This window comes from Bos mutus, chromosome 5 (assembly GCF_027580195.1).
Source record: "Bos mutus isolate GX-2022 chromosome 5, NWIPB_WYAK_1.1, whole genome shotgun sequence".
NCBI classification, from domain to species: domain Eukaryota; kingdom Metazoa; phylum Chordata; class Mammalia; order Artiodactyla; family Bovidae; genus Bos; species Bos mutus.
Genome location: NC_091621.1, coordinates 70,631,238 through 70,703,326, shown reverse-complemented (window position 1 = coordinate 70,703,326; position 72,089 = coordinate 70,631,238).

Below are 72,089 nucleotides of genomic sequence, written 5' to 3'. Positions count from 1 at the left end.
CAACCTTCAAAGCTACTGAGGTTCTTGAGTATCTGACTGAACTGTCGGATACCACAGAGAGACTGCAAGACTGAAAAGTAGCAATGGCTTTGATCATTTGCTGAGAATTTTAAATGAACTTGTTATCATGCTCATTTAGACGCTTTGGAAAACGTCTTATCGTTTAACCAGTTGATTTAGGTAAGCTTACTGAAGAGTGCTTCACTTTGCACTTGTTGAACTTAAGGATTGTTTATACTTGCTTCCTTGGAACAAATACGTTCATAGTCCAAATTATAATGTGATCTTTACTCTTCCTCCCCCTCCCGCCCCACTCTGGTGGTTTCCTACAGTTCAAATATGAAGACTTTCTCATACTTTAGATTACAAAATTATTTGTTTACTGGTAAAAAATGCCAAGGACCATCCATTGATGGCATCCCATTGATATTCAACCAAATGAACTCTGGGAGTAGTCTAGCGGAATCCCAGTAAGTGAGAAAACAAACATGACTTATTCAGGAAAACAACAGTCATTAACAGTGGAACTGATGATTACAGGGTGGTAAAACTGCTTTTTTTTTTTTTTTTCAGAACAGATAGGTTAGTTAGAACAAAGTTAGTTAAAGGCTGACAGGCTGAATTTTCTTGTGGTAAATGCAGAAATGGTTGGACAGCATCACTGATTCAGTGGACATGAGTTTGAACAAACTCCAGAAGGTATTAAAGGACAGGGAAGCCTGGCGTGTTGTAGTCCATGGGGTCGCGGAGTCCGGCACAACTGAGCGACTGAACAATAGCTGAGCAAATGCTGAAACAATCAGAAGAGCAGCTCTCACCCTTCAATCCAGAATAGAAGAGAGGAAGGAAGATACGGATGGTTTTCAGTTTTGGCAAATAAAATAGAATAAAATATGATGGTTCTAATGAACTCAGAGCATCCAGATATGTATATATATATTATTCAGGCTAACATCATCCTATTTGCAAAATGGACAGACACTAGTTTGTTTTTGCAACTAGTCAACTGAGCTAATGTGAGAGCCAGTTTCTTTGATGTTTTAGCTTTAAGAAAGTTGCATTAATGGAGAGCAATTATGGTAATTTGAATTAGGACTGGATTATGGTAATTGAAAACTTCTGTGGTGACAGGTATTTGTGAGACCCCTGTGTTCTGCTGCAGTTCAGAACTGCTATTAAGCCCATGGTAATTAGCATTTTCCCCCCTGAAATGGTTGAAAGACTAAGGGAACATAAAACAAAATTTGACAGTATGAGGCAGGAACTGGCAGCAACATCAGAACCTACAGTCAACACAAAGAAACACAAACACACGGATGGTTTTGGGCTTTTTAAAAATAGAGAATCAGAGGAAAATCACAGGTTTGTCTGGGGCCCTGGGGAGGCTGAGCCATTTATGGAGTGGGTCTGCAGTATAGAGCAGACTTCGTAACAGAAAGATGGAGCAAAGAAAGCCATTCTTGTTTTCTGTCTTTGTTTCTGAATCAACCGTTGTAGGGAGCACTGGTGGCCCCGCTGTGCAGAGCAGTAGAAAGCGATGACAGAGATGGATCATGTTCATGCAGCCTTTCAACCAGTGTTTATCAATCGCCTACTATGTGCCAGGCAATGTACCAGGAGCTAAAGATGTAAATAAGACAAAGTCCCCGCCCTCACAGAGATTTCCAAGTCGTTTGTAAAGCCGAGGTCTGTTTGCTTCCACCTAAATGCAGGGAAGCATTCTGTTAGAGCCTGAGCTGTGTTATATGCCTGGCTTCCTGCATCTTGGGAGGGTTAAAAATTCTATTTTAGCTCTTACTCCCTTAGACTTTGTTCTTATCTTCATGATTTCTCTTGTGATCTCTCAGGCCAGCAAAATAATAGAGTGTCTTTAAATTAGGATATGCTTGGCTGCAAAGAGCAGAATACCTAACTGAAAGTATATATGTGTGACTTACTAATGTCACACTTACTAATTCCAGAGTTAGTGTAGTAGGTCAGCGGTATCTCGGGCAATCCAGGCTCCTACCCTTCCTGACCCACCATTGTGTCTATGTTGGCAATGTCTCCATCATGGTAACAAAGTGGCTACAAGAGCTATAAGCTGATGTCTTTATATAGAAATGTTCTGAGTGAGGAACAGCTCTGCAGGCCCGGTGGCTGAGACCTTACTTCCAAAGAGAGGGTTTGGGTTTGAGCCTTGGTTGGGAGCTAAGACCCCACATGACTTGCCACCGAAATAGCAAAACATGAAACAGAAGCAACACTGTAACCAAATCAGTAAAGACTTAAAGAAATAACAAGAGGACAGGGGACAAGAACAAAACTGCTTTTCCCTTTACGCTGCTGCTGCTAAGTCGCTTCAGTCGTGTCCGACTCTGTGAGACCCAATAGACGGCAGCCCACCAGGCTCCCCCGTCCCTGGGATTCTCCAGGTAAGAACACTGGAGTGGGTTGCCATTTCCTTCTCCAATGCATGAAAGTGAAAAGTGAAAGGGAAGTTGCTCAGTCGTGTCTGACTCTTAGTGACCCCATGGACTGCAGCCTACCAGGCTCCTCCGCCCATGGGATTTTCCAGGCAAGAGTACTGGAGTGGGGTGCCATGGGAAATCATTCGTAGGGGAAAGCTTTTTTTGCCTCCTGAAACCACTAGGAGCCTATGGGGCTACAGTCCATAAGGTTGCAAAGAGTCGGACATGACTGAAGTAACTTAGCAGGCACGTATGTATACATATGTATTATCTGGAGAGCACTTCAGTAAGTCCCTGACATATAAGGCTTCAAGTTTTCAAAGTTGCAAATGTGCATTTGCATGTCCAGTCTCGCACGTCGGTTCCCGCGTCTGGCATGCATTGGTACATGCGTGCATCCTGTACACATGGTTGTGCTTTTGTGTACTTTCCTGTGGCTGTACAACGTGAGGAGCTCACTAATGAAGGGGTTGCAGGCCTGATGGAGCTGGAGGCCCAGAGGAAGGACAGGGAGAGACAAGAGGAAGAACAAATAACTGGAGAACTGAAGAGATTCACAATACGGAAAATAGAAAGGGGGTTTTCTTTATGAGGAGGCACCGTTGGTTTTTGAGTCACAGGACCCAAACATAGAACAGGACAGGAAGGTCGCGGCAGCTGTTCAGAATGCCGTCCAGTGCTGCCATGTCATCCACGAGGAGAGAAAAAGAGCTGCTACCCAGACATCACTGAGTCCTTTTCTCCAGAGGGTAGATAGAATCGAATCCAGCAAGGACCAGAACCCGTGCCATCAGCGTCAGGCATGAGGGATGTTGCAGCTTGCCCTCTGCCTCCTGCTGCTGATGGTCCTTCAGCTCTGCCATCTCCTGCCTCCTCTCCCTCCTCCAGTCAGTAACGCTTCTTGCCCGTTCACTCAGTGCCAGCCCCTGCATGCCGGCTGTTGTACATTCTGAAGGTACTGTACTGGCTTTTCAACGTACTGCACTGTAAGATTAAAACTGTTTTCTTTATTTTTTGTGTCTGTTTTTTATGTATTGTGTGAAAAGTATTATACACCTATTACAGTACAGAGCTATATAGCCGATTGTGTTATTTGGGTACCTTGGCTAACTTTGTTGGACTTAACGAACAAACTGGATTCATGAACATGCTCCTAGAATGGAACTTGCTCATATTCAGGGGAACGAATGAATTCTGCACTCTCTACATATTGGCATTTAGTCCCTATAACTATTGGATGAGGTAAGACTGTCTTTATAAGTGAGGGAGATAAGGTACAGAGAGATGAAAAACACGCAGAGATTTAAACGCACCCAGGCTTGAGCCAAAGTCTACTTTTTTTCCATTGTACTACATTTCTTCCCAAAGCCCAGCATAGAAGTAAAGTCATTTGAGTCTCAGGAGATGATTCACTAGGGTTTTCTGTCTGTTGTGAATTTCCTTGTTCAATGCTAATTTCTGTACCGCACACCTCTCTGGATCCACATGGTTATTGAGACATGGGGAGAAAAATTGGAAACTTCGCCTATCAGCTATCTGAGGTTAAATAACACTAGATTCCTTTGGTAAGATACAAGCAATTAATATTCTGCTTGCCATCATTGCTATCCTTCAATGATTTATCTCCTGTGAACCATGGTAGGAGATTTTTACACTGAGCAGAGCTGTTTCAATATAGAAAAAGGAAAGACATAACAATGTATATAGCTCTAGTAGAAGCAATTATTTTGTAAACACATCTCAATGGCTACTGTTACTCTTTTAATTGGAGAAAACGGATTCATGTCAATGTATGGCAAAAACCACTACAATATGGTAAAGTAATTCTCCTCCAATTAAAATAAATTAATTAATTAAAGAAATAAGGTGAAATCCCAACTTTACTCAAATGAGAACTATGTCCTATTGAATTGGCAAGTGCAAGTGTGTCTTTTTTCCTGTTACTGCCAAGAGATCTCAGTTTGTGAGACGCTTCATACAGACCTGAGTTCCGCAGCTGGTAATTGACCAAGTCAGCTTCACCATGGTAGATGCTTGTCAGTAGCAGCAATCCCATTTTTTCTGTCAGGAATCTGAGGTACAACTCAGTCATTGGAGTCCCTCTTTCAGAGGACACGTGTTTTCTTGCTGCTGAACAAGTAACTCATGTTGCAGATGTGATTGAAAAAGTGAAGCAGTCCATCCCAGAGAGGAGGGAGGCTCGTTCTTGGATGACCTGATTTTTGCATCCTGATGACTTTTACCGGATATATGTGTTCACAAGTGTTTGACAGCCCCTGGCCAAAAAAAAAAAAAAAAAAAAAAAGACTGTACATAGAAGAAGAATCTGTGTATTAACTGTTTCTGGTCATACTATTTAAAGAACAAACATACAAAACATATAAACCTTCCCTTAATAACACAGGAAGACCACTTATTAATATTTCTCCTGAGTCCTTTTAAGTAGAAAGCAGGATGAAACAGTTCATTGTACTGGGAAGAAAAGGCTTGTCTGGGAGTGTGAGAGAACAATTTGACAATTATCTCCATAGTTCTAAGGTCTCAGGAAGAGAAATGACAACCTTTTATTATAAAGCACTTTTAATTGAAGTAATTAGGAGCAAGAACACTAGTATATGCTAAAAGAGAGTCAGGAGGGAAATGGATTTCTGGTCAAGTTTGCTGAGCTTGGAGGCTGCTGATGAACTTTTGTAATAATGATTTACACAATACATCTGAGGCATTTTTAGCCTTATCAAAATTATTTTTCTCTGCCTTCTTCTTCTTTCAGATGAAATAATAATGTTTAGACTTAGCTGGCATCTTTCATTCCAATGGGTCCCCTGGTTCTTAAACAATTTTTCTATCTCTACATGTGTGAATATGTGTCTACGCAGAGTCATTTCAGTGATTGCCAAAAATTTCAGCAATCCCACTGGGTAGCACGTTGCAGCTGTTCAGTATTATCTAGCAAAGCTACATAGTGTTTGAGGGGAAGTAAAAAAAAAAAAAAATCCCAAAGTTAAAGTCCAATGTTAATATTCTAGGAAGAATCTGGAAGGCAGAAATGTATATATACACAAAAGAATTTGCTCAGACTCTCTCTATTCTTGTTGCTAATATGTGAACCATGGAATATCTGGGCACCAGGAGGGGATTGTGAAGTTGGTTTTAAAGTTCCTTTGAAATATGATGCTGTCAGCAGGAGGGTTTCCCAGTTCTGTACTGGGACATTTATTCAGCACTGACAGAAAGCAATGCATGCCACTTCATTGAATTAGCAATATGCTTCCTGTTTTTCTTGGAGGTCTCACTCAAGGACTGGCCATTTCTGCTATTTAGGTTTTAGGAACTGATAAGTAACTGTGATTAGCCATTCAGATTTCATCTGAAAAGAAATAAATTCATTTAATTGCTTTAAAAAGACATGTACATTCACAGCATTCGGGTACTTGGAATTTGAAATATGATGAATTCTTTTCCCCAGTAAATAGAGGAGTGCCTGGCACATAGTAGGCACCATCTATTAAAGGAGTGAATAAAAGCTTTGAATTCCTGATGATAACAACCCTCACATTATGTGGTGTTGAATACTTGTCAACGTGCTTTCAGAGATACCAACATTTTTTTGATATCAATGATATTCTACTGGACTTAATTTGATATTGTAAATGTCAGAAAAATTTAATATCAGAAATTCATCATACTGAGATCACTTCCATTTCTCTTTGGCAAGCCATTACTAACAGTCCTAGATAGATTAAACTTCTAAGACCTGCCCTGCTCACACCTCATTCTATGTAAAACTGCCTGATTCCGAGACTCTTGCCTGTCAAGCCACATTTTAAATGATTTGATCCTTTTCCATTTTGTTGCCTCTTGAGTCAGCCTCCTCGGCTTCTGTGGACCAGAGCAGGTATATCACCCAAGGGAAGCCATGGCACAGGCTGGCCATTCATGTTTGCCTTGTGTCTCTGTTTCCAAGGAGGAATTGAATTAGGTCATTTTTCTCTAAAGAATTTGAAATCAGAAATACGGGAAAATTTTTCCAGCTACCAGAGAAGCTCAAAATGGAATGAAGACCTGAGATAAGAGGTGGCTGGAGCAAGCCAGAGCCATGGGATGATTTTGATAGAGTCACCTGAGAGACTGTTCGGTGGGAATGAGAAGGGAACGAATGTACAGAGAATCTGCGACATCGTATATTGCTGAAGGTCCCTGAGAAAGAGAAGGAGATTCACGGTGACAACTCTTCCTTCCACCTGTGTGCGTTTTTGTAATGCATCCTTTATTTCACGTGAATGAGTGAAAGTTGCTCTGTTGTGTCTGACTCTTTGCAACCCTATGGACATCCATGGGATTCTCCTATGCCAGAATAATGCAGTGGGTAGCCTTTCCCTTCTCCAGGATCTTCCCAACCCAGGGATCGAACACAGGTCTCCCACATTGCAGGCAGATTCTTTACCAGCTGAGCCACAAGGGAAGCCCAAGAATACTGGAGTGGGTAGCCTATCCCTTCTCCAGTGGATCTTCCCGACCCAGGAATTGAACTGGGGTCTCCTGCATTGCAGGCAGATTCTTTACCAGCTGAGCCACGATGTGACTTAATTAGGTTCTTGGTCTTTACAATCAGAAGAGTCAAAAGAGATGTTGGCATGATACAAATTTGCTTATGAAGACAGAGTGACCCACAGGAAAGATGATGATGGGAGTGAACTTCTCTTCCTGGTTGGGATGTTACAGTAATTGATGTCATGGCTTTGGGAGGAATAAATGAGCAATTGCCTTGTAAGATAGCATTGACTTTCTACAGGGTGTGGGTCTCCTTTTTTATTCATCAGCGCACTTACGTGCTGCTCAGCATATGGTTTAGAGCAGCTTCCTTTCCCTCTGGGAGCTTATATTCTAAGTCAGATAGTTTGTTAAGATCTTACCTTAGAATTCTTTGACCAGGATCTTCATTGGCTCTTCCAGTCTCTGTATGGTAGATTTTTCCAGATCAAATGTGACTGCAGGCCTTGTAAATTTAGGGAACTTAGGGGCCAAAAGGGGATATCTTTCTACTTCTGAGAAGCTTAGTTTTATGCCAGAGGCTCCTGAAATGATCATTTTATAGCAACATGGATGGACCAGGAGAGGATCATATAATACCAAGTGACGTAAGTCAGACAGATGCCATATGGTATCACTTGTATGTGAAATCTAAAATAAGACGCAAAATGAACTTACTAACAAAACAGAAACTGACTCACAGATACATGGTTACCAAAGGGGCAAGGGGAGGTGGGGATAAATTAGGAGTTTGGGATTAACAGATACTCACTACTTTATATAAAAGATAAACAACAAGGTCCTCCTGTGTAGCCCAGGGAACTGTATTCAATATCTTGTAATAACCTATGATGGAAAAGAATCTGAAAAAGACTCTTTGTGACCCCATGGACTATACAATCCTTGGAATTCTCCAGGCCAGAATACTGGAGTGGGTAGCCTTTCCCTTCTCCAGAGCATCTTCCCGACCCAGGAATTGAACTGGGGTCTCCTGCATTGCAGGCAGATTCTTTCCCAATTGAGTTATCAGGGAAGACTTGAAAAAGAATAGATACATGTATATGCATGTTGTTGTTCAGTCACTCAGTCATGTCTGACTCTTCATGACACCATGGACTCCCGCATGTCAGGCTTCCCTGTCCACTATCTCCCGGAGCTTGCTCAAGCTCATGTCCATTGAGTTGGTGATGCCATCCAACCATCTCATCCTCTGTCTCCCCTGTCTCCTCTTGCCGTCAATCTTTCCCAGCATCAGGGTCTTTTCTGATGAGTCAGCTCTTCGCATCAGGTGGCCAAAGTATTGGAGCTTCACCTTTAGCATCAGTCCTTCCAATGAATATTCAGGATTGACTGATTTGTATATGTATAACTGAAGCATTTTGCTTCAGCAATGTAATACAGCAAGGTAAATCTACTATACTTTAATTCAACAAATTGAAAAACGAAGGACTATAAGGCACAAAGTCGGGGGAGAAAACAGACTCAGGAGTTTGTTTCTGCGGCAGCTTGTTCCCTGTCAACCTTTCTAACCCAGAGCTGTGTTCTCAGAATTCTTCTCCTGGTGTGGTTGGGCAGGGTGAGGGTTAACCGCGAGAGAAACCTGACGGAGATTTGGAAGGGGGAAGTGCAGCAGGAGCCAGGCGTGCGTGCAGGGCCAGGTGCTGCTGCTGCTCTGCTTGCCTGGTTGGCTGCCTGGTTGGTGTGGGGCAGCAGCCAGGATAGTTTCAGGCTTTCTCTCTCCTTTCCCTTCCCCTCCGCTCCTTCAGATTCTCTGAATCCTGTCGTGGGCTCTGTGGCGACGGATGCCTGTTCTCCTGCATGTCACACACAGCGTCCAGGAAGTAGGTGACGAGAGAAACGAGGGTTCCCGTTGGTTCTCCTAAATTCCATTTTGTCCTCACAGCTTCCAGCTTGTTTTTGCTCTCCCCCACTTTATACTCATATTTCCTTCTTATTACCTGCCCTTCCTTCTGCCTTCAGGCCCAACACTAGAGGCAGAAGCAGCAGCTCACACAATCATCTAGGTTTGATCTCTACAATCAGTTCCTTATTTTGTACCATTCATTGTGGTTCTGCTTCTCTGATTGAACCCTAATGGAATCCGCTTCTTATTAAATCAGCGCTCATCCATTGGCTTAATTTTTTTTTTTTTTTTTTATTCTTCCAATTTTATTTTATTTTTAAACTTTACATAATTGTATTAGTTTTGCCAAATATCAAAATGAATCCGCCACAGGTATACATGTGTTCCCCATCCCGAACCCTCCTCCCTCCTCTCCTCCCCATACCATCCCTCTGGGCCGTCCCAGTGCACCAGCCCCAAGCATCCAGCATCATGCATCGAACCTGGACTGGCAACTCGTTTCCTACATGATATTTTACATGTTTCATTGCCATTCTCTCAAATCTTCCCACCCTCTCCCTCTCCCACAGAGTCCATAAGACTGTTCCATACATCAGTGTCTCTTTTGCTGTCTCGCATAATCGGGTAATTGTTACCATCTTTCTAAATTCCATATATGTGCGTTAGTATACTGTATTTATGTTTTTCCTTCTGGCTTACTTCACTCTGTATAATAGGCTCCAGTTTCATCCACCTCATTAGAACTGATTCAAATGTATTCTTTTTAATGGCTGAGTAATACTCCATTGTGTATATGTACCACAGCTTTCTTATCCATTCATCTGCTGATGGACATCTAGGTTGCTTCCATGTCTTGGCTATTATAAACAGTGCTGCGATGAACATTGGGGTACACGTGTCTCTTTCCCTTCTGGTTTCCTCAGTATGTATGCCCAGCAGTGGGGTTGCTGGATCATAAGGCAGTTCTATTTCCAGTTTTTAAGGAATCTCCACACTGTTCTCCATAGTGGCTGTACTAGTTTGCATTCCCACCAACAGTGTAAGAGGGTTCCCTTTTCTCCAGACCCTCTCCAGCATTTATTATTTGTAGACTTTTGGATCGCAGCCATTCTGACTGGTGTGAAATGGTACCTCATAGTGGTTTTGATTTGCATTTCTCTGATAATGAGTGATGTTGAGCATCTTTTCATGTGTTTGTTAGCCATCTGTATGTCTTTTTGGAGAAATGTCTATTTAGTTCTTTGGCCCATTTTTTGATTGGGTCGTTTATTTTTCTGGAGTTGAGCTGTAGGAGTTGCTTGTATATTTTTGAGATTAGTTGTTTGTCGGTTGCTTCATTTGCTATTATTTTCTCCCATTCTGAAGGCTGTCTTTTCACCTTGCTAATAGTTTCCTTTGATGTGCAGAAGCTTTTAAGGTTAATTAGGTCCCATTTGTTTATTTTTGCTTTTATTTCCAATATTCTGGGAGGTGGGTCATAGAGGATCCTGCTGTGATGTATGTCAGAGAGTGTTTTGCCTATGTTCTCCTCTAGGAGTTTTATAGTTTCTGGTCTTACGTTTAGATCTTTAATCCATTTTGAGTTTATTTTTGTGTATGGTGTTAGAAAGTGGTCCAGTTTCATTCTTTTACAAGTGGTTGACCAGATTTCCCAGCACCACTTGTTAAAGAGATTGTCTTTAATCCATTGTATATTCTTGCCTCCTTTGTCGAAGATAAGGTGTCCATATGTGCGTGGATTTATCTCTGGGCTTTCTATTTTATTCCATTGATCAATATTTCTGTCTTTGTGCCAGTACCATACTGTCTTGATAACTGTGGCTTTGTAGTAGAGCCTGAAGTCAGGTAGGTTGATTCCTCCAGTTCCATTCTTCTTTCTCAAGATCGCTTTGGCTATTCGAGGTTTTTTGTATTTCCATACAAATTGTGAAATTATTTGTTCTAGCTCTGTGAAGAATACTGTTGGTAGCTTGATAGGGATTGCATTGAATCTATAAATTGCTTTGGGTAGTATACTCATTTTCACTATATTGATTCTTCCAATCCATGAACATGGTATATTTCTCCATCTATTAGCCATTGGCTTAATTTATTCATTGATTAGGTATGACATTACAATTTTGCACCACAGAGGAATTTTAGACAGGGATAAACAGATTGGCTACTTTTAGCAAATCTGTAGCACCAATTTCTTTGCTGAAAAAAATCTCCATATTTTAAGAAATGTTTTCCTGTAGTAGAACATCATGACCGAGAAAGTGACTTTGTAAACATATTTTCCAGGGAGTCCTTTTTCTAGAACGGTAGTGTTTATATTTTAATTGCTTTATTTACTTAAGGTGATTTTTCACGGTTTAAAACTCAAAACATGTAGCTGGAGCATCCTATGGTGGACATTTGAAGGGAAGTAAGTTCTTTGGATATTTGAGACCTCTATGTATATTATGTACACATGGCTGTAAAAGTTATGATCATATCAGATCAGATCAGATTAGTCGCTCAGTTGTGTCCGACTCTTTGCGACCCCATGAATCTCAGCATGCCAGGCCTTCCAGTCCATCACCAACTCCCGAAGTTCATCGAGACTCATGTCCATCGAGTCAGTGATGCCATCCAGCCATCTCATCCTCTGTCGTCCCCTTCTCCTCCTGCCCCCAATCCCTCCCAGCATCAGAGTCTTTTCCAATGAGTCAACTCTTCCCATGAGGTGGCCAAAGTACTGGAGTTTCAGCTTTAGCATCATTCCTTCCAAAGAAATCCCAGGGCTGATCTCCTTCAGAATGGACTGGTTGGATCTCCTTGCAGTCCAAGGGACTCTCAAGAGTCTTCTCCAACACCACAGTTCAAAAGCATCAATTCTTCGGTGCTCAGCCTTCTTCACAGTCCAACTCTCACATCCATACATGACCACTGGAAAAACCATAGCCTTGACTAGACGAACCTTTGTTGGCAAAGTAATGTCTCTGCTTTTGAATATGCTATCTAGGTTGGTCATAACTTTCCTTCCAAGGAGTAAGTGTCTTTTAATTTCAAGGCTGCAGTCACCATCTGTAGTGATTTTGGAGCCCAGAAAAAGAAAGTCTGACACTGTTTCCACTGTTTCCCCATCGATTTCCTATGAAGTGATGGGACCGGATGCCATGATCTTCGTTTTCTGAATGTTGAGCTTTAAGCCAACTTTTTCACTCTCTACTTTCACTTTCATCAAGAGGCTTTTTAGTTCCTCTTCACTTTCTGCCACAAGGGTGGTGTCATCTGCATATCTGAGGTTATTGATATTTCTCCCGGCAATCTTGATTCCAGCTTGTGTTTCTTCCAGTCCAGCGTTTCTCATGTGAGTCTTTTACATGAAGGTGAAAATTCTGATGCTCAATATATCTTTATCCTTTTGTTCACAAGGAATTTCAAACCTAAATATTGTTTAGAAAAATATTTAAATAACGAACAGCCTTTTAAAATATGTGTGTCAGTAGCTAAGTCATATCCAGTTCTATGTGATCCCATGGTCTGTAGCCCACCAAGCTTCTCTGTCCATGGAATTTTTGAGGCAAGAATACTGGAGTGGGTTGCGATGCCCTTCTCCAGAAGATCTTCCCAACCCGGGGATGGAACCAGGGTCTCCTGCATTGCAGGCAGATTCTTTACCCTCTGAGCCACCAGGGAAGCCTATATTTTAAAACATAGCTGCCCATTATTTCTTACCTTAAAGGATACTGTTGAGGGGAAATAAGAGAAAGCCAGCAAAAAGCCAATACTGCCCTGGATTAAACTTCTAAAAGAGGAAAATATTCAATTCTAATGCCTGTCTGTCCCTGTTATGCTGGTAGACAATCCAACATCTATGTATCTCAGATTTAAAAAAATTTTAAATTAAGTTTAATGTATGCAGTATGGTTCTGTTTACTTCAAACTTAATGCAAATAAGTTACAGAAGGGCTGTAGACACCGGCATGAACCAGATTGGCTATGTTGGGCAAGGGGAAGCCACTGTATATTCTTCCTCCTATCCCTAGCTTTATTGAGATATAATTGACATATAACTGTGTAAGTTTATGGTGTACAATGTATTGGTTTACACTGCACACTTTATACATGTGTATGTTGCAAAGTGATGACCACAGTAAGATTATTTAATACATCCATCTCTCCACATAATTGCTTTTTAAAATTTGTGGTGAGAACATTTTAAGGTACTTATCAACACTGTAGCTTATGGAACAGAAACATTTTAGGATGATTAATCGGGAGTTGGTGATGGACAGGGAAGCCTGGTGTGCTGCAGTCCATGAGGTTGCAAAGAGTCGGACACGACTGAGCGACTGAACTGAATCCTGTGGAGACATGGAAGATGGGTTAGAAATGATGCTCAAGTACAAGAGTAATTAAGTAGATTTTAATATATTTTTTCTATTGCAAAAAATATTCTTATTAAAGGAAATTTAAAAACTCATATAAGTAAGAATAAGGAAATAAGTCACCGTAAATCATCACTGTTGACTCCCAATGTCAGTATTTTGCATATTTTCTTGTATTTTTTTCCTGTTTATGCTTACATAGTTATAATCATGATGTGTATGTGATTTTTTATTTTGTTTGTTTTTTTTTTTCTTTTCTATTGACATTGTTGAATATCCTTGAAATTTATCAGAGATTCACACTGGAAGTTTTGATAATATTTACATTCAGAAATACTATTCAAGTATATATATATTTTACCTTTCTTTTTTACAAGTTTATTAAGGTAGAATTTTGTACAACAAATTTCTCAAACACAAAGTGGGCAGTTTGATGAACTATGACAGATACACACACACATGAAACTCATACCATCATAATCAAGTTATGGAGCATTTCCATTACCCCAAAAGGTTTTGTCACACCCCATTACAATTATCCCTCCTCATGTAAGCACTGACCTATTTTCTACCAGTGTGCACTTTCTAGAATTTTATATGAAAGGAATCCTATAAGATATACTGCTTGTCTGGCTTCTGTCATTCAGTCCAATGCATTTGAGACTCATCCACGTTGTTACATGTATCAGTAGTTTTTTCCTTTTTATCATTGAGTGGTATGCTGTGGTACAGCATGCAATTTTCTTCATAAAATGCAGAGAAGAACAAAACCACACTGGGATTCAGATGCCAGGCACCTCCCATATACATTTGATTCACAGTGCCTGTGATTTAAATTCACCTCTCAACATACTTAAATATTTTCATAAGTCATAGAATTTGAGGCCACTTACAAATAACAAAAATCCCTAATGTTAAATTCATCCACTCATATGCTTATTCATTCAAGATATGTAAAATTTCTAGGTACTTCTGGTTTGCTGAGCTACATCAGCAAACCAAAGAACTTCTCCTTGTTGGGATCATATTACAGTAGGAAAAGATAGAAGATTGTATTTCTAATAAGTAGTAAGTATAAACATGTAACCTCTGGAGAAGGAAATGGCACTCCACTCCAGTACTCTTGCCTGGAAATCCCATGGACAGAGGGCTACAGTCCACGGGGTCACAGAGTCAGACACGACTGAGCGTCTGAGCGCAGGGCACATAAACATGTAAGTCAGCCAGTTTTCTAGACATTGGTAGGTTTTACATAAAAGGGAAAAATAGAGCTGGGTAAGGCAGACTGGGAGTACCAGGAGTGTGTTTGGGGGACAGGAGTTGATTGTAAGATTAGAGTGATCAGAATAAACTTTAGTGAGGTCTGAGTTTTAAAATCTGACAAAGTCAGGGATCTATTTTTCATAGCATTTTCTATGCAATTCTTTGTAAACATTATGTTGCTGTGTAATATCCAGTTGATTGATTATATCATAACTCACTTAATTAGAGCTATATAGTTGAATATTTTCACTGCTATCTATAATGTCTCTATGAAGACTGTTGTGAATAAAATTTTTGAATTGTCTATTGTTTACTTAGGATAGATTTTGAGGTATAATTATTATAAAAAAGGATGTAAGGTTTTTTCTGTTACTTTTTAAAAATCTTTAAAATGTTGAATCATTATTCCTGAGATTAAATTCTCCTTCAGTTCAGTTCAGTTCAGTCACTTCGTCGTGTCCGACTGTTTGTGACCCCATGAATCACAGCACGCCAGGCCTCCCTGTCATCACCAACTCCTGGAGTTCACCCAAACTCATGTGCACTGAGTCGGTGATCTCATCCTTTGTCGTCCCCTTCTCCTCCCATCCCCAATCCCTCCCAGCATCAGGGTCTTTTCCAGTGAGTCAACTCTTTTCATGAGGTGGCCAAAGTATTGGAGTTTCAGCTTCAGCATCAGTCCTTCCAATGAACACCCAGGACTGGTCTCCCTTAGATTCTATATATTATGATTTTCTAAACACATTATTAGATTAACTTTACTAAATTTAAAATAAGATTTTATATCTATTTAAGAAACAAAATTGCCCTGTAATTTAGCTTCTAATGCATTTTTTTCCCCAGCATTGTATTAAAGTTACTCTGTCATGACACAAATGGGTAGCTTCTCCTCTGTGTTCCTATTCCTAGGAATAGTTTTGTGTAGAGAGTTTTTTCCCTCTGAAAATATGATAGAACTTACCTTTAGATTTTCTGTTCTGGATTCTATGGGAGCGATAACTTTTAGATTATTTATATCTATTTCAAATGTTTTCTTTCACATATTTTCTTATAGGCATTTGATTTACTTTTGTAGTTACTTGTGCTGAATGCTTAGCTCATTTAAAAAAAATCAGACCTCAGTGTCTCATAAAGGTTGATCACATTCCTGGGATCAGGATAAGTGATCGTCCCCCGGATCAGCATCGTTTTATTGTCCCCTTCACCTACCCTCCCCCTGTCCCTCCAACATCTACTCCTGTGTATTTAATATATGCCTTTCCATTGGCACCCCACTCCAGTACTCTTGCCTGGAAAATCCCATAGACGGAGGAGCCTGGTAGGCTGCAGTCCATGGGGTCGCTAAGAGTCGTGCACGACTGAGCGACTTCACTTTCACTTTTCACTTTCATGCATTGGAGAAGGAAATGGCAACCCACTCCAGTGTTCTTGCCTGGAGAATCCCAGGGACGGGGGAGCCTGGTGGGCTGCCATCTATGGGGTCACAGAGTTGGACACGACTAAAGTGACTCAGCATAGCATAGCATTTCCATTAATTCTTTATACATTTATGTATCTTTATTCTTGGAAAATTTACAGTATTTTTTATGCTTTAGAATTTTACGTAAATAATTTCTGTTCAAGATGAAGTAACACCCTTAAACAAACAAAACAAAAAACTAAGACAAACTATTTTAGCCAAAGGTTTATGTGGCACTGGACAAGACAACAAAAAAGAGTGACCCCTGAGAGACCAGAAACAAGCAACCTGACCCCTCTGACTCATTTGGAGAGAGTTTCCAGACTTTGATGCAGGGCTGGGGGCATGCCCGTTGTTCCTGGAAGATCCCTTGAGTTGAACAGATGACACTGAGAGTCTGGGAAGACCAAAGTGGCTTGAGTTTTCAGGACAGAGTCCTAGAGAGGAGCGAACTGCACAGAAACAGAAGCCTAGGTGTCTGCAGAGGGCGCCCCTTTCGTATTCAGCAGAAAAGTCCTGATCTGTACATGTGTGTGAGGCCAGAGCAAGAGTCATCAGAAAGAGTTAGATGCACACACACAGGGGTAGGAACAGTGTCAGTTCCCACCATCTAGTGGGAGAAATCTCTTAATTCACGGGACGCTGAGTATTCAGGAGGGTCTTGTCTCAGGTGACTTACTCAGGTTAGTTACTGGGGGTAATTAGCTCTAGAATCATTGCTGCCCCAGGTCTGCCTGTTGTGTGCTGTGCTCGTGCTTAGTTGTTGCGACTTCGTGGACTCTAGCCCGTCAGGTTCCTCTGTCCATGAAATTCTCCAGACCAGAATACTGGAGTGAGTTGTCATTTCCTACTCCAGGCGATCTTTCTGACCCAGGGATCAAACCCATCCCTCCTGAGTCTCCTGTATTGGCAGGCAGACTCTTTACTACTGTGCCACCTGGGAAGGCCACTGAGAATTCAGAAGGGTCTTGTCTCAGTTCAGTTCAGTTCAGTCAGTCGCTCAGTCGTGTCCGACTCTTTGTGACCCCATGGACTGCAGCATGCCAGGCCTCCCTGTCCATCGACAACTCCTGGAGTTTACTCAAACTCATGTCCATCGAGTCGGTGATGCCATCCAACCATCTCATCCTCTGTCATCCCCTTCTCCTCCTGCCTTCAATCTTTCCCAGCATCAGGGTCTTCTCCAATGAGTTGGCTCTTCACATCAGGTGGCCAAAGTATTGAAACTTCAGCTTCAGCATCAGTTCCTCCAGTGAATATTCAGGATTGATTTCCTTTAGGATTGACTGATTTGGTCTCCTTGCAGTCCAAGGGACTCTCAAGAGTCTTCTCCAATACCACAGTTCAAAAGAATCAGTTCTTCAGGGCTCAGCTTTCTTTATAGTCCAACTGTCACATCCATACATGACTACTGGAAAAACCATAGTTACCAAGAAAACTTGGTAAATTAGAAATAGAAGGAAACTTCTAGAGGATAAAAGCTTTTTGAGAAGAACTTACATATTTAACAGAGAACTTTATATGCATTTCCCTTAATGTTGGGAAAAAGATGAAGATGACCACTTCAATTGCTACTGTCTACAGATCCTGGATACTGTATTAAGTAAAGAAAAAGTAAGACTTTTAATTGAATAAACAAATAAAATAATTACTTCATAGACAACCCAACAGAGGTTAGTAAGATTGCTGGATGCAAAATTCATTGATATTTCCTGTATCAGTAAAGATATATTAAAAATGTAATATTAGTAGATGCCATTTTCAATAGAATAAAAACTATGAGATACTTAGCAAATCACCTAATAAAGTGTGCACAGGATACTAGTAGAAAAATATTAAGATTTCCTATTAAGGGACATAAAATAATGATAAATGAAAAGGTATATTATGCTCATAGTTGGAACAAGTCCATGTTAGAGATTTAAGTTTTACTTCAAATTATAAATTCAATGCTAAGATAATGGAAAAGAGAAGCAAATATGCAGGTTTGCCTTACTAGATATTAAGACATAATACAAAGCAATAGTAAAACGGCAGTATGGGCCTGGCAATGAACCCCACAAATAGACGAATAGCAACTTGGTATATGTTACAATATAAGAAGGGAAAGGGTAAATTATTTAAAATCTTCAAACAGATGAAAAACCAAGGTGAAGCAAATGCTGAAGTGTATCTTCATGGCCTTGGGATATGGAGGGATTTGCTATTTGAGACAAAAAAAAAAAAAAAAGGCAAAAATACTAGGGGTAGTATTAATGGATTTGCCTACATGAAAACAAAAGATTTTTGTCCATCAAAGAATTCTACAAGGGTAACAACTGGGTGATAAGAAAACGTTTTTAGGGTAGCAAGAGAAGCTGAAAAAATGCAGTAGAAAACTGGACAAAGGAAATGGCCATGAAGTATATGAAAGATTCTCAACTTCACTATTAATCAGAACAATGCAAATCAATATGTGACTTATCACTGAGCAAAAGTGAAAAAGCTAGATAATATCAATTGCTGGTGAAGAAAAAGTAAAACTAGAACCTTTATGTACTCTGGTGGGCTTATAAACTGGAGATGACATTTTGGAAAGCATTGTGGCAAGAATAAGAATTTAGGGCTTTTTCAACGTATTGCCAATTATTTTCCCAAAATGCAGTGCCTTATGATGTGTTAATATATCCCTGTACTGTTCTTATATATACACTGTTACATATATACACTATTATTATACATACATGTGTACTTATATATACATATATACTTATATTTAAGTATATACTTACATATTCTACTTATTTGCATATATACTTATACATATATACTTATATATACATAGGTACTTATATATATATGTACTTATATATATTCTTATATATAGACAATTTTATGAAAAATCATATTAGTCCTTTCATTTAATTTTTTAAATTAATAGTAAATCTGAATATTTTACAATCTGTTAATTAATAGAGTTTCTCATTTCAAAATGTTCTATTTCCTTTACCCATTTATCCTTTGGGATTTTGTATTTTCTTCTTACTGATTTATGTGAGCTTTATATAAAAAGCATTTTTATTTTGATGTATAAAATACATCATACAATAAAAATGCATTGTGCATAAAAATGTTTTGATCTGTTGTATCTATCAATTGTGCTACAGTTATAAATAACCCTGAAATGTCAGTTATACATTGCCTGCTGGTAGCTGACAGCTCTTCTGGGACATGCCAGACTGTTCTACATGCAGTTATCACTTGGGATCCCAGCTCAGGAGGCAGCCGCACTGGGGGACGTGCCTTTTTTTTGGTGCAGTAGAGAGTAACAGTCAGCTGGTGGAAGTATATGCTGACTCTTGATGCTTTGGCTCTGCACTGGGGCCTGGCTCATGTACCATTAACAGAAACAAGGCAGGGAACTGTGCTTCACTTTAGGGATGTGCAGGAAGTCACGCAGAAGTGGACAGACATGCGTAATCCTCTCACTGAGATGGGGTGATGAGTGGTAGGGAACAGGAGCATACCTACTGTAGAGCTTATCTACAGACGATTAATTAAAAAATTCAAATCTGTTTATTCATTCTTTGCATAGCTGGTTTCAGAAAAGGCAGAGGAACCAGAGATCAAATTGCCCACATCCGCTGGTTCATCGAAAAAGCAACAAAGTTCCAGAAAAACATCTATTTCTGCTTTATTGACTATGCCAAAGCCTTTGACTATGTGGATCACAACGAAGTGTGGAAAATTCTTCAACAGATGGGAATACCAGATCACCCGACCTGCCTCTTGAGAAACCTATAAGCAGGTCAGGAAGCAACAGTTAGAACTGGACATGGAACAACAGACTGGTTCCAAATAGGAAAGGGGTACAGCAAGGCTGTATATTGTCACCCTGCTTATTTAACTTCTATGCAGAGTACATCATGAGAAACGCTGGGCTGGAAGAAGCACAAGCTGGAATCAAGATTGCCGGGAAAAATATCAATAATCTCAAATATGGAGATAAAATCACACTTATGGCAAAAAGTGAAGAGGAACTAAAAAGCCTCTTGATGAAAGTGAAAGAGGAGAGTGAAAAAGTTGGCTTAAAGCTCAACATTCAGAAAACGAAGATCATGGCATGGGAAATAGATGGGGAAACAGAGGAAACAGTGTCAGACTTTATTTTTTTTGGGCTCCAAAATCACTGCAGATGGTGACTGCAGCCATGAAATTAAAAGATGCTTACTCCTTGGAAGGAAAGTTATGACCAACCTAGATAGCATATTCAAAAGCAGAGACATTACTTTGTCAACAAAGGTCCATCTAGTCAAGGCTATGGTTTTTCCAGTGGTCATGTATGGATGTGAGAGTTGGACTGTGAAGAAGGCTGAGCACAGAAGAATTGATGCTTTTGAACTGTGGTGTTGGAGAAGACTCTTGAGAGTCCCTTGGACTGCAAGGAGATCCAACCAGTCCATTCTGAAGGAGATCAGTCCTGGGATTTCTTTGGAAGGAATGATGCTAAAGCTGAAACTCCAGTACTTTGGCCACCTCATGCAAAGAGTTGACTCATTGGAAAAGACTCTGATGCTGGGAGGGATTGGGGGCAGGAGGAGAAGGGGACGACGGAGGATGAGATGGCTGGATGGCATCACTGACTTGATGGACCTGAATCTGAGTGAACTCTGGGAGTTGGTGATGGACAGGGAGGCCTGGCGTGCTGCGATTCATGGGGTCGCAAAGAGTCGGACACGACTGAGTGACTGAACTGAATTGAACATAGAATTGGAGTGTCTTAGAGAAGGATATTTTAACAATAAGGACTATGTGTGGGAGAGTATCCTGTTGTTCAGAGGCGGCAGCCTTCAGTAACTTGGGTTGTTTAATTGAAGGAGGAGACATGGTAAGCTTGTTGGTTTGCCTGCTGGAGACTGGTGAGGCTACCTGACTGACTGTAGTAGGCTGGCAATTAATAGCAAATGAAGAAAGGAGTTGGGGTTTCATATACAAGAAGAGCTTTGAGAGCTTAAAGGATATAAATCAATTTTGAGGGACACTGGCCTTCTTAGTCTTTCAGAGGGCATTGCTTTGGGAGAACTTTAGTACCCACTAGGAGCCAAACTAGAAAGTCAAGTCAGACGCACTTGGGCAAGGGACTGAAAAAAGAAAAGCATAGCCTGAAGATACAAGCAGTTCCTGCTTCAGTCCCCAGATCTCTTCTGATTAATAAAGTGCTTTTGATGTGAGTGGCTCTGACCTCCTCCCACCACCCTTGTGCTCAGACTCCAACACTACAAAAGCAGTGTCACAAAAAATTAGCACAATCCTCCTCTAAATTTGCACATCAATCCTGGGTGTTTGGGGAGATTATTTATTTCAGCAAGTATTTATGGAGTGCTTTCACATGCCAGCTCTGCACGGCATGCTGGGGACACAGAGATGAATAGAATCTGTTGGCCATGGACGTGAACACAGATAATTATCTTTCAAGGCAGACTGATAGATATTACAAAGAGGCCGGAGGAGAGACGTGTTGTCGCAACTAGGAAGAGGGTGGGTCAGAGGCAGACTTAGAAAAAAACTGTATCTAAGCTGGATTTTGAGGCAGAGAAGTCTTCCACACAGAAAGACAACAAAGACAGAGAGATGAGAAGAACAAAGAAAGAGCTCATGTGGCCAAAGCAGGGAGGGCGAAGGAGAGAGTGGTGTGAGATGAGTCTGTGGAGACAGATTGCAGAGGCAGATAACAGTGGACTTTTATTTGTAGGCAATGGAGAATCACTGAAAGCTTTTGTAAATATACATACAGAACAGAGCACATAGATCTGTGCTTCAGAAAATAGCTATTGACAATTTGAGGACAAATTAAATAAGAATTTGAAAATTGGGAAACCAGTAGGAGGCTAAAGCCACAATCCAGAAAAAAATCAAGACAAGTCCTATTGAAAGCAGATGTGATGAAAATAGAAGGGAAGGAGAAAGATTTAAGGGAATCCACGGGGTCTGCCAACTAGGACGTGGGGAGTAGTCAGGGGAGGAAGGGAGTGACTGAGCTTGCTGCCTTGGGGAGGACTGTGAGGGGGGCTTGGAGGAGAGGGCAGGGAGCTGGGGAAGAGGACCTCAGAGTCCTGGATGTCTCAGCACAGGGTGCCTGGGCTACAGCATACTGCCATCCAGCAGGTTTCCAGCATCTCAGTGTTTCCCGTCTGTTGGTTGAATACAAGGGTGGGCTAAAACCATCGGCTCTACAGCGTTGATGTGGAGCATGTGGTGGAGGTGCCGATTCCGAGGTCTGCGGCTGGGCCCCTCAGTGTCCCTGATTACATCCAATCTGGACCTGGGCTATATTGAGCGAGGGGTTCTCCAAGGAGCGTGTGAGTGACCCCTGTCCTGGTTGATCCTGGGCTAGGTACACTGCTGGGACTGCAGAAGCTGCGGTCTCCCTGTTCTGACAACAGCTGCCTCTCCTTGCGCCTCCTCCTCAGCTTTTCCCTGGGTGGCTGTTCTATATGTAGAGATAGCAGGCGCTGGAGACAGGTGATGTTGCTGACTGTGGGGGAGCAGACTGGCTTCTCCAGCTTTTTGTCTGTGCTGGCAGCTAAAGTTGTTAATTCATTTCTTTCTCTAATTAAAATCAGAAAGTGCCAGGTCCTTGGTCAAATTTTTCTTAGGAATCAATGTGAATAGCTTGTGATGGGTTTCTTTTATTTTTTTATTACCATTAAAAAACAAAAAAACAACAACCCTGAAGTGTAGTTAATTTACAACGTTGTGTTAGTTTCAGGTGAAAAGCATAGTGATCCAGTTACACATCTATTCTTTTTCACATTCTTTTCAATTAGAGGTAACTGTAAGATAGTGAGTATAGTTCCCTGTGTTACTACAATAGGTCCTTGTTTATTTTTATATATAGTACTGCATGCATGCGTGCTCAGTCGTGTCCGACTCTTTGCGACCCCATGGATTGTAGCCCGCCAGGCTCCTCTGTCCATGGGATTTTTCAGGCAAGAATACTGAAGTGGGGTGCCATTTCCCCCTCCAGGAATCTTCCTGGATCTTCCTGACCCAGGGATTGAACCTGTGTCTCCTGCATTGGCAGGCGGATTCTTTACCATTGTTGTAGCGTATATATGTTAATCCCCAACTCCTAATTTATCTCCTTCCTGGCCTCTCATCCCCTTTGGTAACCATATGTTTGTTTTCTGTGTCTATGAGTCTATTTCTGTTTTGTAAATAAATCAATTTATGTTTTATTTAGATTCCACGTATAAGTGATATCCTATGATATTTGTCTTGCTCTGATTTACTTCACTTATATGATAATCTCTAGGTGATGAGTTTCCTTAATCGTCACAGGTACGGGCTGAGCTCTAGTTTTCTCCCCTCTAGGATTTGGGTGAGAAAGTGAACATAATTCAAAATTCAAAAAAAAATAATAATAATTTCATTATCCTTGGTCTTTTTTTCCCTTCAGATCATTTCTTGGAATTTTCTGGGAAGAGGGCTGGTCCTCACTATGTTTCATCCTACAAATAGGGTGTGTTCTCACCTACCTGCAGAATCCATCTATTTCCCAGGTTCCAGAAAAACTGTAGAAGGAAAAGGATCATGGGGAAAAAGTGGTAGAGGATCATGATAAGTAGGCTCCAGGGCTGTGTGAGGGAAAATGAGAGACGGGAATATCCTACCAGCCCTGTTACATAGGGCTGGAGGCAGATTTATTTTCAGCTTGAGACCCTTTCATGTAAAAGGGGCCCTAGCCATGTGTTGACATGGATATATATTTCTGAAAAACTCTGTGTTCTCAGTCTCAAAGAGGGCTCCCAAACTGTACAGTCTGTAGGCTCCATAAAAATCTGGATCTACTTCATTTATGGCCTGAGAAAAAGAGAAAGAAAAAACCCTAGTGGGTAGGTGTTCTTTGTGTTCCTCCTCTGCTGCATGATGCCTTTGTCTGGCTCACCATCATCCTACAGCTCTAAATGCAGCTACTCTGAAAGCCAGAAAGTTTGGGAGTTGGATGTGGAGGAGGGAGAGGGAGACAGATTTCAGCTGGCTGGTTTGGTTCTGTCGTTTGCATAATTCCAGATAAACAAATGATGAAAGCAATGACTAATGGTTATTGTGATACTTCTTTAATTATTTCCAGCCAGCAAAATGATCACATGTCATTTGATCCTAGACCCTTTTTTTATGCTTACTGTATTATATATGTGAGTTTTAAGATGAATCACCACAGCATGTAAAACATTGTTAAAAAAAAAGAGGAAAAGAAAGACAAGGATGTGAACATGAATGCAAAAATGCATTAAACTCCAACATAAAAACATGAAAACTGGCAATAAGACTAGTCCCCACAGGGTTTTGGACTCTAGCTCAGCCACTCAAAACGGGCACTGAAGTGTCATTTTCCTGAGGCATAATCAGACTGACTAAGTCTCCATAGCCTCTTCAGTGTTGTCAGTTCTCTTCTGTTTATTGTTAATTCATCTTGTTTCCAAGCATTTCAGCACAATCTTCTCATTGGAAGCATATTTGCGCTCATTACAGAGATATGCAGGACCCCTGTGAGGGACCCCGGCAGCTTTATCAGCCTCGTTTTCTCACTGGTGACAGGGAGATAGGGCGAGATGAAGACGCTTGCTTTAGGTGTCACACTCAATCAATACCTGGAACAAAGCTCCGTTGTAGGCGGACTTGCTAACCCTGTGCCTGACTACTGGGACATCCTGCTTTCAGGGTTTTTCTGTAGAGAGAGTGTGTGTGTGTGTCTATGTTTTAACTTACAAGTTACTTTTAAATAAAAGGACCAGAGGAAAATGCATTCTTATCTTCACTGCCTCGAGTCCCTGAAAAGCCTCACAAGGGCTATTTACTGGAGATAAAATACAAGTGTCTTGTTGCGGGGTGAGATCAATATGTAGTGTTCTCTAGACTTCCTGCTGAACTCCAGGGAGATGAAGTGCGTCCCGCCTTCACTGAGGACTCTTCTCCCTTTAAAGCACGCTGCCGTGCTCTCAGCTGGCTCTCGGGCTGTTATGCTGCTGAGACAGATGTGCTGCCCCTGTGGCCTTGACTCTTTACAGCTCCTTTCTGGGATCCATCCTGGCATCATGGCACTGGACGGCTCGGTAATGGCAGTCTTGGGGCTCGTTCTTCCTAGAGACATCTGCTCTTCTGGTTTTGCTGCTTGGTTGGATGTTGCTGTAAGCACGCCGTGCATTTGCATCAACAGGGCCATACCGATGCCTGTCCTTCATCTGGACAAGCGATACGTGATGAAAGGTTCAGGACTCAAATAATTTAGATGAAATTCCTGAAATTTCTGAACTGCAGCTTGCTGAGGAGGAGGGTGGGGGTCTACGCTTATTGTCATTGTGGAATGTAAGCAGATCTGTGCTGTGAGGCTGTATGAACATCTGCAAAATGGGCTCTTCATGTTTTTTAAAAAACAAGCACTGTAGTGGAACAGAAGCATAATATAACCCGTTAGCTTCAGTGTCAGGTTAACAGCCTCTGAATTGCATATTGGTGGGAAGATATTGATAGCAAAGTGTAAACAACCGCAAATGGGAAAGGCAATAAAACTCTCTTCATAGGATCCGTAATTTAGAATTAAATAGGCTATATTGAGATTATATGAAGTAGAGACATGTTTGTCCAAAGTAACAGGGAATTTAAATTAAGGCTTGTACTTCCTCATTGACCTAGAGGAGGGTGAAAGAAGAAAGCAAAGGAACTTAGTGGTTTGTCTGGCGAGTATATGGTTGATAATGGTTCAAGTAATACATGTTAATCATGCTTTGGGTTTGTGTGAAGTCTTCAGCAGTGGATTTTCTACATGCCCCACTGTAATTCGGTTATACCAATAAGGCTTTCTGTAGGCACAAAAGTATTCCATAACCAGGGAGTATGCCATTGAAGAGCAGTTTCCTCATAGACTGCAGCTAAATGTCTGCATGAATGACTGGTTTAATCCCGTGAATTTATGCTCACTTACAGGATTCATCTCTACCTCAGTGTAATTGACCAAATGAATATTTTCTCCTACTTTTTGTTCTGTCACCCTTGTGTTATGTAATAAGCTAGCACTTGTTATGTCATCAGTAGCACTTGCTAGTCTGAGTCTTGGGAAAATAGTCAACTTCATACCGTCTCGTGACTGTTGAGTGCTAGGAAAAAGCAGCAGCATCGCACCTTTGATCATTCTGAGGTGAGGGTGACGCTGGGAGGAGAGAAAGGGGAGGCCCCTTTTGGGTCTGATGACTGGGGCTGGAGCTGTGGACCAGGCAGAGATCTGAGGTGGGTCCTGGGGGAAGCAGAGTCTCTGAAGGCTGATTTGAAGAGAAGGCTCTCACTGACTCTCCAGGGTTCTTCCTCTTTCTTCCTTTGGATGCCAGTCATGGAAGGAGCAACTTCTCTGATTGGGCCTCAGTATTAAAGGAACATGACTTGGATCCAGCCCTGTGGGGACACTTCAGAGAGGAGCCGTGATTGGTCCTGTGTCCCCAAGGGCAGCAGGGTCTCTCTGTGTGATGTGAAGGACATAGTCCGGTCTGGACATGGATGTGACTGAAGCGTAAAAGTCCGTTCCACCTGGTTTCTTGCTCTGTGGTGTGCCTCAGTGGAGAGCTCTGTGTCACTAGCTCTTTGTCATACTGACAAGCCCCTCCTGGCTGCATGACAGCGAGAGGGACAGTCCAGTAAGTTCCCTACATAGGAGCAAATTCTCTTCTGAAAGCATGTTTGTATAAGTCCAATTTGTTCATAAGTCCAATAAAGTTAGCCTAGGTACCCCACTAAAACAACTGGCTATATAGCACTGTAGTGTAATAGATTTATAATACTTTTCACAATAATATATAAAAAATAGACAAACAGAAAAAAGTAAAGAGAACATTTTTAATCTTACAGTAGTACCTTGAAACTACAGTAGCTGGCATACAGGGGCTGGCACTGAGTGAGCCGGCAAGAAGCCTTACAGACTGGAGGCAGGAGAGGGGGTGAGAGATGGCAGAGCCAAAGGACCATCGGCAGCAGGAGATGGGGTACAAGCTGAATTTTCACTTACATGCTCACATCTTTGAGAGCTTGCAACATGAAGGTTTGAATGTAGGGAAGTTACTGCAGTTGCGTGGAGAACGCTCTTGGCATTTGCTTTCATGGCATATGATGGTGCCAAGCCCATACCTGCTGCAGGGCTCTCAGGCCTGGTTACTAGCTGACTGCAGCGTCTGTGGGGAAAAGCTCCGTGCTTCTGCAGCCTGAGCCAACACTGCCACGCCTGTGAGAGCAGCGTGCTACCTCGGTCCCTCCAACAGGTTTCTGGACCACCTGTTGTCCAGACGACACAGGGCAACAGCAACAGTAAGTGAAACAGGGAACACGTTTTCCATTTCCTCTCTTGGGGCCATACCCTTTGGGAAGGCTAAGTCCACAGGGTTTTGGGCTCATCACAAGAAGACGTTCTCATGGTAGTAAATGGAGGGTACAGTCATTCAGGTTGCATATTCTGGGGGAAGTGGCTTGATTTAAACCCTAAGCTTGCGAGGCAGGACACTTTGGATTGATCCATGTGTGGGCAGGCTCCCAGGAGTAACTGTGCTCACCTTGGGTCACTGCATAGATAAATAAGATAGATTACGGGTGAGGCCCAATTCCTTAGATGCTAGTAAAAATGTCTCTATTTTCTTTTCAGGGATCCTTGTAGTAGCAGTCTGAGGCTGAGAACCTCGAGGGTCCTAAATAATCCCCATGACTCTGGTCATTTCTTTTGTACTTTGGAGAGAACCACTGATGCCTTCCTAAGCTCATAAATATTATTGGGAGGAATATCAGTAAAGGAGTCTTCTCTCAACAGAAGGGGCTTAAGAAAAAGGGAAATTAAATAAGGGAGTGAACATGCTGTGATGGTAGCTGGAAATGTCGATCTCTGTGTTCTTCTTTTCTTCTCTTTATAGTGTGCGACCATTTCCTGATGAGTGTCAGAGCTGTCCCTTCAGGAGGATTAGAATTGTGATAATAGGAAGGCAGAGAGAAAGAAACAGTCGTGGTTCTCTTTGTGCCTTCCAAAACAGATCCTTAAAGTCCACCTGGAAAACAGTAGTTAAAAATTAAAAAAAAAAATCTTTTGGTCACGTCACAGGGTGTGTGGGATCTGAGTTCTTTGACCAGGGCTCAAATCTGCGATCCCTGCATTGGAAGCTCAGAGTCTTAACCCGTGGGCCACCAGAGAAGTCCCATAACTGTAGTTTTAATTTACAGGTCAAAATTCTCTATTTTTAAGAGCCAGCTTCTGCAGAAGAACGTATCTTGAGAGTCCAAAAAAAAAAAAAGACCCTGAAGGAAGCTTGGCTAATAGTTTATGCTAGAAACAACAGATGAGAAAGAGAAAAGGCACTGCTCTGAACTTTAGCTGAATCATAGACTCATCTGGTGAGGCTATTGAGATGCTTGTCCCCAGGCCTTGCCCCAGGCTGGTTGAGTCAGAGTCTCTCAGGGTAGTGACCAGGCACTGGTACTGAAACAAAACCACCAACCAACCAACCAAACAAACAAACTCTCTGGATTTTTCTAATATGCAGCCAGGGTTGAGAACAAGTGAAATTGGGAAAACCCAAGACCAATCTGATCCAGGAGTGGGTAATGTGGGTTATATGTGTACTTGGAGGGAAGGAGAAGAAGGTGTCAGAGGATGAGATGGCTGGATGGCATCACTGATGCAATGGACATGAACTTGGGCAGACTTCAGGAGATGGTGAGGGACAGGGAGGCCTGGTGTGCTGCAGTCCATGTGGTTGCAAAGAGTCAGACCTGACTGTGTGACTGAGCCACAGTGTGTACTTGGAGGAGGTGTTTGAAGACTGGTATCAGGAGACTTCACAGAGAAGATCAGGTTTAGCTTGAAAAACTGTCTAACCCCATCTTCTGCTCATATCAGGGAGCCATGTGAGAGCTGAGGGAGCATCCACGGACCAGTGATACTGTCCTTTGAGTATGTGACTCTCTGAAGTGACACATTAGCCTTGCTCCTCCCTCTCGGGGGAGGATCTTTAATGATCTATTAATAGTGCATGTGATTCCTTCTAAGTTGAACTGCAGAAGTGGCCCTCACTTGTGCCTGGACATAGCTGAGTCCTATCCAAACTTCCTTGGTGGAAATTCCCATTTTCACTGGGCCCAGAACAGAAGGAAGGTAACCTGGAGGAACATCTGGAGGTTTGGTGGTGTTATACAAAGGACAGCACATGAACCTGGAGGAGGTGGGACTAGACCATGTTGAAACTCCTTCTTGTTACACAGAAGTAAAGGTGTCTCAACAAAATCAAATGATGAGCATGAGGGTAAATTGAGTAGAGTCTTTGACATTCATGGACTTGGGCTCAATCCCTGGGTTGGGAAGATCCCCTGGAGGAGGGCATGGCAACCCTCTCCACTATTCTTGAGAATTCTGAATACTGGAGAGCCAGATTCTGGAGAATACAGATTCTGGAGAATCCCTATGGACAGAGGATCCTGGCGGGCTACAGTCCATGGAGTTGCAAAGAATCAGACATGACTGAAAGATCAAGTACCCGGTGATTTTGAAATAATGCTTGATGTACCTGGACATATATTAGGACTTGGCTCTCCAGTTGGGTGGAGTTGAGATGTTCTTTTCAAAACAGCATTTAAATTTATAAATTGCTACAGAATTGAGTGTGAAAGGAAGAAATACAAATGAAGATGCTGGTAACATTTCTACTTATACCATCAAATTTTAAATGGCAGAACTGATTTTTAATGTGGTAAAATGGCTTGTAAAAGTGAATTCAAAAAATTTTTTTGCAGGTAACACGTAGGTTTTTGAAAAAAATTTGCAGTGATATAAAGTTCATAAAGATGATAATTGTCACACTTACATGGCTTTCATCTTAATAGGGTAATAAAATATCAAGATGTGTGTTTCATACAAAATACATCTAAAGAAAGACATTAAAAAACCTCACTATGGGATGTTGGGAATTATTGAATCCTCCTCAGTGTCTATGTGTAACCATAATAAATAAAAATGTTTTCAGCTTGAGCAGGAGATTGAATTTTCATGAAGAAGGAGCCTTAGGAATTTCACAGGTGGTAGTGATGCTGAACAAGAAAACAAAAATCTTTGTTCCATGTGCCAAGTAGGCTGCCACTGAGATCAACAGCACTGTGCTTCCCAAAGCACTGCTGGATCCAGTCCTTATTGGAGATCAAATTAGGCTATTATGAGAAATAGTCCTATTTAATGAGACTATAATTACTTTTATTGTGACTAGTAACAACCGTAATGCGAGTGACAGAGTGTGAAGGCGCTGCTGGCTTGGTAATCAGGCTGGGAGTTTGCTGCTGCCTACTTCCCTCGAACCTTAGATTTCTTAACAGCACAGAGGTATCTCAGAGTCCTGGCAGAGACAGTCAATGAAAATGGTGCAGAAAAGAAAAGTTTTAAAATTTGTAATTAAACTGGAGAGAGGATGAGGAGGAATGTTGACCTTGATGTAAGGGGCTAAGTTTTGATATTTTAGAAAACTACGATGATACAATAACATGCTTTTTGAAGGTTTTTTTTTTTTTTTTAACCAAATGAAAATATGGGATGCCCATAAGCTTGAATTTCAGATAAACAACAATTTTTTAAAGTGTAAGTATATCCCATGCAACGGTTGGGAAATACTTAGATCTTTATATGTTTGGGTCATACTTATACTAAAATATACTGTATTTGAATTTTATTTGGTGACCCTAAATGTGTGTGTGTTAGTTGCTCAGTTGTGTCCAACTCTTTGAGACCCCATGGACTGTAGCCCACCAGGATCCTCTGTCCATGGGATTCTCCAGGCAAGAATACTAGAGTGGGTTGCCATTTCCTTCTCCAGGGGGATCTTCTTGACCCAGGTAATCAAAGCCAGATTTCCTGCTTTGCAGGCAGATTCTTTACCGTCTGAGCCACCAGAGAAGCCTGGAGGCCCTAAATAGTGGTCACTTATTTGTTTTTAGGCTTCCCAAGTGGCTCAGTGGTAAAGAATCCACCTGCAATGCAGGAGATGTGGGTTCAATTCCTGAATTGGGAAGATTTGCTGGAGGAGGGCATGGCACTCCAGTATTTTTGCCTGGAGAATCCCATGGACAGAGGAGCCTGGTGGGCTATAGTCCACAGGGTTGTGAAGAGTGGGACGTGACTGAAGCAACTGAGCATGCACGTTTATTTATTTTTGGCTGTACTGGGTGTTAGTTGAGACATGTGGGATCTTTGCAGTGCATGGGCTCAGCCACCCTGCAGCACGTGGGATCCTAGTTCCCAGATTAGGAGTCCAACACCCGCCTCCCAAATTGGAAGGTGGACTATCAACCACTGGACCACCAGGGCAGTCCCAAATGGTCACTTATGAAGTAAGACTTGAGTGTGGTCTCAAAGAAGGTTTCTATGTGTAAATATTTTCTCCCAGTTTCTGCTCTAGTGACTGAAATGGCACTCTTAAACCGTTTCTATGAGTTAAGAAAAAATACCTAAGATGTCTCTGTTTTAATGTAAATATATCACACATTATCACATTATTTTATCTCAGTTTACCAGAGATTCATGTTGTTTCTCTAGTCCATAGCCTCCTATAGCTACAAAGAAAGTCACTTGTGACCTGTAGGCTTAGCTCTGTCCATTAGTTAACTAGTCTCCATGGAAACGATTTGTTTGAAGTCTTAGAATGACTGGCAGTGGGTTCTGGAATTATTTTTGTGGTCATAGTCTCTACTTTTGGGGTGCCTTGGCTTCTACTAGCAGTTTTTGCCCCAGAAACTGCAATCATCCACTCACTTAGCACACATCTGTCGAGCTCCTCTCTGCCTGGCATTGTGCTGAATATTATGAATAAAAGGATTAGTGAGTAATGGTTCTAATCGCTAATGAGTTACAGTCAAAAACATCAACAAGAGATAGCTCTGCTAGCTTGTAAAGGCTACAATAGAAGTTGACATGGGAGTATGTGAAATGAACCTCCAGACCAGGTTGGGGGTATAAGGTAAGACTTTGGGGGAAAGTGATGTTTTAATAGAGTTCAAGTGATAATTAGGAATTGGCTGCTGCTGCTACTGCTAAGTCATGTCAGTCGTGTCCAACTCTGTGCGACCCCATAGACGGCAGCCCACCAGGCTCCCCCGTCCCTGGGATTCTCCAGGCAAGAACACTGGAGTGAGTTGCCATTTTCTTCTCCAATGCATGAAAGTGAAAAGTGAAAGTGAAGTCGCTCAGTCGAGTTCGACTCTTTGCGACCCCATGGACTGCAGCCTACCAGGCTCCTCCATCCATGGGATTTTCTAGGCAAGAGTACTGGAGTGGGTCGCCAGTGCCTTCTCCAAGGAACTGGCTAGGTGAGCAAAATGTAAACAGGAGGGGAGGGGTTTCTAAGCAGGGATCAGCACACACAGGACAGTGAAAAGCAGGGAACTCCATGTGTTCAGAGAGTTACATGTAATGGTTTATGCTGAGAGCTAAGGTGTGTATTAGGTTTGGAGTACAGAGTGTTGAGGGGTCACTCTGGACTAGGAGGAAGTAGTCATGAGGATGTCTCTGTTGTGCTGAGAATTTACCAGGATTCCCATGTTAAATTGAGTGACTGGGCTTCCTCTGTCTCAGTTTTCCCTTCAGCATTCTTGGCAGTTTTCATGGGGAGTAGAGTGCTGATGTGAAGAACCGACTCATTGAAAAAGACCCTGATGTTGGGAAAGATTGAAGGCAGGGGGAGAAGGGGACAACAGAGGACGAGATGATTGGATGGCATCACTGACTCAGTGGACATGAGTTTGAACAGACTCCAGGAGATGGTGAAGGACAGGGAAGCCTGGCGTGGTGCAGTCCATGGGGTCACAAAAGAGTCAGACGCGACTGAGCAACTGAACAGCAACAAAAGAGTGCTGTTGTAACTCCTCTGGCAGGAGTCATGTCGTCCTGCTTGGCTCTTTCTAGTCCCTTCTGGGTCATGATGGCAGTGGTGGTGGCAGTGTGTTTGTGTACAGGGGGAGAGGGATAGGAGTAAGTGAGGCTCCTATCCTGAATTTCTGGATTGCATCCTCATGCCAACGTAGAACTGAGATACCCAACATAGCACCACAGCATCCCACACACCATTCATATGTTTTCACTGGTTTTCTGCTGCCACTTCAATTACTATGTTCAATTACTGGATTGAAACACCTTTGAAACTGTTGATGAAATTACTGATACTAAAATTGATCACCCACTTTGGGAGCTAGAGAGTGGACAGAAGAACAGTTTTTAAGGAACCAGTCTGTAGTCAGTTTCCTTGACCCAGTACCGCACAGATCAAGTATCCTGTGAAGTCTTGGCCTTTGGCATCTTGTCATATGGCAAAGCCGAGCATCTGGAGCAGCCAAGTGAGAAGCAGTGGGTTAGGGCTGGGGCATTGCTTACTAGAGGGCTGTTGTAGGACTCAGAGGAGGACAGTGATTTTTTTTTTTTAATCTTATTTATTTCAATTGGAGGATTATTACTATACAATATTGTGATGATTTTTGCCATTTATCAGTATGAATCGGTCATAGGTATACATGTGTCCCCTCCATCCTGAAAGCCCCTCCTGCTTCCTCCCCACCCCATCCCCCAGGTTGTCACAGAGCACCAGCTTTGACAGTGGTTTTTTGTTAGGTTCTCTGTGATGCTCTGACAGTCTCTTTCTCTGATCTCCCTGCTGACGTTCTGGATAGTCTGTCTACATTGGTATCACAGTCAGCTATTAGCTTCTATTAATTGCTAGCTGATTGCTCTTTTATTTTTGACAGTGCCCTGGGCACAACTGGCTCCATGGTCTAATCCAGTTGAAGTCCGGCCTCTTTGCCTGGGGACTCGTCCAGGCCTTCTCTGGTCCCAGGAGGGCTCTCTCAGCCTTTTCTCCCCTGAATCCCTGTTAGCCAGTCTCGTGTCTTACCTGTGGTTCTCAAGGGGGTGCCAGCCTCTTAATGGCTCGCCACCAAGATTTCCATGGTTTTCGATAATGCCCCCACGCTTGGATTCGCCTTTCTGTTGCAAATAAAGTCAGTCCCCTTAGAGAGAGGAAAGAGCTCAGTGTGCTGAGACCTGCTTCTCACTGGGAAAATGGGGTTGGGGCTGCGGCCCCTTCTCTCGGGGTACAGTCCTGTTCTGCGAGCGGGCACTGGGGACGTGCAGCAGCACCTGGGATTCTCCGCTAGCTGCTCCTGGACACTGCAGATGCCCCGTTATGTGAGTGCAGAGGTGAGGTGATCAGGGCCCAGGGTTCTCTGTCTGTTGTGCCTATGGAGGAGCTCCTGCCTTGCAGGGGTGCTGGTGGAGAAAGAGCCTCAGCGCTCTGTGCCGCTACTCCTTGGAGCAGAGGACAGGGACAGCGGGGGTGGGGGGGTGAGCACTGCTGACAGACCCCCCTTTCCAGGGGGAAATGAGCCTGGCAGTGGGGCCAAAGGAGCCCTGTCCTCATGGCTGCATCTGCTCGGAGGAGGGCTTCCCTCACACCGAGCTGTTCTTATGAAGAGTTGTTGGATTTTCTTAAATAAATGTTTCTCCACTTGCTATATGCCCTTAGGAAAATTTCCATAGACCTTAAATTGTTGTTTTTAAATACAATTTTCTCCAGTGACAACTGTTTTGCTGGGGATAAGGTCCACAGAGATTCTCCTATGAACATTCAGAAGTGTTTCTGTTTTACATCATTTTAAAAAATGACGTGGATTCTGTCTTGAGGAACACCATATTTTATTCAAACTCTCTTTTTGTTTTCTACATTTTAATTACAACATTTATAAAAATAATGCAGTGGCCAGCAGTGTAACCTGATCTTTGCATAAATCTGGAATTATTTTCTTAGGTTTAGTTCCTTCAAGTTTTGTAGATGATTCTAAGCTAGCACTTGGCTTGACTCTTCCTGATGGTCCACATGGGCTTGCTGGTAAATACCACTTTTCTTAAATTCTGTTTTTACAATATTAATTTTATATAACAGCAGGAAGAAGACCTCTTGGCTCCCCCTGTTTCAAAGACCCCAGTTCCTTCTGTATGATTCATTTCATTCTGTTCTTTTTATAAAAACCTGTATCAGTCTTCAAGACCAAGATAATCACGATGGTGTGATCATTCACCAGAGCCAGACATCCTGGAATGTGAAGTCAAGTGGGCCTTAGAAAGCATCACTATGAACAAAGCTAGTGGAGGTGATGGAATTCCAGTTGAGCTATTTCAAATCCTGAAAGATGATGCTGTGAAAGTGCTGCACTCAATATGCCAGCACATTTGGAAAACTCAGCAGTGGCCACAGGACTGGAAAAGGTCAGTTTTCATTCCAATCCCAAAGAAAGGCAATGCCAAAGAATGCTCAAACTACCACACAATTGCACTCATCTCACACGCTAGTAAAGTAATGCTCAAAATTCTCCAAGCCAGGCTTCAGCAATATGTGAACCGTGAACTTCCAGATGTTCAAGCTGGTTTTAGAAAAGGCAGAGGAACCAGAGATCAAATTGCCCACATCTGCTGGACCATCAAAAAAGCAAGAGACTTCCAGAAAACCATCTATTTCTGCTTTATTGACTATGCCAAAGCCTTTGACTGTGTGGATCACAAGAAACTGTGGAACATTCTGAAAAACATGGGAATACCAGACCACCTGACCTGCCTCTTGAGAAACCTATATGCAGGTCAGGAAGCAAACAGTTAGAACTGGACATGGAACAGACTGGTTCCAAATAGGAAAAGGAGCATGTCAAGGCTGTATATTGTCACTCTGTTTATTTAACTTCTATGCAGAGTACATCATGAGAAACGCTGGGCTGGAAGAAGCATAAGCTGGAATCAAGATTGCTGGGAGAAATATCAATAACCTCAGATATGCAGATGACACCACCCTTATGGCAGAAAGCAAAGAGGAACCAAAAAGCCTCCTGATGAAAGTGAAAGAGGAGAGTGGAAAAAGCTGGCTTAAAGCTCAACATTCAGAAAATGAAGATCATGGGATTTGGTCCCATCACTTCATGGGAAATAGATGGGGATACAGTGGAAACAGTGTCAGACTTTAATTTTTTGGCTCCCAAATCACTACAGATGGTGACTGCAGCCATGAAATTAAAAGACGCTTACTCCTTGGAAGCAAAGTTATGACCAACCTAGATAGCATATTGAAAAGCAGAGACATTACTTTGCCAACAAAGGTCCGTCTAGTCAAGGCTATGGTTTTTCCTGTGGTCATGTATGGATGTGAGAGTTGGACTGTGAAGAAGGCTGAGCGCCGAACAATTGATGCTTTTGAACTGTGGTGTTGGAGAAGACTCTTGAGAGTCCCTTGGACTGCAAGGAGATCCAACCAGTCCATTCTGAAGGAGATCAGCCCTGGGATTTCTTTGGAAGGAATGATGCAAAAGCTGAAACTCCAGTACTTTGGCCACCTCATGGGAAGAGTTGACTCATTGGAAAAGACTCTGAATCTGGGAGGGATTGGGGGCAGGAGGAGAAGGGGACGACAGAGGATGAGATGGCTGGATGGCATCACTGACTTGATGGACGTGAGTCTAAGTCAACTCTGGGAGTTAGTCATGGACAGGGAGGCCTGGTGTGCTCTGATTCATGGGGTCACAGAGTCGGACACGACTGAGCAACTGAACTGAACTGAACTGTATCAGTCTTCAGCTCATTTGAGCAGCAAAGATGAATTTTGAAGTCGGTAAGTGATTAGACTTTCCTGGTTCTGATAACTAATTCCTTCCAATTCTAGAATTTCTCTTTGGTATCTTTTATTTTTTTCCCTCACCTGTTCCTCCAGTCAGGTAGTACCCAAATACCTTAAGCAAAAAAACTTAAAACATATTATTTCCATCGGAAGTAAGAACTGTTTTTTTTTTTTTCCCCCCAAAGGCTTGGGAGGTCAAGTGAAGACTCCTAAAAGTAAACTTTCCTATTTTAAAATTTGCTGTAGAACATTCTTGGTGTTAATCATATTTTTAAATTCTTCTCTTTTATCATTAGATATTCATTACCACTAGAAGTGGGTCACAGAGAGTTGGACTGTGAAGAAAGCTGAGAGCCAAAGAACTGATGCTTTTGAACTGTGGTGTTAGAGAAGACTCTTGAGAGTCCCTTGGACTGCAAGGAGATCTAATCAGTCCATCCTAAAGGAGATCAGTCCTGGGTGTTCATTGGAAGGACTGATGCTGAAGCTGAAACTCCAATACTTTAGCCACCTCCTGTGAAGAGTTGACTCATTGGAAAAGACTCTGATACTAGGAGGGATTGGGGGCAGGAGGAAAAGGGGACAACAGAGGATGAGATGGCTGGATGGCATCACCGACTGGATGGACATGAGTTTGGGTGAACTCCGGGAGTTGGTGACGGACAGGGAGGCCTGGTATGCTGTGATTCATGGGGTTGCAAAGAGTATGACACGACTGAGTGACTGAACTGAAGTGAACTGAACCACTAGAAGTGGTCACAATAGTAAAGAAACAATAGGATTGTATGTTATTATGTAAAGGCATTTTGGAGTGAGGTGTACTTGTACCCTAGTTATATAAATAGCTAGACTAAATTGACAAACCCAAGTCCTTGTCTTATTTAAACATTCAAGAAAAAATATGTATTCAGCTATAACCCTTGTCCCTATTGTTTACTCTTAGACTGTTTTAATAAGCTGTATTCTCCTTTGATTTCTAAAGTTTTGAGAAAATAATAGGATAGCAGTAGTCTTCATAAAACCCCTTTTGTATGTTGGTGTGCAAGTGCCTGCTCAGTCAGTCATGTCTGATTCTTGCAACCCCATGGACTGTAGCCTGCCAGGATCCTCTGTCCGTGGGATTTCCCAGGCAAGAAAACTGGAGTGGGTTGCCATGTCCTCTTCCTGGGGGTCTTCTCGACCTACGGATCAAGCCTGTGTCTCCTGCTTTGGCAGGCTGATTCTTTACCACTGAGCCACCTGGGGAGTCCCCTGTAAGTTGGTACCCTGTTAAAAAACCTTCAGTGTCTTAGGGTGTCATGACTTGTTCTGTTATGTTACACTGCAGATACTGCTCTATGTTCATTGTTTCCAATTCCTTTGCAAACACTCTCTTCTTGAGCTAGTGTGGGCCATTCATTTTCCCTGGGGATGTAACATAGAGTCTCACCTCCTCTTCCTGCTTTGCCACCTCCTTCATCTGGAACATCTCCCTCATTTATATCTGTCTTTACTCCTAATTGTCTTTCAAGGTATAACATAGTAACGTGGGGGGTGGGGAGCTAAGCTTTCCAGACACAAATATATTTAAAGTGGGGTGGAACTAAATCAATGATGCAGAGGAGAGATAAGCAATAGATAGCAATAAATACATAGAAAATCTGGTATCTGGAAAAGTGGCTTTCAAATTAAATGGAGAAGATTGGGTTATTTACATAGCTGCTCATTTGGAAAAAGAGGAAAGTTATAGTTTTACCTCATCCTCATGCTAGCAAGGAACCTCGATGTCAGGACTTCCGATTCCGTGAGAAGACTTATTTCTGTAGAGTAAGCCCTCCTGGCCTCTCTTGGTGGGATTTGCTCGCTCCTCCCTGCGGGAGAAGGTGTGACTTGCCTGACTGAGGAGCTTGGGGCAGGAACTAAGCAGGCTTCACCTCAGCTCCCGCTCCTCTCATTCATGGAATGCTATGTGCGTGGCTTGTGCACGTTCTGTTTTGACTTGTTACCACTAGGGAGACCTGTATGCATGTGTGCGAAGTCACTTCAATCATGTCCACTCAAGAGTCCTAGAGCGGGTTGTCATTTCTTCCTCCAGGGGATCTTCCCCAGCCAGGGATTGAACCCGTGAATCTCAAGTCTCCTGCATTGGCAGGTGGGTTCTTTACCACTAGCAGCCACCTGGGACGCAGTAGGGAAGCCCGCTGGTGTTCAAACCTGCCAGAGCTGAGTGCTACATTTACATAAGGGGATATCAGGTGGCAAGAGGCCAAGTGGCATTTTGTAATTTAATCTCTGCAATAAAGCTCTATTAAAAACATATGCTTCTCTCTGATAACAGCAGCTAGTTATCAGTTGGCTTTGAACTTGAGTAGGAAAGGAATATGATTATTTATCAGTTTAAAATCTCAGTATCCAAACCCTAAAAGCCATGAAAAACAAACAAGCACACACAAAAAATACCTACTGTCCGTCAAAGCTCAACGCTTCCCTCATCCTGGAAGGCCGTGGTGAAACTGTTCGCTTTCCATCTGTCGACACTCTCTGTTGATGTCCACCACGGCACTTGTTTATTGCTGTGTGTTTTTAGAGCTTTAGTTGTGTTAAGTAGTCTTCACTAGGAAGACAGTGTTGTTGTCATCTTTGAACACCTGAAGTGCTTTCCAAAGAGTAGATGCTCAATAGATGTTGAGTGATACCAGTTGTACTCAATAGCTTTTTTATGATCGCTTCAAACTAGTTCCTGATACAGTGACTTCTCTTAATAATGCTACTGAATTTGTTTTGCACTTTAGAATTTTCAAACTGCATTGCAAATAGACATGGGCTTACTTTATTTAATCTTTAAAGAATCCTATGAGCTGGGCAGAACAAATCTTATTTCCATGTCTTAGATATGACAAAAAGATCTCAGAGAGGTGAGTTATTTGCTCAGGGTTGCAGTGCTTATAAATTACAAAATCCAGTGCTTCTAATCCCCAGGAGATAGAGCTTTCATCCTGCTACAACCGTCTGTTGTATGATGGTGAAAACCTCAGGTGACTTTCCAGAAATGTAAAGAATCCCAAAGCATTAGAAAAATACATGACATTTCCAAGCCCCAGTTGAAATTTGATGTGAAATTCCATCTGACATGTTTGTAGCAGCTTTAATTGTTTAATCAATTCGATTGCAGAATATTTAAAGTAGCCACAAAAATCATGGGGCATAATCCAGCTCATGCATAAGTCAAGACATTTTGCACCTCAATTTCCACTCTTCCATACTGTTTTGTGAACTAATTGGCAACATTTGATGAAAATTTAAGATGGAGACAGGAGATAGCAGGTGAGGTAATTGCATCTTCACAAGGAAATTAATTTACGCACACACACACGTATATTCACAGGCTCTGATAATGCCAAGAAAGGAGCCCCAGCAATGTGGTTAGCTGCAGTTATGGCTAAGTGTCATAAAGCGATTTTGGCATATCATGGTGCCCACAGGAATCACAGTGATCTCCCAGCTCTTGGTCTTCCAAGCACGTTTCAGTCTCATACAAATTCATCCTTGCAAGTTTCCTTTATTTTTTTTTGGTTTGTTTGTCAGAAAAGTAATTTGACTATACCCTGCTTCTTGTTTTGTGATTTGGGGATGTCGTGAAAGCAGCTATCTTGCAAGCTGGACTAGAACAGAATGTGTCAGTATGATTTATAGGAATGGCTGTGATACTGCTTCGATGAACAGACGACTCCGTATATGACAGTGTATATGCACAAATGCCTTTTTACACGAATGGTTTTACTTGAAGTTCCTGAGATTATTTTAAATGCTTCCATAATTACATGGTTATTATTGAAGGTTTGAATAAAAGCAGTCTTTGATTACTTTGTGCCTTCTTTTTGGCAGAGGCTGACATGAATTTTTCTGGCTTGACAATTGCAGGAAATAAATATATAAGTACAAGAAAACCTGAGTTCAGACTAGACTGCAGATCTGGCTGAAAAGAGTCTAGTGACTAAACATGATTTGGAGAGTACTGGGTACACCAAGAAATCTCAGAATTGGTGATAAGTCCTCATAGTTTATTTTTCACTGGGCAAGATTGAAAGGAAAAAAAAAAGACTTTATTATAAAATGTTCCCTTCAACTTTTCAGTGGATATAGACTAGGAAGAAGGCACTGTGCTGAAACCATCCAGTAATTATTTAATTTTGCAGCTGATATAGCTTCAAATAGAAAACGGTACATGTTTAAGAAATTTTCATTGCTGTTTATTTCCAAAAAAAAAAAAGTCACTCAGCTTGACATTTGTATGTTGTTTTAAAGTGAGAAGATTAGAGTTGTGTTGTATATTTATGGAGAAGAACACCTGTGTTTCCCCCTCTTCAAAATAAAAGCTTATTATAAATAATACATGTTCATTGTAGATGAAGAAACTCAGACTATAAAAAATACATATGGAAGCTAAATAGTATGTGACAGCGATTGCTAATATTTTGGTAAATATCTTATGCATATAACCTGACAGTCACAGCCCATGTGTAATCTACTGAAAGTAGATCAAACAATATGTAATCTTTTTTTCATTCATTAATGTATTGTGGTCATTATTCTATATCATTAAATATAGATTTGCATTATCATTATTAATAGTTGCAAAGTGTTTCAGTGTGTAAATAGTTAATACCATTAACTAGACTAATTAATACTATTTCATCTTACAGTCTAAAATATGATTTTAATTGTCTTAATTATTTATTAATTAATTTAGCTAATATTTTTTGGATTAACTACTGTGTGCTAGTCACTGTAGTAGATGCTAGGAACACAGCTGTGAATAAGACAAACTTTATTTCTCTCCTTGTGGAATTTGAATTTTATTGAGAATTGGCATATAATTAAAAACAGAGTAATATATTTTGTAAATTAAAAAGCCATAATGGTGAGAAACAAATAATTAAGATGAAGTGATAATAATTCAAAGGTCTGCTTTATAGAGGAAGGTTAGGAAAGGGTTCTGAAAATTTGACATTAAACCTAAAAAAGAGGTCTCAGTGATAAAGAATCTACCTGCCAAAGCAGAAGACATGGGTTTGATCTCTGGTTCAGGAAGATCCCCTGGAGTAGGAAATGGCAACACACTCCAGTATTCTTACTTGAGAAATCCCATGAAGAGAGGAGCCTGGCGGGCTACATACAGTCCATTGGGTCACGAAAGAGTCAGATATAACTTAGCAACTAAACAACAGCTGAAACAGAAAGATGAGGATGACTCAGCCATTGGCGTGGTTTCATTGGAGCAAAGAAGAGGCTATACAAGACCATGAGGCAGGACTTCAGTCCTGGAAATGGAGGGCCTGTGGTTCTTCTCCTTAGGTGCTCTTTAAAAAAAAAAAAAAAAAATTATTGAAGCACAGTTGTTTCACAATGTTGTGTTAGTTTTGGGTATATAGCAAAGTGATATAGATATAGATATATTTTTTCAGATTTTTTTCATTATAGGTTATTACATATTAGAGGTTATTGAATATAGTTCCCTGTGCTATACAGAGCTTGTTGTCTCTCTCTTTTGTATAGTGTAGTATGTATACGTTAGTCCCAAACTCCTAATTGATCTATCCCCTTCTTCCCCCTACCCCCTGCTGTTTCCCTTTTGGTAACCACAAGTTTTCTATATCTGTGAGTCTGTTTTATAAATAAGGTCATCTGTCTCATTTTTTAGATTCCACATATGTGATATCATATGGTATTTGTCTTTGTCTTTTTCTGACTTACTTCACATACTGTGATAATCTCTAGGGCCATCCATGTTGCTCTAATTGGGATTATTTCATTCCTTTTTATGACTAAGTAATATTCCATTATATATATGTGCATGTGTGTGTGTTTGTACATATATATATATATATATACACACACACCACATCTTCTCTATTCATTCATCTGTTGATGGACACTTAGATTGCTTCCATGTCCTGGCTATTGTAAATAGTGCTGTGTGTGAACATGGGGGTGCATGTATCTTTTTGAATTAGAGTTTCATCTTGAATAATATGCCCAACAGTGGGATAGCTGAATCATGTTGTAACTCTGTTTTTAGTTTTTAAAGGAACCTCCATACTGTTCTTCATATATTACCTTGAACTTCCATTTCTTCACTAGGCTATGTACATTGTTTTTACCATGTTCAAGATTTTTCAAATCAGAAAACTAACTTCAGCACAAGATCTTGAAAAAGTTTTCATTTTCCAACTATTTCATTGTTTACTTTAGGTGCCCCAGTTAGCAATATAGGATTTCTGTTGTTTTTGCTTCATGTCGGTCATTTTCTCTCTAATTTTTTTTTTCTAATTTTTCCTTTCCTTTTTATTTAGGAATGGCTTTTTCAAGTCTGTCTTCAACATTATGGATTTTGTTTTCTCCACATTTCTTTTGCTTTTCACTGCTTTGGATGCTCTAACAAATTCTCCAATGGTGATTCTTTCCCTTAATTTCTGAACTTCCTTTGCCATTTCTCTGTTATTCTTGCTTATTCATTTCTTTGGGTCATATTATCTCATCTTTTATCTCTTGCATTATATAGTTCTTTATTTCTCTAATTTTCTTTAGAGGTCAAATTAGTTATTTTCTTAAACCCTTTTTCACTTAGTTGAATTAGCTCTTCCCAATTATGTTCTTTTTCTATCAGGATTTTTGCCTAAATTCCACATTTGTTTTCTCTTTTCTTTGCCATTTATTCCTTAGTCGAGGGACGTTCTCTCTGGTTATGTTACACGTTCATATCATTGGCCTAGGCTTATTGACTGCTTTCCCTTCTTGACTCCTATTGAATATTACACTTAAACAGGAAGTGTAGGTCAGTCGTAGCTTTCATAGTGTGATCCACAAACCAGCATCATCAGCAGCATCTAGTAATTTATTAGATACGCAAATTCTCGGACCCCCATCCCAGACCTCTTTCATCAGAATCCCTGGGGTGGAGCTCAGCAATGTGTTATTTTAAGAACGGCCCTCCCCCCACCAGGTGATTCTGAAGAATACAAAGCCTGAAACCCACTGGTCTAGATACGTTTCATGTTCTTCCTGGTGGCTCCTATTTATGTTCTTGTCACATTTCTAAATACTAGAATTTGGGAGCAATATATTTGAAATGCATTACACTGTTCCCTTGGTAGCGTTTGATGTTATACTGCTGTTTGAATAGAACTGTTTACTACCCTGTCATTCTTTCTCATGTCCTTAACATCAGACATTTTTGGGTTTGTCTTACTAAATACAAAATCTTCTTTGGTTTCTCTCATCTCTCATTTATTGTAGCCTGTGTATCTTACTGGCTGCAAATAGTACCTGTGTTGTATGACTTGCTCACGTCAGTTGCTGATAGACATTGCTAAAGTATGTGTTCTCCATTGTAGAAAATAAAATGTCTTCACACTTATCCAAATTTTGAGACATGTTTGTGACACTAACTACACATCAGTATTCTGTTATGCACATTTAAGAGCCAATGATTTATTTTATTTGTCTCATTATATTGATTTTTGTGGTGGATAAAGAGAGAACAAGCCTCAACATGCTGAGTGTTTTTCTGGATTGTCTAAGAATGCTGAATTGTTGTAGTGAAAGTTTAGCCTTTTGGATTTGAGAAAATATCTTGCTTTGTTGGGAGGGGATTTGGTTCGTTCCTCTGTTTAAGAATGAATTGGCTAATTTGATGCAATGTCAACTTAAAAGAACCCACTCTCCACCATAGGGATAGATTATAAAGGGATTTGGGAAAACTTTAGAGGCTGATGGATATATTCATTGTCTTGATGTGTTAATGTTTTCATGGGTGTAATGTATATAAAAACTCATTGTACAGTACACTTTAAATATAGTGTATTGCACATCAATTATACCTCAGTTAAGCTGTTGAAGTGAAGTGAAAGTCGCTCACTTTCACAAAAAGTCATGTTTGACTTTTTGCGACTTTACAGTCTTTGGAATTCTCCAGGCCAGAATACTGGAGTGGGTAGCCTTTCCCTTCTCCAGGGAGTCTTCCCAACCCAGGGATCAAATCCAGGTCTCCTGCATTGCAGGCAGATTCTCTACCATCTGAGCCACAAGGGAAGCCCAAGAATGCTGAAATGGGTAGCCTGTCCCTTCTCCAGGGGATCTTCCCAACCCAGGAGTGAAACCGGGTCCTCCTGCATTGCAGGCAGATTCTTTACCAGCTGAGCCACAAGGGTCTCCCAAGCTGCTGAGAAAGCCCCATCCCTTCTCGTCAGCCTGTTGATACAGTTTGCCTTATCGTATAGTTTGTGGATGTGGCTCATTGGTTCTAACTATGGTTCTTTGTAAATTTTGCTTGTCTTCCCACTACTCGTGGGACAGAGAAAAAATAAGGCATAATGTGGTGACTTTTCTAGGCCTATCTTTGTGATTATGAAGTTTTTCACATATACGATGAAAAGAGAAACTATGAGTAATAATGGCTAACTCAGCATCCACCCTAAGTCTTTGCTAGTCCTTGCTAGTATGCTAACACTACGTTCCCAGATCTCCAGAAGTCAGAGTTTTAGATACGATTTATGTTTCACCAGTCAGATGCTGTTGCATGAGACTTTGATTAAAAAGTGAACACAGGCAAGAGAGGTAGAGTGTGGGGGCACAGGGTGTGGGAGATGTGATATGGCTCTGGAGCCAGCATACGAGGAGGTGACCCTCTGATGTGGCAGATGAGTCCCCCAGAGGCTGCTTCCTGTCATGGCATGGTGACACTGTATTCCTGGGGTGCCCATGGGTCCTGTGGTGGCAGTCCTCAGTCCTGTCAGAGTTAATGCGGTTTCTCAGTCATCAGCAGTGGAAACAGCTGGCTGGTTTGTTACCTCCTGCAGTGGTGATGGTCACTTTCTCAATCACAGCAGAGGCAGAGTGGTTCTAAGGTCTAGAAGTCAGTTCTGGGTGATTAGCCTGGATCCTGCTCCTTTACTGATTCAACATTTATGGAAGCACATAGTTCCTATGTAAACAGTTTCTGCTTAAACTGGTTAATGTGGATTCTGTTGTGTGCAACTGAGACCTGAGTAATGACATAATTAGTACCAGAAGTGGTTATTGACAATAAAACATCAAAGAAGTGGACCTGGTTTTGTTTCAAAGGCACTTGCTACAGAGAATGAGCAATCACTTAAGTTATCACCTCTGGTCATCTGCTGTAATAGACCTCTATGCGGGGCATGAGGAAGAAAAGGACTTGGGATTGGATTGGTATTTTTTCTAAATTGTGTTGGTGAGCTATAAGAAAAAGGTAGGCTCAATATTTCAAATTTTCAGCTCTAGAAACCACCTGAGACTCAAAGAAAGTTTACACCTGCCCTTAAAGAATCTCTCATCTTTTGTAGCCACAAGACTAATTTAGATGGAAATCAGATGGAAAGTCTGATGCTGCAGGCTATTTGTTGAATTATAAGGTAGGTTGAATTTACAGTTTTTCCATTTATTTTTCATGAAGTTGAAAACATTGACTCAAAAAAAGTTAGACCCCATCACTGAAGTGATATCATTTAGGAATACTTGAATAAACCTGCATGCTCTGTATCCCAGACTTCACCAAGTCCTCTCTTGCTCAACTCTCAACTAATGATGTTGATCTTGCTTTGCTTGTAGACCCTGTAACAGCTTTTTCTGAGGCAAGTCCCTTGCAAAGAAATGTCCATTTCTTATAGCACCCTTACTACCCTGATTGCTTCTACAGCATGTCAGATCCACCGCCATATCAGATCTCTGCATGTCCTAGGGAACAATTGCAATACCAAGCCTCAGAGGAAAAGGCTTACAAGCAAAAGGAGTTAAATGATTTTGCTAATATATTTATAACAGCTGTGGATTACGTGTAGGAAATGGATTTTGAAGATACTAGACTGATGCTTTGATGGGGTGAATTTATGGGTATGGACACTGTTGCCAGAGATTTGTGATTCAAGGTGTAGTCTGAGCATCTGAGAGTATCTGTGTGGTCTGAAGACTGACTCTTAGATTTAATGGTGGCCAAGAAAATGGAGATGCCGGAAATTTCTTAGTATCATGAGAAAGAAGAAATTCAAGTCTTAAGCAGTTAGGAATGTTAGAATGAATTTAACATGAGTGATCAACTCAACTGTCCTGTAGCTATGTCTCTCAAGATTACTCAGATCACTGATAAATGCATTGATGAGGGACAGCCATGGCTGTCTTCTTCATGTTGAAAGTGAAGACAGAACATGCTGCCATTCAGTCAGAATCCCAACTTTAGTGGGAATGATAGAATTTTATGTAGCAGAGGCCACATGTGGCCCTAACCATGCCAGAATGGCTGAGCATAGTTATCTCAGGGGCTAGAAGTGGTTTGATGGCAGAAATTTTTAGTGGTGACTTACTGATCACCCTAGGGGCCCTACAAATGAAATAAATAGGCAGCTCACTAGAAACTCAGAGGCTGAGAACAGAGATCTGACCTGAGACATCATGATCATCATGGCCTCCCTACCAACTCCCAGACCTAAGTTAGCATATAGACCCAGAGCCTTTTGAAGGATAGGGCAGTTTGCTCTCCCTGCAACTTTGGGTTCCTCCTTCTTTATTACAACAAAATTTCTGGCATCTTCATTCATCCTGGACCACAGTTAAATACAAATTTTCAGTTAACCAGTGGTCAATATCCTTGAAGAAAGACTGAGAAAGCATCACAAGTACATACTATAAATTTACCTCCCGATGCTGATAAAAAGGAATATTTTATGGGATATAAAAAGATATCAGACCTTTCATTGAATGTTGATAATGGTTCTGAGATAGTATTAATCCATGGGGACCCAGTCACCATGATAATTTACTGGTTCTTATGGGTTCTAGTGATAAACAGAGTTTTGATCAATGTCCACTGCAGAGTTTTATATATATTACGGTTTTTTGTTTCCAATAAGTACATGTATATTCACATATACTCAACAAGTAGTAGAATCCATACATGCCACAGTGTCTTTGGCATGTAGCTATTCTCCTTTTGTAAAACAGCTCTTGGTGTGCTATTAGACTCTAGTAGAGACTGAATATATACCTGAAGGACCCGGATATACACATGGACTGAGTGCTGAGTTCATGCTTTTCATGAACTGAATGGTGTCTGATTTGCTAAGCCATAAATTAGGGTATGTCTAGCAGTACACTGTTATCACATGGAAGTGTAATATATGCTATAAGGTTTATGCAAGTCTTTCAACTCCATTTTCCTTCAACCCAGCCCTTGGACCTCATGGGAAATTTCATATAACCTGAGAAAGAAAAATATACAAGTCTGTTAATAGACCGTTCCTCATACTATGTGGCTTAAACTGAAGTGGACTGACTGCTGAAACATTGTAGCTTTGCTCAGGGTGTTATTGAAGGACGAGGGAGGAAGGAAATCTTTCCAAGGGACAGACGATTTAGTGCTGCAGTCTAGGGGTGTACCTTGTGCAGAATGAAAGATGGCTGAATGAAGTATACATTTTGATTCATGGGCAACAGCCAATGGCTAGTGGGTTGAGAAATATAAGATTGGAGGATTTTTGACAAGGAAATTTGAAGAAGAGGTTTGTTGATGAAACTTTCAGATGGACCCAGAGATTGAGTCATGTGATCTTTTTATTTTCCTTAAAAAAAAAAAAACTTTATTAAGGTATGATCGATATGTAAAAAGCTGTACATATTTTATGTGTATAACTCAAGGAGTTTGGGGATAAATATATACTGCAAAGGCATTACCACCATCAATTCCCTGACACATATGCATTACCTCTCAAAGTTTCCTCCCACCCCCTTTATCATCACCATCATCATTATTTTGTGGTAAGAATATTTCATATGAGGTTTGTTTCTTAGCAAATTTTAAGTATAACTGGGGCTCTGGAGAAGGCAATGGCAACCCACTCCAGTACTCTTGCCTGGAAAATCCCATGGACAAGAAGCCTGGTGGGCTGCAGTCCATGGTGTCGCTAAGAGTCAGACATGACTGAGCGACTTCACTTCCACTTTTCACTTTCATGTATTGGAGAAGGAAATGGCAACCCACTCCAGTGTTCTTGCCTGGAGAATCCGAGGGACAGGGGAGCTTGGTGGGCTGCCATCTGTGGGGTCACACAGAGTCGGACACGACTGAAGTGACTTAGCAGAAGCAGCAGGGGCTCTGTAACAACCCACAGGAGTGGGAAAGGGTGGGAGGTGGGAGGGTGGTTCAAGAAGGAGAGGACATCTGTACAGCCATGGCTAATTCATGTTGATGTGTGGCAGATATCAAACAAATATTGTAAAGCAATTATCCTTCAATTAAAAATAAAATTTAAAAAGTGTATTAAGAACATATACTTAATATGTTCTCTTCTACTACATTTTAAACCATAGTTAGAAGAAGAAAAAAATGCACAATCTTTGGAACAAAGAATCAATGGCAGAAATTTAAAGAAAAGATACATAATCAAAGAACATAATGAGGCATAAAAAAGTGTTCTGTCTTTTCTGTATTTGTTTTTTTTCTTCATCTTGCTAAAGAGTTCCTCTACTGATAAATATGTAAAGCATATAAAATTAACACTACAAAGTATAGAGTATTGATAGCTATGGGTACCAGTCTTACAGTAGATCTCCAGAACTTATGTATCTTATTAATCTTGAGTTTTATGTTCTCTACAACTGCTCTCCAAAAGGTCCTACTTTGGAGATGAAGTTCTCAAAATCATATTAACACCACAATCACTTTGTACAGGGGAAAGACAGTCTTCTTCCAGCCACTCCAGCATTTGCCCCTTGGGTTAAAGAGCACAGTGGCTGTGGTTGCACAGGTGGAGGTTCTATGTCAGCTCGATGACATGAACTTCTTCCGTTACAGGTGATACGTAGCTAAGTGTCTAAACTACAAGAAGCATGGTAATGCCCAGGCGGTAGTTAGATTATATTAAGCCACTTCTGTCATAGAAGGTCAGGGATTTTCCTCACTGGAAATGGATCACTCGATCTGGATTTGGATTTGCCTTCTCTCCTTATTGTGTTTCTGCTAGCTGTTGTAGTAACTAAATAGCTTATTTACAGTATCTAACACAATACCTTTTCTGATTAAAGAACTAATTTTAGAGCAAAAGAAATAGACACTCAGGTTCATACTTAGATTAACTGGTAATATCCATTCAGAAGCAGTCACCCTTATGAAATGGGGGAGTGAACCATCTAGGACTCAGTTATGGCAGCCCCTAAGAAATAAACTGAAGAAATTTATTTATTTATTCTTAAATTATTTTAATTTATTAAATTATTTATCTTAAATTGAAGAAAGTGGGGAAAACCACTAGACAATTCAGGTACGACCTAAATGAAATCCCTTATGATTATACAGTTCAGTTCAGTTGCTCAGTCGTGTCCGACTCCTTGCTACCCCATGAATCGCAGCACGCCAGGCCTCCCTGTCCATCACCAACTCCCGGAGTTCACTCAGACTCATGTCCATCGAGTCAGTGATGCCATCCAGCCATCTCATCCTCTGTCGTCCCCTTCTCCTCCTGCCCCCAATCCCTCCCAGCATCAGAGTCTTTTCCAATGAGTCAACTCTTCGCATGAGGTGGCCAAAGTACTGGAGTTTCAGCTTCAGCGTCATTCCTTCCAAAGAACACCCAGGACTAATCTCCTTCAGAATGGACTGATTGGATCTCCTTGCAGTCCAAGGGACTCTCAAGAGTCTTCTCCAACACCACAGTTCAAAAGCATCAATTCTTCGGCGCTCAGCCTTCTTCACAGTCCAACTCTCACATCCACACATGACCACAGGAAAAACCATAGCCTTGACTAGACAGACCTTTGTTGGCAAAATAATGTCTCTGCTTTTCAATATGCTGTCCAGGTTGGTCATAACTTTCCTTCCAAGGAGTGAGCGTCTTTTAATTTCATGGCTGCAGTCACTATCTGCAGTGATTTGGGAGCCCCCCAAAATAAAGTCTGACACTGTTTCCACTGTTCCCCATCTATTTCCCATGAAGTGATGGGACTGGATCCCATGATCTTTGTTTTCTGAATGTTGAGCTTTAAGCAAACTTTTTCACTCTCCTCTTTCACTTTCATCAAGAGGCTTTTTAGTTCCTCTTCACTTTCTGCCATAAGGGTGGTGTCATCTGCATATCTGAGGTTATTGATATTTCTCCCGGCAATCTTGATTCCAGCTTGTGTTTCTTCCAGTCCAGCGTTTCTCAAGATGTATTCTGCATATAAGTTAAATAAACAGGGTGACAATATACAGCCTTGATGTATGCCTTTTGCTATTTGGAACCAGTCTGTTGTTCCATGTCCAGTTCGAACTGTTGCTTCCTGACCTGCATACAGATTTCTCAATAGGCAGATCAAGTGGTCTGGTAGTCCCATCTCTTTCAGAATTTTCCACAGTTTATTGTTATCCACACAGTCAAAGGCTTTGGCATAGTCAATAAAGCAGAAACAGATGGTTTTCTGGAACTCTCTTGCTTTTTCGATGATCCAGCAGATGTTGGAAATTTGATCTCTGGTTCCTCTGCCTTTTCTAGAACCAGCTTGAACATCAGGAAGTTCATGGTTCATGTATTGCTGAAGCCTGGCTTGGAGAATTTTGAGCATTATTTTACTAGCATGTGAGATGAGTGCAATTGTGCGGTAGTTTGAACATTCTTTGGCATTGCCTTTCTTTGGGATTGGAATGAAAACTGACCTTTTCCAGTCCTGTGGCCACTGCTGAGTTTTCCAAATTTGCTGGCATATTGAGTGTAGCACTTTCACAGCATCATCTTTCAGGATTATACAGTGGAAGTGAGAAATAGATTTAAGGGCCTAGATCTGATAGATAGAGTGCCTGATGAACTATGGAATGAGGTTCATGACATTGTACAGGATACAGGGATCAAGACCATTCCCATAAAAAAGAAATGCAAAAAAGCAAAATGGCTGTCTGGGGAGGCCTTACAAATAGCTGTGAAAAGAAGAAAAGCGAAAAGCAAAGGAGAAAAGGAAAGATATAAGCATCTGAATGCAGAGTTCCAAAGAATAGCAAGAACAGATAAGAAAGCCTTCTTCAGTGATCAATGCAAAGATAAAGAGGAAAACAACAGAATGGGAAAGACTAGAGATCTCTTCAAGAAAATTAGAGATACCAAGGGAACATTTCATGCAAAGATGGGCTCGATAAAGGACAGAAATGGTATGGACCTAACAGAAGCAGAAGATATTAAGAAGAGGTGGCAAGAATACATAGAAGAACTGTACAAAACAGATCTTCACGACCAAGATAATCACGGTGGTGTGATCACGCACCTAGAACCAGACATCCTGGAATGTGAAGTCAAGCTGGCCTTAGAAAACATCACTATGAACAAAGCTAGTGGAGGTGATGGAATTCCAGTTGAGCTATTTCAAATCCTGAAACATGATGCTGTGAAGGTGCTGCACTCAATATGCCAGCAAATTTGGAAAACTCAGCAGTGGCCACAGGACTGGAAAATGTCAGATTTCATTCCAATCCCAAAGAAAGGCAGTGCCAAAGAATGCTCAAACTACCGCACAGTTGCACTCATCTCACATGCTAGTAAAGCAATGCTCAAAATTCTCCAAGCCAGGCTTCAGCAATCCGTCAACTGTGAACTTCCAGATGTTCAAGCTGGTTCTAGAAAAGGCAGAGGAATCAGAGATCAAATTTCCAACATCCACTGGATCATCAAAAAAGCAAGAGGGTTCCAGAAAACCATCTCTTTCTGCTTTATTGACTATGCCAAAGCCTTTGACTGTGTGGATCACAACAAACTGTGGAAAATTCTGAAAGAGATGGGACCACCAGACCACCTGACCTGCCTGTTGAGAAACCTATATGCAGGTCAGGAAGCAACAGTTCTAACTGGACATGGAACAACATACTGGTTCCAAATAGGAAAAGGAGTACGTCAATGCTGTTTATTGTCACCCTGTTTATTTAACTTATATGCAGAGTACATCATGAGAAATGCTGGGCTGGAAGAAACACAAGCTGGAATCAAGATTGCCGGGAGAAATATCAATAACTTCAGATATGCAGATGATACCACCCTTATGGCAGAAAGTATAGAGGAACTAAAAAGCCTCTTGATGAAAGTGAAAGAGGAGAGTGAAAAAGTTGCCTTAAAGCTCAACATTCAGAAAACGAAGATCATGGGATCTGGTCCCATCACTTCATGGCAAATAGATGGGGAAACAGTGGAAACAGCGTCAGACTTTATTTTTTGGGGCTCCCAAATCACTGCAGATGGTGACTGCAGCCATGAAATTAAAAGACGCTTACTCCTTGGAAGGAAAGTTATGACCAATCTAGATAGCATATTCAAAAGCAGAGACATTACTTTGCCAACAAAGGTCTGTCTAGTCAAGGCTATGGTTTTTCCAATGGTCATGTATGGATGTGAGAGTTGGACTGTGAAGAAGGCTGAGTGCCGAAGAATTGATGCTTTTGAACTGTTGTGTTGGAGAAGACTCTTGAGAGTCCCTTGGACTGCAAGGAGATCCAACCAGTCCATTCTGACAGAGATCAGTCCTGGGTGTTCTTTGGAAGGAATGATGCTAAAGCTGAAACTCCAATACTTTGACTACCAAATGCCAAGGACAGAGGACGAGATGGCTGGATGGCATCACTGACTCGATGGACGTGAGTTTGAGTGAACTCCAGGAGTTGGTGATGTATAGGGAGGCCTGGCGTGCTGCAATTCATGGGGTCGCAAAGAGTTGGACACAACTGAGTGACTCAACTGAACTGAAGAAATAACACTTTACAAGACTGGAATCCTGCCTTGTAGATGTGGTAATTACTTGGAACCACTGACTGACATATTTCTGTCATAGCTGGAATAATAGGGCCTGAAAATAAAGTAAGAGAGTATGGAATGGTATGTCTGTTATACCAAATGACCTATTTAGAAAATTGCTAAACTTTGAGGCTCTTCTAGGTTAGAGCTCTTCAGTATCTAAGAGAGGATTGAATCCTTCAGCAGATGCAAGAATTTAATTGGAATATGAGACCCTCAGCTAGCCATTTTAGGAAAAGGAGACTACTTATCTGCCATAATTGACCCTAATTATCCAGGGGGAAGTAGAGAGATGAGTATGCCTGGACTGTTAGTAATGCTCTTGAGCACCTTCTAGGATTACTCATCTACAGCTAGAAAACTTCCCCTGATAGCTATGTTATGGACGTTGTTTGAAAACACAGGTACAGAAAGTAAGTTGTATGTGGATGCCAGGTACGTGAAAGTAGCTTTATAAACAAATATATCAATCTTCTTCTGGAATCAAAGGCTGAAAAACTTAAAACCTCATTTCCTAGCCTCCCTTGCAGGTAGGGTTCTGGACATGATTTAGAAGCATTTTAATGATCCGTAGATTAGTGATTGAGTCTCATGGGCAGAGAGGCAGGGTGCAAAGCTCCTGTTTTGTTTATATGGCTAGAGAATGACGGAGGGTGCATGGTGCTGGGGTTATCTGTTAAAGACTCGTCATTCAGAACGTGGCTCCCTGATTCAGCAGATTCCTGCAGAAGAAGCTTTCCTGATCACAGCAGCTGTTCGGTTTGGGAGCTGTTCAGATTCAACCCCATTTCTTCTGATCTCCCAACAATTGTGTAAGCACTTAATTTCCTTCATCAAATCCTGTTCTGCTTCAAGTAACTAGAGTGGATTTTATTTTCTGCAGTTGAACCCTGTAGAATATATTTCCTTTCAGTTTGAAGATGTTCATGGGATTTTTTTATTTTTCCAGAGAAACTTCTTCTTACCTTCAACTATGCTGTACTATGCTCTTGAGAAGGTGAATTAAGTAGATTACTGGCAACTTCTTTTAATTTAGTGCACATTTAGACAGTGTTTCTCAAATGTTGTGCTGCTGGGTTAAGGCCCTATCTTGTTGATAAGATTGTTAGAGATTTCTTTACTAATTTTGTTTCTTTCTCTGAAAATTATTTTTCAATGGGAAAATAAGATATCTTTAATAATTCATTGCATTAAAAATCTTCAACTGATTTATTCTAAAATTATTTTAATTTCAAGCTCAGTTTACATTCTGTTGTTCAAGCTGGCAAGCTGTAACCATATCTTCCTTATCTATTTGAGGTTTCTTTGAATAGGAGAACAGATACACAGATCTGTCTAAATCTAAAAATATCATCTCAAATTATGTTAATGGGACAGACTCAAAAAAAATAGGCCCAAGAGTTCAACTTCACAAAGAAAGGACAGTCCCAGTGTTTCTCAACCTTGGATGCACACAGAATAATCTTGGAAGACTCTGAAAAGTGTTCATGTGAGGACCATACCTCAGGCAAATTGAATCTTCCTTTTAGGGATATTTAGGGATACAACCTCTCCTATATGATTGTATGAGTCTGATCAGGCTGCTTTAACAAAATGTCAGACTAGGCAGTTTATACAACAGGAATTTATTTTCTCCTACTTCTGGAGGGTAGAAGTCCAAGATCAAGTGCCATCAAGGTTGGTTTCCAGGGAGGCCTCTCTTTCTTAGCTTGTAGACAGCCACCTTCTCACTGTACTTTCCCTCAACCTTCTTCTGTGCACTTGGGGAGAAAAAGAATCTCTGATGTGTTCTTACCAATCCAGTCAGATTAGGCAGTCTCCCCCACCCCCCGCCATCCCTTAGGGCCTCACTTAGACTTAATTATGTCCTTAAAGGCCTATCTTTAAATACAGTCCTATTGGGGGAGATGGAGCTTCACCGTGTATGTTTTGGGGGATACGTTGCAGTCTATAGCAGTGATGATTGGCAACCACTGGTTTAGTGAAATCATTTGGTCATGGAGACTGGATTTTAAGACATAAGAGAAAGCAGACAAGTCAAAAAGATCTACCACGTTTAGTCTATGTGGCAACCTGGCCACTTCTGTTGTGTAAATGGAAAGAAATAGTGCTAAATGGGGAAAGGTATGGGAAGGGTGCAGGAGTCGGTTAACCAGAACATTCAGTTTGAGTGGGATGGTAGGCTCAACTCCAATACAAACTGGCATAAGATGTTTAAGGCATTATATCCCAGAGTGGGTTACAATGCTGAGAACTTGTCTAGTTCTGTGTCTGCTTATTTGCTCAGTCATGTCCTACTCTTTGAGACCCCATGGATTGCAGCCCTCTAGGCTCCTCTGTCCATTGGGATTCTCCAGGTAAGAATACTGGGGTGGGTAGCCATGCCCTCCTCCAGGCGATCTTGCCAACCCAGGGATTGAACCCAGGTCTCTCACATTGCAAGCAAATTCTTTACCATCTGAGCCACCAGAGAGGCCCAAGAATACTGGAATGTGTAGTCTACCCCTTGTCCAGGGGATCTTCCTGATCTAGGAATTGAACCGGGGTCTCCTGAATTGCAGGTGGATTCTTTACTAGCTGAGCTACCAGGGAAGCCTATGTCATGATTCCTGAAGTAAGTGACAAGAGTTTGAGAATCAGGGTCCAATTTCAGTGATGAGAGCAGTAGGAAGTTGATGTGTGATTCTGTGAACTGGCTTTCAGGACAAAGTTCTTGACCTTGCATGAAACATTGATAAGTATTCATAAGTCTTGAGTCCTCAAAAGCCAGCCAGGGCACACCTGCAGAGAGAGCCTGAAGGAAATGAAATCAGTCCCCATGGTTAACTGATGTGGAACTAGGGGACTGTTGTTAAATATTTGTTGGTGGAGTGAAGAATTCTTTTTAAATCTTTGAAATGGCTTTCATTGGTTTAGCATTTAGAGCAGTGGTTCTCAAACTTGAGCAAACATCAGGACCACCTGAAGCTGTTGTCAAGCATGGACTGCTTGGCCTCATCTCCAAAGTTTCTCATACAATAGGTCAGGGGTGGAGCCAAAGAATTTGTACTTATAACAAGTTTCCAAGTGATACTGGTGTTGCTAGTTTGGACACCACTTTGAGAATCACTGATCCTGTTGGCATGTTGTAAATATTTTATTTTTCATGTGAACACTCTAAAATGTACATCTGCTTCATACTGCATGCTTGTCTCTGTAATTTTTTTCTCTTTATTTTGAATAAATAGCTAAATGGCAAACTCAAAGAAGGCAGGAGAGTAGCTGTTAAAAACAGTAGACAGAGTACTACATAGATGCTTGCTAAATCCATCCTAGGAGCTTCTGAGTGATTGGGAAGAATCTTCCAGATGACACTCAACCAAGAAGTTATGTTTCTCTCTTGAGACTTCCCTGGTGGTCCAGTGGTTAAGACTCTGCCTTCCAACGCAGGGGTGCAGGCTTGATCCCTGGCTGGGAGAGACAGACCACAAGCTGCGGGGCGAGGCTTTTTAATTTTATTTATTAAAAATAAAGACATTATTCCATTAGTTTAAAAAAAGCAGTGACTTTCAAAAATGAAAATAAAAAAGAAGTTATTATTATTTCTCCCTAAAGCTAGGGAAGTCAATAGAACTTTTTCCAATTTAGCAGTGGCAGCATGTTTTAGCAGAATTTACAAGCACTGTTTAGAGTATATATTATGAGAATTATTTGATATAAGTTAACTTGTGTTTGCCTAGCCTCCAGTCCCCTTTTTCACCTCTAAACCACCAAAAGTGGATTCCCTTTAAGGGAAGGTTAAGGGTTCAGGGAAAGCAAGTTTGGAAAAAGAGGCCTTATCCAATATGTAAGATAAAAAGAATGGGATTAGTTTTGTCGGTCTGAGGTTAAAGAAGAGGAGACAAGACTCAGGGTATGTGTTGACCAATGAGCTTGTGTGCTCTGTGCACATGCGTGGGCTGCTCTAGTCACGTGGATTTAAAACATTACTGGATGGTTTTCGGATAGATGACAGAAGAGCATCATAAGGAAAGGGCTTTTTCTGGACTTTCATATAGTCTGCATTTGGGCTAGCAGACCCCCAACAGGTTCTCAGGTTAGGGAAGAGAGGTGAGACAAAAAGCAGTGTAGAATGCGGTGTGATGTCAAGATGCCCGAGGCCCATTTCTGGGGGTGCTCTTATACTGGTTCTGCCGCTCAGACGTTGCCAAGTCAGTGATTCGAGAGGACCGATGAGAGGGCCTTCTCTTAGGCTCCAGAGCTGAGTGGGACTAGAGAACCAACACACATTCAGTGCTTCGGGGCAGCTTACCAGCAGAGCGTGTCCGGAGTGACTAAGCATACACGGCTTATGTCTTCCAAGATCTCGCCTACAGGTTGTCCTGTGTCTGAGTCACAGTGTCACGCTGCTCGGGTCTGACAACTTGTTTACCAATTTTCTGGTTGTGGAGAATGTGAGACCTTAGGCTGTCCATGTTCAGAGTCATCAAGTGAGTGGGAGTGACATCCTGTGTGAATCTTTAGTCTTCTCATAGCCCCTGTTCTCAGCCTGTGACCATGCCCCTGTGCAACACCCATGCACACTCTCAGCTACAAGAGGGCCCTGGACATCCGGTAGAGCAAGGGGGCGGGAAAGACACAGCGTGTCTCTATCATTGGGCAGTGCCAGGGCCCAGCAGTATTTTCCAAGAAAGGCACAGAGAGGAGGGGTGGTCTTTGTTATATACACAGAGAGCCACATTGCTGGCACTTTGGCATTTCACTCATTGATCTAGCAGCAAAGAGGACAGAAATAGAAATATTCTGGTTCAGTTGGAGTACAGGTCATGTACTGACCTTTGAGTGATTGTAGACACATCACATTCATGAGGGTACACATTTATCAAAGATGCTTATTACATGCCAGACACAATGCCCCAAGCCTTTTATAAGTATCATCTCATTAAATTTTCCAGCCACCCCATAAGGTATGCATTTTAATTTTCTCAAATGTGGGAGAACTGACGTTTAGGTCATGTAATCCACCTAAAGTCACACAGTTGGGGAATAGTGGGGCCAGACTTCAGGTCTGCCTGACTCCAGAGAACAATGTCACACTGACTCAGCAGCATATAGTTATGCAGTTATTATATTCCAGTAGATTCAAGGGTATGACCAGTATGCCCTGACTAATGCTCATGAGAGAGGGACACGTGAGTAACATGAGTCCAGAAGATGAAAGGACAGAGTGAGATGGAGAAGAACCAAACCCAGTATCGTATTGTGGCTACTCACAGCTGAAGTTATCACTGATGTCCTAGTGCAGCCCACAAGATGCTCCACACCCACCCACACCCCCCCCCACACACACATAGAGGATTCCGTTGTCAAATACTAGATGCTGTAGAGGCTAGTTGCTTCCTAAAGATGAACTTATAATAAATTAGCTTATTACCAGGACCTGTTTAATGTTAGTTTTACCCAACATTTTTCAAAGACATATTTGGCTGTAAATCTCTTTTATATGTAACAACAAATTTCCCAGAACCGTCTACCTGGCCTAATGAAATGAGATTAGTTGTCAACTTCAGCAACACACTCAGGTGATATCAGAGTATTATCTTTGGTTATTGCATTGCATTTAATGTTTTTATTTTTAAATTTACATTTAGGCTCTGACTAGTTTACTATAAATAGTTTGTTCTGAAATGAGTTATTTTAACCGTTTATTTTATTGTCTCTATAATACTTAAACAATAGCTTAAAGTATTTGTAATTAGAAATACATGTTTGGGGTCCCAGTGCCATTTGAAACATTATTCTGATGCTGCAGTTGGGCAAAATAAGGTCATATGGGAATGGTATGACTTTGTTGCCAGATTGACCTGAAACAAGTAAAGTGTAGAGATGTTGGTGTGACCTAATTATGAGTATAAAAAGGATTGTCATTCAGGTGTTCACCAGGTATTAAATATTTTAACTGAAATTAAAGGGAAATGGTACAACTTCCCACTACACAGGATTCATATAAGGAAAATATGAATTTTTACGTGATAGCTGATGGAAAAAACTGAACGAACTTTTTTGGCCCACTCAATAGATAAGGAAGTGAACACAACCTGGAACATAGGACACTCTTGCTACCATCTCTCTAGCACTTGCCCTTAAGGATGTGCTTCTCATCTTCCCCACATTGTTCCTGTATGTACTGTCATTTTATTATAGCACTGGGGTCAAACTAGCTGGGTCAGTACTTCAGTGAGATTTAAATAAGTTTATTATGTAATAATTGTAAAGGTAAAGGCTTGCAAGAATTGTATAAAAAAACACCCACATCCTTTTTATACCCATCATGCAGATTCAATCACTGTTACTATTGTGCTGCATTTTGCTTCTCTCTTTGTGGTCATGCACACCTATTCATTTTTCTGAAAACAGGATATCCACATGCATATATTGGGTTTACCTAATAGCTCAGTTGGTAAAGAAAAGAATGTGGGAGACCGAGTTCAACTCCTAGATCGGGAAGATTCACTGGAGAAAGGATAGGCTACTCACTCCAATATTCTTGGGCTTCCCTTGTGGCTCAGCTGGTAAAGAATCTGCCTGCAATGCAGGAGACCTGGGTTCAATCTCTGGGTTGGGAAGATCTCCTGGAGAAGGGAAAGGCAACCCACTCCAGTATTCTGGCCTAGAGAATTCCATGGACAGTATAGAGTCCATGGGGTTACAAATAGTCAAACATGACTGAGAGACTTTCACTTTCACTTTTCACATGCATATATATATATATAAATCTGTTTTACTGTGTGTAAAATAGATAGCCAGTGGGAAGCTGCTGTATAGCATAGGGAGTTCAGCTCGGTGCCCTGTGGGATGGATATCACTGGAACTAGGCTTTCTGTTACACTCTAGACATTAAAGGATGGTGGCTGGCTCCACACTGATGGTTGCACGATGTGCTTGTCAGGCAGCCTCGAATGGGTCCCAGTGGTTCTGCTCACAGGTCTCCTGCCTGGCTGATTGGGTGCTGCACCTTGGGTTTTCCTGGGCACCAGGGAGAATCTGCCCCACAGTAACAAACATTGCCAACCTCTCTTTTCTCAGGGCCCGATGGGCACACTCTGATTCCCACTGGTATGGCCACTTGGCCACTGTCTTTACCCCCTTAACTGGCCTGGAGGACATTATAGCACACATAGAAGCCCTTACCATACTCACCCAGCAAGCCTCAAATGTCATCCAGGAAAGCCTGTCCTCCCTGAACACTGAGATATCTGCTGAGAAAAACCATCCTACAAAATAGGAAGGGCCTTGTAAAGAAGCACCTGTGTCATTACCCAAACAGACATTGTATGGTCATACCCGATGAGTCTGTTAATTTATCATCTTTATTAAATCACATGCGGACACAAATGAACACCCTGAAAGACCTGATCTTCTATGTAAGGGACTTATCAAATCAGTGGTTCAGATCCTGGGGCTTTTGGTGGAAAAAATCATTACTTATGTTAAAAATCATTATTTTAGTCTGTATTTTCTCTTGCATGTGCCTATGTGCATATGCCTCCAGGGCAGCCAAATAGCCCCCAAATGAGCCACATCCATGCTGGTGGAATCCCTTGCTGACTGCTCAGGACACATTGTAAAACAGGCTGCTGCTGCTGCTGCTAAGTCGCTTCAGTCGTGTCCAACTCTGTGCGACCCCATAGACGGCAGCCCACCAGGCTTCCCCATCCCTGGGATTCTCCAGGCAAGAACCACTGGAGTGGGTTGCCATTTCCTTCTCCAGTGCATGAAAGTGAAAAATGAAAGTGAAGTCGCTCAGTTGTGTCTGACTCCTAGCGACCCCATGGACTGCAGCCCACAAGGCCCCTCCGTCCATGGGATTTTCCAGGCAAGAGTACTGGAGTGGGGTGCCATTGCCTTCTTCGTGTAAAAAAGGAGGCTTATTCAATTGTAGAGCTGGTCCTGAGGGGTGGAGTATTGGGAGGAGCTCCTGGAGAGAATGTGATTGCTAGCTGAACTATGCAAACTGGACCCGGATAACCCAAGGCTCCTCACACCCTCCCCTGTCCTTGGAATGTATGTTCTGCCCATCATTTCCAAGTAAAAGCTATTTTCAAGGACATAGCCTTGAGAGAGCAATGTGTTGTTGAGACCGTCTAGAATAGACAGTATATGTGATGGAACCCAATTAAGGTCACTGCCTGGTAGTTCAGCTGGTAAAGAATCTGCCTGCAATGCAGGAGATCTCAGTTGGATTCCTGGGTCAGAAAGAGCCCCCAGAGAAGGGATAGGCTACCCACTCTAGTAGGTATGGCTTGTAAGGAATCTGCCTGCAGTGTGGGAGGCCTGGATTTGATCCCTGGATTGGGAAGATCCCTGGAGGAGGGCATGGCAGCCCACTCCAATATTCTTGCGTGGAGAATTCCCATGTACAGAGGAGCCTGGTGGGCTACAGTCCATGGGGCTGCAAAGAGTCGGACAGGACTGAGTGACTAAGTAGACACACACGTCAACTTTTAAGATTCTGGAGGACAGGTGCAGAGGTCTACTCATGGCCACTCCAGACGAGCCTTGTATGTAAGTTCCCTTGTTTGTTAAATTTGCTGCCTACCGAGTGGTCTTTCTTTGGTCTCTGCTTGCTCTCGGAGCCTGGGGGTCAGTTTCAGATTTCACCCAGGAAGTTCCCTAGGGTGTGAACCAACACAGTATTACCTATCGGGGTGTTGTGGGTCTGCCTCACATGGCTTACCCTCTGTACCCTCTGAAATATGGCTGGTCTGAGAAGGCTGGTTTTGGTCAGCCTGAGTGACTCTCTGCAGTTGAGGCAGACCCTAAAGGAGCTGACAGTTGGAGGCTGTCTACTGATACCCTCCCTATAGTCCTTCTGGATGGTTCATCTCTGCGTCTACCACACAAATATACTGAAAAAGTCAGTGATATGTATTTCTATGAGTAAACATAAGCTGTCCTCAGTTAGTTAAAATCAATTGTGTGCATTAATGTAGTGATATGTTTTTTCCTAAAGAGCTGTTATTAAATTTATGATGCATGCACAGCTAATGTCATTTTAAAGTGGAAAAAATACAGCAATCGAGATTGAGTCGTTAAATGAAAAGTGGTCATTAGCTTGTTTGAAAATTTCGTGTCCTATTCCATTTATTTAATGGAATATAAAAGAACTTTGGAAACTTTATGTTCAAAAGAGTTACTTCTCATTCAAAGGAAATGATAGTAACAAAACCCAAATGGTCATTTTGGTATTTTGACACCAAGGTTCTTGTGGATTTATTTAAAAGAATGTGTTGAATAGTACCTTACAGAGAGGCAGAATGCATGCAAGAAGAACAAGATAAATAATGTAAAATAAAAGCTTTTTTTTCCAGTGGTAAGGAAGCTTGGACAGTCTAATACATCATGGCGACAAGTGAGAGGTGATAACAATAAAAGATATTCTTGGAATGGATATTCCCACAATTCAAGTGACTGGCCTTAGTCCAGTTCTTTATTTCTAGGTCTTAAAAATGATATGTGTCTGAGCATCACCCTAGTTTTTTTTTTTATTGGAAATTGCTATAACTAAGGACAGATATGATTGGAATTCGGAAGGCAGCATTTATCACTGCTAAATTGGATTGCTTATATTTATAGTGCTATCAAAAGTACTAAACACGGAAGGTTTCCACTTCCAACAATTCTACAATATTGTATGTTAGCTTGAAAAATATGAGATGAGGCACTTTTGAGACTTGATTTTATAAATACAGCTTGGCAAATACACATTGTACCTGGAAACCTGCTACCAAGAGGCCTAATTAATTCAGGTCATTCAGCGGCATTTATCTAGGAATAAACACAGGCATTTAGAAGAAGAAATAAATAACTACCATAAAAATGCTCCAAACTACAGTCTAGCAAAACTGACCAATAGGGATAAAATTATTAAATTCTATAAATATTATCATAGGTTAAAGATACATGATAAATTCTACATGTGTAATAAAGACCAAAGGCCAAAATGTTTTCTACAAAACTAGGTTTATAGGATGCGATAAAGAGGTGTGGCCTTAGACAATGAGTAAGATTTTTTCTCTTTTGAAAAATGAATATTTTAGACTACATAGCTGCCTGAAACTTCAGTTATTGAACTGTTCCCCAAATGTGTAAAATTATTAATTATCATCAACCAGCAATCATTACTTTTAGATCTATGAAAGGAAAATAAACAAAAACAAGGAAATACTTAAAACTGTGTTCTAACCTTACTCCATATTGAATTTTATCAACTTGAGCTTCAAGAGATATACTGCAGTCATTGACATGGGAAAAGATCCCACTGCCTTCTTTTGTAAAGGGAAAAACAGAGATGCCTTGTGGAATAAGTCTGGGGGCTATAATTGCCAAATATAGAAATAAAGTGTTAAATAGTTTTCTGAAGATGATTGTTAACATCCATTTCAGAAAATTTATATGATGTCAAGCACCATTAATAGAAATGTTTATACCCTTGCTTTGATAAATTTTCTTCACTGACTTGATCCAGAAGTTTTTTTGATTAGTTTATGCTTCTAAGTTGAAAAATACATAGAAATATTTATTTTGACTTGAGACTTCCCCAGTGGCTCTGTGGGTAAAGAATCCTCCTGCCAGTGCAGAAAATGTGGGTTCCATCTCTGGGTTGGGAAGATCCCCTGGGGGAGGAAATGGTGGCCCACTCCAGTATTCTTGCCTGGAGAATTCCATGGACAGAGGAGGCTGGTGGGGTATAGTCCATAGGGTCACAAAGAGTTGGACATCACTGAGCACACATTTATTTTGATTTAGTTTATCAGAACGGTGCTGTCAGTAGACTACTATACTATATATTAGGAAATTCAGGCTCAGATACTGAATCATCCGAAAATATACTGCTGTCATAAATAATATTTATAATAATAGTAATAGCAACAGCATTGACAATATGAAACCCCAAATTTAAAATGATATAATGATAGCATTATACATTGATATTTAATAATGATAATAATGATGATAATAATGATAATTAATACACTGGTTTAGAACTATAAAAACTGATTTTAAAAATATTCAATAGGCCATGCAAATGAAACTAATAATATAAAAGAGTTTACTCTTATAACTGCTCTAAATAGAAACATCTCAGAAACTAAGGGGAATGAAATTAATTTAGCCTGTGGTTTGACACAAGATTTGGTAAGAGATGGAAACTGAGGAATAACAAAATAGAGGTAATTATCTTGCTGAGTGGAATGGTTTCAGAATGGCTAATGAGAAATCTGGAGCTTTCTTCATAGCCCAGTCAGTAAAGAATCTGCCTGCAGTGCAGGAGACCCAGGTTCGATTCCTGGGTTGGAAAGATTCCCTGGAGAAGGAAATGGCAACCCACTCCAATATTCTTGCCTGGAGTATCCCATGACAGAGAAGCCTGGAAGGCTACAGTGCTCGGGGTCGCAAGAGTTGGACACGACTTAGTGACTAACACACCTGGAAAATAATCACACTTCAACATCAGTTTACAAAGTCACTACTTTCGCATACTTGTCACACACAGGGTATTTCTAACCCCATTGGAAGATATTATAATGTGTTTGGCCAGTACTATTAAATTGACTTAAGAACATATTCATCTGAACTGCAAAAACAAATATAAGTGATAAATGCAGGGCAAGAAATAATAGAAAAGTGTTTCTCTCAAATAAGCAAAAGAAATACTTTTGAGACTACTTATCAAAAGAAATTGACCACAGATATAATTTTTACTAACTGAAGATTATATATTAAGCCACAATTTGGAAGTCTCCCAAATGTCACTGAAACAATATGGCCTTGAGAAGAGATAAATAAGACAGATGGAACCATGCAAATGTCACCTATTGGAAATCTGAACAGGAGGTGACTGATGCAATAATAGCAGCTTGTAACCAGAAAGCTCAGGTTCTGACTTATTGCAGATTTCTGGTACAGGAAGTTCATAACAATACTTGGAGGTGGTGCAGGATAAATCAGGCAAATACTGAATTTAAGAAGACTTGAAAAGAAGTAGCAATTGTAAATAACATGGTTTTGAAGTCATTAAGATTTAGATCAATAACATTTTACATAGTTTCTATAAATCGTGGGCATCAGTTTTGTTACAGAAGATTTGTCTTCTTGAGAGGGAATTATTTCCACTGATGAGATGCATGGATGTTAATAATTATTGAGGAATAGATAATTAAAATATTATAGAGTGTATTTGCCTTTTTGTGTGTGTGTTAGTCACTTGATCATGTCTGGCTCTTTGTGACCCCATGGACCATAGCCCACCAGGCTCCTTATTTGCCTTTAGGCACCTCATTTTCCATCCAACCCACCACCCTCCCACACCACCTTCTTTTTCCAGTTCCATGTCTTTGCTAATGCTCTCTGATTTTTACAGAATCTCTACCTCCCCATTTCTACATATCCAGATCTTACCTTCACATGCTTTTGTGTGCTACTTTCTCCATGAAGCCATTTCTAATTATCCCTAGCCAGATATTATCTCTTCCTTGTCTGAAATTTACAGTCATAATTCACTTATGGTTTTTTTGCTTTGGACCTCATATTATGGCTCATTATGCATGGATACTGGAGCTTCCCAGGTGCTGCAGTGGTAAAGAATCCACCTGCAAATGCAGGAGACTCCACCCCTGGGTTGGGAAGATCCCCTGGAATAGGAAATGGCAACCCACTCCAATATTCTTGCCTGGAAAATTCCATGGACAAAGGAGCCTGGTGAGCTACAGTCCATGGGGTTGCAAAGAGCTGGAGATGACTGAACGACTGAGCACAAGCATATGCACTTATTTTATTTCCTTATTAAAATATAAACTTGTCATGGAAGAATTTAATCTGAATCATTCCTATTTTCTCTTCAGCAGCTAACAATATCTGGTACTTATAGTAAGCATTTGCTAACTGGTTGAACAAATCATAGTCTAATTTCCAGATGATTAATAAACTAAGAAATATGATTGCATCTACTCATGATTCTTCTGGGTAATTCTAGGATTTATAAAGGTCTCTGACATTTGTTTTTTTGTGTTAAGTTGTGCTTGCTGTCCATGTAGTTCTTGGTGGCGCATTAATACTACCCAACACTCACGCCTTCATTCTAAAGTTTATTTGTTCTTTTGTTAGCTTCAGCTTGTGCAAACATTCATCAGGGTACTAAGTTGTATCTTTTTTAAAAAGTTAGTTCCTAGAGGCCAGTTGAATTTTTAAAGCAGTTTACATGGTTTTAGGTCAAATAGGGCATGCAAAAACCTTTGTGTCACCTGCATATTATTATTTTTTTTAAAGCATTGAATAGTTGCCAACATTTTAATGTTGGAAGAATTCACATTTTTAGAACTGCACCAGATTTCTGGCTTTTCTTGAAAAATGAAATCTGACAATATTCTGTCCCCGTTTTTTTCAGAGCAAATCTCTTGAATTTGCATTTGGGGACATGGAATGCTTTCCAGTTTTGGATAGCTCCCTTTAGATCCCTCTCACTCACTTATGTTTTTTATTTGGCCATTTTATGTCTCTCAGTTCATAATTCCTATTTTAAAGCTTCTTTTGAAAAGATAGGGTGTGGCAGAGACTACTAACTGTTCACTAAAATTGGTTTCTTTGTCCTGTGCATGGAGTTAGACTATTTTTCCTGGCTTCCTTTGCAATTAAGTGCAGTCATGAGATTGAGGTTAAGCAAGGAATGAAGTTGAAGGAATATGTGCCACTTTCTATGCAGACATCTCCATTGTCTTTCTCCTTCTGATAACTGGATGCAGATGAACATGAAGCCTTGTGTATTAGTACAGCCACAAAACTGGAGAAGCCTGGGTCCTTCAGTGATTGTCTGTAGGAGAGCAGACCTTACTGGACTGCTATGGCCCTGTTATGAGAGCAAGAAATGAACCTCTTTGGTTTGTTGTTGTTGTTTAAAAAATTTTAAACTTTAATTAAATCCAAGAGTTTAAAAATAAAATGATATTTTTCTAGGATTGTACTACAAATTCTTGTCTTTTATTTTACAGTTGTTGGAATCATACATGGGTTTATGGTTTGAAGTAGAACCGAAGAAGACATCTATTTTCTCTGGTAAAGCTATTCATTTAGGTCTCTTTGTGATAGTGGTTAGCCTGCCCTAGATAATCCAGTACTCTAATGACTTGGTAACTAACTGTTCATGGCAGCTGACCCTTGGTAACCAGTGTCAAGTAGGAAGTTAAAGAGCGAAAATGAAGGACTCGTCTTTTCTGGGTGCAGCTGTTTCCGAGTGCCGGAATACTGCGCCTTGTAGATTACGTTTGGTAGCAGAAAGGAGTGAGCAAGAGAAATGAGGGGTCATTCCTGCCTTTTAAAATGCTTTCTACTCAGAGAAGCCCTATCAATTAGCATCATTACAAACCTTTACTGAACACCTAGGTTAGTGCTTCGAGTTCATCTCCAAGATCAGTAGAATGATTTTGAATTTTTCTGCTAGATTTATTGAAATTTGTTGAGAGAGAGGAAAAAAAAAAAAAAAACCCTCTGTTTTGACTTGCATTGTGCCGTTTCTCTGAGAGTCCTAGGCTAGCCAAACCACTTCACTACATCTTTCTCAATTACCAGGTTGCAAGCAAATTTAAATTAATTTTAGTCAAATTGTGCGTATTAATTTTGGTCAAATTTTGAGGCTATAAAATTATTTAAATACAGCATGGTTTAGAATTATAGAGTTATATGCTCCTCTATCCATGGGATTCTCCAGGCAAGAATACTGGAGTGGGTAACTATTCCCTTCTGCAGGGGATCTTCCTGACCCAGGGATCAAACCCAGGTCTCCTGCATTGTAGGCTTATTCTTTACCATCTGAGCCAGGGAAGCCCAGTAAGATATTGGTCTTAGCATAATCATTGTGTAGAGAACATCATACACATTTATAAGATTTGATGAATAATTTTAACTGACCAGAGACTAGTTTTTATGATCACGGAATTTAAGTATTTATCAGGGCAGGTTTCTGTGGGGAGAGACTTGGAAATTTCTAGCTGCTCTGCTTGCTACTGTGCAGCTAACTTTGACATGGGGGGTAAGGTAAGGACAAGAAAGTCAGTCTGTTTGACCTTTGATGCATTGTACGTGGCTATTATGTACTTGATGGCATACAACCCCCACTTATACTATTGCTTTTATAGTTTGTTTAATACTAGTCCACTTTATGACATAATTTCCAGAACACATTGTAGCAAAAGTGGAGAATACCTAAAATCCTTTAAATGTGGAGTTAGGATGGAAAGATCTTATATTTGTCAATTTAGAGCCAGCATGTGAGGCCCATTAAATAATAATGGCTTTGGGGGTGAATGCTATTTTAGAGTCCTGGGCTGTTAAAATTCAAAGGAAACTTGCATCCTTGGATGGGGCTACCCCGTTTACCACCCTTCTTTGAATTTCCTCCATGGTTCATGTTGAAGAGGTACAACTGGTTCAACTCACCTTACTTCTTTGGCCATAACTGGAGTAACTGTCCATAATAAGGATCGACAGTTGACTTAAACTGAACCAATCGAATTCTGTCAATCTCTTTTGCTTGAACTAAGAGCTCTAGAGACAGCAGACAGGTGGAGGCTCCAGAGCTGTTTATTGTTAGGGAATGAATGGGTCTTGAACTAAGAAAGAGACTCAGAACTTCAATAAGTACCAAAGTGTTAGCTTTGTTACTAGTAAGTCTGAACTGAAAATATCATCTCAACCCAAGACCAAAGTGGGCTGGCTTTCTACTTCTTACTCCCTGTAGTTGAAGTTTCCTTCTGGTTGCAGAAGAGCAGCTATCATTCTAATAGATTCCCAGCCCTGGAGGCAGGGGCTGTCTGAATGCATGCTGTTCAGAGCATGCTGAGGAAGAGGGAGAGCACCTAAGACTGGTCAGGACAAGTCCTAAAAGGGAGAAAATTAAGAAGATCCTGGGTTCTACATGGGCTTCCCCCGTGGCTCAGTGATAAAGAATCCGCCTGTAACGCAGGAGCCTCAGGAGACTCAGCTTCCATCCCTGGGTTGTGAAGATCCCCTGGAGGAGGGTGCGGCAACCTGCTCCAGTATTCTTGCCTGGAGAATCCCATGGACAGAGGAGCCTGTGGGCTACAGTCCATCACAAAGAGTTGGACGGACCCTCTTCTCAGCTTCACCAGTCAAATAAGTGATTCCCAGAAAAGAAATCAGAGAAGGGGGTAAGAAGATAGGGTGTATTTCCTTCTTGTGTGCTTAATTGGTCAGTCATGTCTGACTGTGAGCCTGTGGACTGTAGCCTGCCAGGGTCCTCTGTTCATGGGATTTTCCAGGCAAGAAAAACTGGAGTGGATTGAACCTGAATCTCCTGTGTCTCCTGCATTGGCAGGTGGATTCTTTACCGCTGTGCCACCTGGGGAGCCCCTAATATTCTCTCAACAGGGAAAATTTCCAGCTTTAAAGACCAAGACAGGAATCTGGGGAGTAGGGGAAATGTATTTTCCCAATATGGCCTTGGGATGGTGGAAGCCAGTGTTCTGGAGAGTAGGAATTAGGAGTCTGCAGAGAGAGAGAACAATGAGGGGAAAAGAAAACGAGGGGGAAGGAGCTGCTTAACAACTCTATTCCTCTTCTTATGGGTTCTTTGAGGGCCCTCTGACTCAATACAACAAATCTCTATTACTTAATTTGGTTTAAGAGCTTGCCTCTCATTTTAACCATATCATTCCTAAGACACTAACTAACCTTTAGTGGTTTATAAGATTTGCTGTGTCCTAAACACTGTGATACATACCTGATAATCTTTAGATAATTTGGTGAAAGTCGGGTTTGTTATAATGAATGTAAATAAAGATAAAGCAATTAAAGATTTCACTTTTGCCACCTGATGCTATGAGCTAACTCATTGGAAAAGACCCTGATGCTGGGAAAGATTGAGGGCAAGAGAACGGGACAACAGAGGATGAGGTTGTTAGATGGCATCACTGACTCAATAGACATGAGTTTAAGGAAAATCGTATCAGGGAGATAGTGAAGGACAGGGAAGCCTGGCGTACTGCAGTTCATGGGGTCACAAAGATTTGATCACATCTTAGTGACTGAACAACAGCAATTAAAGATTTAATATTTTAAAGATTTAGTGTTTTGATATCTCTGTTTGCCCCAATATAGACTTCTACCAACTGTGCAGAATATGGCAAGTAGAGCTTAAGAAAAATCCACCCCCAAACCCATATTCATGTGTGCAGAATTATTAAATGCTTTTTTCAGAAGAAATATAATTCCACAGAATTGCTGTGAATACATTTGCAATAGTTCTAACATTTATTTGACATTATAAAATGGTCAAGTGTAGACAAAAAAGATCATGATATGTAGTTTGAGCCATATAAAATTTTCCTTTTTTTTGGTAGGTGAAAATGATTGAAAATAGGCAATTTTCTCTAAATCGTCTCCATTATACACTGTAATGGTGTTAATGCTTTCGTGGATCTGAGAAATGAAGGATTTCTTCATTCACAGAGCTGTCTAGGTACTAGTCTAGACTAAAGTCTGGGGAAGTGGTTCACAAACCCCAGTTCATAACTAAGTTGAAATGTGCATGTGCAAAATGAGAGAAATAATAATAGTGTGAAGAATTCTTTTTTAGAAAAGTTAAATTTCTTCAATTTAAACATCCTGAGATTAAAGGACTTTGGAGGGTTATTTTTTCTCTTGTAAAGTATATTATAGTAGATGATATTCTTAAAATTTACTTACTTAGAAAAAAATAATGGCAAGTTTATATCAGCTTTCAAAATTGTTTTTGTATTTTATTGTTCTGTAAAAATGCAGATGTTCAAGAGCCACCCAGGGCACACAAAATACCTGGAAGCAGTATAACACAGTGTAGGCAAGTAGGAAAAACTGAAAGCCTGCGGGCCATCCACGATTCTTCACTCTTTGATTTATTTAAGGGAAGACTTGCAGAGCCTCAAAGGTTATTTCTTGTTGTCCTTAGAGGGTGAAGGTCAGGTGCTTGGGGTCTTCTGGGCTACGGTCCCCTGTATCTCTCCTGTGCTTAATAAACAAGCACGACTCCACCTTGTTATCCGTTGTCAAGGACAGGGTCCCTCCCGCTTCTCTCCTGAAGCCTAAGCAAGACATTGCAGAGCAGTTACCGTTCTGTCCTTGGTGGGCATGTCCCACCTTCCCTTCTTCCCCAGCACAAGCACCTATCTCTTTATGGTAGATCTAGAAAACAGTGGGCATCAAGTTAGAAAATAGAGCTTCTGAGTCTCAGGTAACAGGATCCATCTTTCAATATTTATGCCCTACTCTTCTCTATACCAGGGGGCTTCCCTGGTGGCTTAGATGGTAAAGCGTCTGCCTGCAATGCGGGAGACCTGAGTTTGATCCCTGGGTTGGGAAGATCCCCTGGAGAAGGAAATGGCAACCCACTCCAGTATTCTTGCCTGGAAAATCCCACGGACAGAGGACCCTGGCAGGCTACAGTCCGCGGGGTTGCAAAGAGTCAGACACGACTGAGCGAATTCACTTTCACTTTCTTCTCTACTCCCCCGACTCTGCACCTAGTAGGGCTCGGATCGTAATTATAAATGTAAAGTGCTTATAAGAGCATTGCCAGCTACTTAAATGGAGAAGATGGGCCAGGTGTAAGCAGACTGTTGGGCACTGCCTGGGACCATGGCATCTTTTCCATCTATCC